Genomic DNA, 72,089 nt, shown 5'->3' on the forward strand with positions numbered 1-72,089 from the left:
GACACATTCTAAGTGACTTGGAATTTTTTTTCCCTTTCTTATGGTGTCTTCCCACGTTTCAATAGAACTGATAAGAAAATCTCAACTTTGGAGCCCAAAATAGGTTGATGTGTTTCCTCCGTTGACATTAATTGTAAATGAGTGAATGAAATAAAATGAATAAACAAAATATTTTTTTTTGTTTGAAATGAACCATACAAATGGAAGGGACCTATGAAACAAATTTACAAACCAAAGCAAAATTTTGCCTCTGCGGGTCTATTATAGCATAGTGTAGAGAGAGTCACACAGATGCTAGATCAAAGCATAAATTTACAGTATGCTTACGTGTCTAAGTAACATCAATTTTCAAAGTACACATGTAACCTTGCTTTGAAAATTATCCTGGCAAAATTATGGCACACAATTATGCATGCTATGGGTGCACGTAATTATGCCAAGAGAATTTACGCACTAGGAATGTACATTCATTTTAAAGGAATGCCAAAAAGAAACTAAATGAAGCCACTTTTGTTTCATTCTGAATGAAACAAACCAAAAATAGCATCCTAAAAATTTTTTTGAATATTTTTAGATATTTTCATATTTGTGGCATTAAATAAAACGTGGGTCTCCAGAGGCTCTACCTGGGCCTCCCAGACCAAAAATCTTTCTGTCCCGAATCTGGTGCTGGGGCCTAGTGCTAAGCAGTGCCCTGTGCCGAGGCTTAGCCCCAGTGCGAAGGGCTATGCCAGGGGTGGGCTAGGTGCCAATAACTAGGCCTGGGATGTGCTCAGCGCTGTGGTCTAGGTTGGAGCCTCCTCCCTGTAAAGATGCCAGGGCCAGGGAGCTCCCACCCTGGCTCCTACTTACCCCCTTGCCAGATCCTGATGTAAACAGGCAGGAGCAAGTCCCAGTCACTCGTGTCCATGACCCGGCATTTTAAAAATTGCACTGATCACCTGGAGGACAGTGTCAAGGTGACGTGACTTTGGTGTGGCTGGCAGCATTTTGATGTATGACCATAGATCAAAAAAGCACCAAGTGCACCGGAAGAAGGCTCTGAAGTGATGTCACTTCAGCACCATTCTCCAGCTAGATGCACCATTTTTAAATGCCTGGGGCCTGGCTCCTGACCGTTTACAGTCAGATCCTCGAAGGGGGTATGTGGGGAGTGGGGTGGGAGCTCCCTGGCCCTCACAGCTTCACAGAGGTCCCTGGTTTCAGCCCCACCCCAAGCCTTGGATCCAGGCCTGGAAAGTTTTTTTGCCCCAGGAAGGACTAGCCAGGGCCACCAGAGGCCTGTTTCTTATTTAATCTTTGTTTTGTGGGGTTTTTTTTTTCTTGTTTAATGCTTTTTCAGTTTGGCAAATGTACCGAACTGAACAAACTTTAAATGATCTGAATAAAAACGAAAAAAAAAAAAAAACAACCCAAAAAGCAAAAAACAAATGAAAAAAACAAACCAAACCCTACACATCTCTATTGCATAAATAAACCCCAACCTCTGCGTAGACTCCAACTCCTGGAATGCCTCTCCCCTTTGCACATAAAAGTATGTGGATATCATGTGCATGAATATAATTTTACATGTGTATTGTCTGTACATGTTTCTAAAGGGGCATTCTGCAAGTTAAGCTGACGTCCCTTTGAAATTGGCCCCCCCTAAGGAAAAAAGTCAGATCTAGTCTTAACATGGTGAGACTTGTTTTGAAAGACATGTGAATCCATGTACACCCGTAGATCTAAGTGTTCAGAAGTGCCAGGCTATTTCATTTTTTATTTTGTTAACCTTTTCCATGCAAGATGATGGCTGTGAATTTCTGCCTTACAAAGGAGGCACTCTGGGGCTGACGCAATAAATATGCGCAGAAAGCGGGCACTGAACAGTCAGCGCCCGCTTTCTTAATGCGCCCCCAGGCGCCCCCATTGGGGAACGCCATGCAATATTTAAATTAGGGGGTGGAGTTAGTAAGGAGGAGCTAGGGTTGCTTGCGCGCCCCTAGCGACTCCTTGCTAATGAGAACCCGATCGGCGTCGGCGATCCGCTGGTTAGGAACACCAATGCCGAGTTTATCGGCGTCGGTTTTCCTAATCACCGCACAGCCACACAGCCAGAGGGTTCAGGAAATGGATGCTTGTCAGTTGAGCGTCCGTGTCCTGCACCCGACTGCCAGTGTTTTTTTTTAAACTATTTTTTTAACTGTATTTAATTTTGTTTTTCCTCCTACTTAATAGCGCAACGATATTAAGTAGGAGGCCGTTCAGAAAAGCAGTTTTTTCTAAATGTGCAACCTAGAGGCACTTTTTTTTTTGCATCTGGAGTGAATGCTAATTGTTGGGAGTTGTGGACCCTTGGGCCGGTCGGGACGAGAGATGGAAGGTGTGGAGGACCTCAGCTACAGGTCCCAACCGGGAGGCGGTTTGATGGACGAGGTGGCTTTGAATGCTGGAACAGGATGGAGTCCTATGCGACCAAGGACTCGGGGATGACCTGGAGGCTGGACAACGTTGGGCCCTGGAGTATGATCTCTTCACCCTGGAGACCGGCGCTCCCCCGATAGGAGCTCGTAGGAGCCCGGCCGCTGGGACTTCTGGAGATTCGCCCTGGAAGCCAGGAGAAGCCCGTAGGGACCCAGCCGCTGGGACTTAGGAGAGTCTTCGGGCCAGTGGAGCGATGAAGATCCGAGACGGAGTCCAGGAAGAAGCAAGTCGGAGTCGAGGATGGAGCCGGGTCAAGCCAGAAGTCAGATGTCGTTCCAAAGCCAAAGGGAATTCCAGAAGCGGAGTCAGGGACGGAGCCGGGTCAAGATGGAGAGTGGTCAGCAGGCAAGCCGGATCGGAGCGAGGCGGAGATCAGGAACGCAGCAACTGGAAGCAGGAAACCCTGGGAACCTCGTTGCAAGGCCAGGAACGCTGTGGCTGCAGGGCTTAAATAGCCCTGCAGCGTCTGACATCACCAGCCGGCTTCCTGCATCTCCCGCGCTGGCCCCTTTAATTGCAGAGGCTTGCCACGCGCATGCGCGCGGCTAGGGGGCGGGGCCAGCCGCGGGAGGACGCCGGCAGCTAGCTCGGCGTGGGAGCGCCGTGCCCGGGGCCTGCACGGCCCGAACGCGGCTCGAGGGGGGCTGGAACCGAGTCGGGGTAAGTGGCGGACCGAGTCGGGGTGAGTGGCGGTCCCGGGGCCGGCCCGGGATCGCAACACTAATAGCCTTAATCACATGCATTTGCATGTGATTAGCACTAGTAGACTCACTCTGCGTTGCACTTGTATTGTAGAGGCGCTAATCCCCTTAGGGGCGGATTTTAAGAGCCCTGCTCGCCTAAATCCGCCCAAATCCGGGCGGATTTAGGCGAGCAGGGCCCTGCGCGCCGGTGAGCACCGGTGAGCGCAGAGCCGGTGAGCGCAGAGCCGGTGAGTCCCTGCGCGCAGACCCCGGGACTCGCGTAAGTCCCGGGGTTCTCCGAGGGGGGCATGTCGGGGGCGGGCCCGGTCGTCGCGGCGTTTAGGGGGCGTGTCGGCAGCGTTTTGTGGGCGGGTCTGGGGGCGTGGTTACGGCCCGGGGCGGTCCGGGGGCGTGGCCGCGCCCTCCGAACCCGCCCCCAGGTCGCGTCCCGGCGTGCTAGTGGCCTGCTGGCGCGCGGGGATTTACGTCTCCCTCCGGGTGGCGTAAATCCCCCGACAAAGGTAAGGGGGGGGGGGTTTAGACAGGGCCGGGGGGGGGGGGGGGTTAGGTAGAGGAAGGGAGGGGAAGGTGAGGGGAGGGCGTTAGAGGATTCCCTCCAAGGCCGCTCTGATTTCGGAGCGGCCTTGGAGGGAACGGGGGTAGGCTGCGCGGCTCGGCACGCGCCGGCTATACGTAATCGATAGCCTTGTGCACGCCGATCCAGGATTTTAGCGGATACGCCCGACTACGTGCGTATCTACTAAAATCCCGCGTACTTTTGCTTGCGCCTGATGCGCCAGCAAAAGTACACGAACACGCTGTGTTTGAAAATCTACCCCTTATTGCATAAGGGAACTAATTAGCGCCTATTCAACCCGCATCCAACTGTGAGTTAAACAGTGCGCTCGGCTGAGCGCCCTGTATTGCATCGGCCCCTCTGTTAGTGTGGAAACCAGCAGTAGTCTGGGCTTTTACAAGAATTCTGGACTTTTTTGTTTTTTAACCAAAGAAAAAGTTCTAGTAATTTAGCTAAATATTTTTTAGATCCTTGTTGGACTTTGAAAACAATACTGTTTGCTTTAAAAAATGAAAAAAGCTATTACTACACATACAGCAGCATAAACTAATACTAAACTAAATCAAGGGCTGTGGCGAAAGCAAAGTACTGTAATTATTAACCAGCTCTCATAATTGGATCTTGTGAAATCACAAACATGTAACCAGTTCCATCTGGTTACATGTGCGTAAATCTTGATTAGTTTGGGGTAGTAGCCGCCGCAATAAGCAAGCTGCACCCATGCTTATTTGTTTTACCCAGACTATGTTATTAGCCCTTATTGGTTGTTTTTCTTCTCCCCTGCCGTTGAAGCAGGGAGCTATGCTGGATATGCGTGACGTATAAGTCTTCTCCCATGCCGTTGAAGCATAGAGCCATGCTGGATGTGCATCGAAAGTGAATACTACCCCAAACCAAATGGGCCTGATACTTCACTTTCGATGCACATCCAGCATGGCTCTATGCTTCAACGGCATGGGAGAAGACTTATACGTCACGCATATCCAGCATAGCTCCCTGCTTCAACGGCAGGGGAGAAGAAAAAACAACCAATAAGGGCTAATAACATAGTCTGGGTAAAACAAATAAGCATGGGTGCAGCTTGCTTATTGCGGCGGCTACTACCCCAAACTAATCAAGCTAGATATTTCACTTGGATGCAGCTCCATCACTGCTCTCTACATTAAAGGTGGGGATGGAAGGGAAATAGAACCAAGAGCTAAGAGAAACAGATAAGTATGAGAGAAAATATGTGTGAAGCTTGCTGGGCAGACTAGATGGGCCATTTGGTCTTCTTCTGCCGTCATTTCTATGTTTCTATGTTTCTATGATAGTCTTTGTGGGGTATAAGGGAAAAGGTGGTTGGTCTTAGTCCAAAAGTAGTGATGACCCATCAACATGGCTGAAACTGGTCATTGAAAATAAGCAACCTGGTCTGGTACTGCTTCTGAGATGTCAGAGACAAAAGAGCAGGAGTGAAAATTATGGTTACAGTCCATCCAAGCCTTAAGAGGACTACTGGCTGATCCAGTGTTTCCTTATTTCCCAAGCTGTGGTTCATGGGATTTTTTTACCTCTTTGGTTGAGAATACTATTTTAACCTTTGAAACATAAGCACAGGTTTCAGTGATCATTCAATACATTTTAATTACATGCAAAATATGTTAATGCAAATCAAATCTGGCTCGGAACTAACCCTAGTGCAAGTTCTGCCAGCGTCTGTGCACTTTGGGTGCCTGCATTCTGTTCCTGTCTGCACTCTGCACGCTGTTCAGGCTATCTGCCTCTATCTAGCCGCACGGGGCTTCGGGAGTCTTGTTTTGACTGAAATCTAACATGACCTTGTATTCTGACCTGCAGCAAACCACTTGCAAAGATCGTAAGTCAAAGTTGAGGCAGAGATCTCCTCAAGGAATGCAGGCAATCACATGATAAGAGCTTTGTTACACTGCTTCCAGCTTTTCCGATGCAGGAAATGTACTCTTAGGAAAACAGCATACATGAAAATATATGCCACAGTAGTTGAATGAGATTCAAAAAGCACAGAATCATTCAGATCTGAGAAGCAGCACTTAGTCAATCTGTGCGTGCATTCGTTTTTAAGGACAATTGGAAAGGCTGATACGGTAGTTGTGAGCTTTCATACCCACACAGCAGAACACAATTTGTTGCGCAAGTAATCTTGGGAATCTATAGTATAAACATTTTGGGCAATCTTTTCTCTAGGGTTGCTCTTTAAACCTTATTCTTTCTTGTACTTGGACATTCTACAGAAGCTCTCACTCTGCTCTTTCTGGAGTTTGTTGGTGCACACACTGGATAAAACTCACATACATTTTTTTATTTTTTATATTTAGACAGTGCAATGTTCTTTGCTATACAGTTCAAAGATTTATGGAAGGCACAGCCATTACATAGGAACATAGGAAATAAATGATGGCAGAAAGAGACCATCCGTTCCATCCAGTCTACCCAATAATTCTATCCACGTTGCTAAGGATACATCTCAGCCGGCACCATGGGCAAGTTTCTCTTTATCCAGGGCAGTCTTTTTTTTTCTCTTCCTCCTTTGTACTCTCCCATCTTGGATAGAGGAGCATGCAAGGTCACCACCACTAAATTCTCTCCAGCATCCACCTTTCCTGTGCCAAACTACAATGCTTTATAATAACCTAAATACCCATCAATATTTAGACCATTGCCTAAATATACAGCCTTTTAGATCTCCTGCATAGTCTGCCAACAGACCTGGCTACATGAGCACCTGCGTTTCTGCTAGGACTTCTAGCTTTATAGAACTTGCGACCTGACAGACAGACACAGCTGCTAGATTCTGTCATCAAAGCCTGATCTAAATATTTACAAGTACAAGTGAACCTCCTTTGCATAGCCTGACGGAGATACCTGGCAATGGGATCACCTGCATTTTCACTAGAACTTGTGGTATTTACAGAACTTGTAGCCTGCCAGACAGACCAAGCTGCTAGTTGATCTACCCTTGCAGCCTGCATAATAAATCTGTCTCCCTGGATGCCTGTGTTACACCTATGACTTCTAATGTACCACATTAACTATTTTGCCCTACTGTCAGGTTGTTAGACAAAGGACTTCAACACAATTCCTTGTAAGATCAATGCATGGTTTATTCACATATAGCAGGATTAACATAAATAGTAAACAGGTTCTCTTCACCTTGTTAAATATAGCACATAAGCTCTCTTCAGGTATGGAGCACAGATACTTCTCAACACTCCAGTCCAATAACACCAAAGTAGATCACTTAAATCGTACTGTCCAGGTACGATCAGTACTGTGTCCAGGTCAGAATTCAAATCAAGGTTTCTTACAAACACTTCACTGATTCAGCAGGGTTACAGGTGTCTCTCATCTGGGATCCACAGCATAGCTAGCTTACAGCCCTCAGGTTTCCAGAACAATGCATTGTTCCCAGTAATCCCCTTTTAAATTCCTGAGGACCAATCTGGATCCTCAACGGTGTGGCCAGTTGGCTGCAGGTCTGGGCTTCGGACAGCATACAGTCACCTCTGAGTTGCTCTGCTGCACTTCATTTCAGTTGGTCTGTGGATCAAGGGCAAAGCTCCAGTTTCTCATACGGGCTCTCTGCTGGTTCAAAGCCAGACAGAGTTTATTTTTGCCCTGACACATATACCTCCAACACTCACTGCTAAATCAGGGAGTTCTGAGCACTTAATAGATTTGTGCCACTAGGTCATGCTTTCTGTTCTCTCCACTTTTAGCTGATAAGGATCCTGAGTGCTTATCCCATGCTCTTCTCTGGACTTCATCAGTTCTAGCTATATCCTTCCAGAGGTGTGGCCTCCTGAACTGGACACAATACTCAGGTAAGGTCTCAATAGCAATCTATAGAATGGCATAATCACCTTCTTTTTCTACTACTTACTTATATTCCTTCTTATGCACCCTAGCATCCCTTCTAGTCTGGCCATGCTACCTTGTTCTATTGTTTCTCTATCTTGAAGTCATCAGATATAATCACCCCATGATCTCTTTCCTGCTTCTGGAAAGCTTGTTAGTGGACTGCCCCCATGGGCCTGTACTGGGACCTGTACTCTTTAGCATATTCATAAATGATGTGGAGAAAGAAACGATGAGTGAGGTGACCAAATTTACAAATGACCAAAATAGTTTTGAGTTGTTAAAATGGCAGCGGATTGTGAAGAACTACAGAAGGACCTTGTGAGACTAGGAGACTGGGCTTCTAAAAAATGCATGTAAGGACAAAGAATCCCAGCTACAAATGCACAATACTGGGTTCCATGTTAGGAGTCACCATCCAAGAAAAGGACCTAGGAGTCCTTCTGCACAATACTTGAAATCTTTAGCTCCATGTGCAACGGTGGTCAAAAAGGCAACTAGAACATTATGGATTGTTTGGAAAGGAATAGAGAACAAAACGGAGACTATCATAATGCCTTTGTATAGATCTATGGTGTGACTGCATTTTGAGTATTGTGGGCAGTTCTGGTCACCCCATCTCAAAAAAGACATAACGAACATAGAAAAGATACAGAGAAAGGCAACAAAAATGATAAAGGGGACAGAAAAGCCTCCTTATGGAGAAAAGCTAAACAGATTAGGGCTCTTTAGCTTGGAAAAGAGGCAACTGAGAAGGCAATATCATTGACATATCTCGTGAGTGAGGTAGAATGGGTAAATAGGGAATGGTTATTTACCCTTTTAAACATTGCTAGGCCTAGGGGATACTCCATGAAGCTAGCAACCGACAGATTTAAAATAAATCATAGTAAGTATTATTTCATTCACTGCACAATCAACCTATGGAATCTGTTGCCGGAGGATGTGGTCAAGGCAACTAATACAGTGGGGTTCAAAAGAGGATTGGACAAGTTCCTGAAAGAAAAGTCCATAAACAGTTATTAGTCAGGTAGACTTGGGAAAGTCAACGCTTATCCCTGGGAGTGAGATACAAGAAATAGATCAATTATTAGGGATCTCCCGGGTACTTGTGACCTTGACTGGCCACTGTCAGAGACAAGACGCTGCTGGGCTTGATGGACCTTTTTCTGACCTAGTATGGCATTTCTTATGTTCTTATCCCTTATTGTGTACCGCACCCTTGGATTTCTGTGTCCAAAATATATAAAACTGTATTTTTTTTTGACTGAAACTAAGTTGCCAAGCAGTCAACTGCTCTTCAAGCTTCTATAAATCACTTTTTATTTATTTTTTATTTATTTAAGGTTTTTATATACCGGCAATCATGAGAACATATCTTGCTGGTTTACATGAAACGGGAGTGCATTAAATACATCAAACTAGAACTCAGGTGACCGAAAGTACAGTTACAATTAACAAGGGTGGCAGAACTTGGTGAAGAGGAAGAAAAAGGAAAGAATAAATGGTTCTGTCTACTCTCTTAGGTCTGTCCTCTGCAGATCTTGGTATTATCCACAATCAGACAATTTTTTCCTCCTATTCGCTCCATTCTATCATTCACAGTATTACTGAACAGGCGTGCCCTAGGACCGAACCCTGAGACCTTTCACTAATCCACCTTCTTTTCCTCATAGTAAATTCCATTTTCCACTGCCTGTCATTGTCCATTATTCTACCAGTTTCTAATCCAGTCTAGCACCTTTGGGCCAACCCCTTAACTGCTCAGTTTATTTATGAATCTCCTATGTGGGAGAGTATCAAAAGTTTGTTAAAATCAAGTAAACCACATCCAATGCAATCATGCCCTTGATCTAATTATTAAGATATGTTACCTATGATCCCTTTGGTATGATGTGAGGCTTACTGAGATAAAGAAGAAAGCTTTTCTGTTTTAGGTGTGACCTTTTGGAATGCTTTGCCAAAGGAATTAGCTTTAGAAAAGTGTAAAGCATTGCTGCTATGCTTAGCTTTCTTATAACTTTTTCTCTTTTTCTAATCTGGTAGAGAAGATAGGTTGTTTTTATTTTATTTTATTTTTATTGCATTTTAACATAATTTGACAAGAGTTTTCTTACTCTGGCAATATTGGGACTTACAGCAATATTTCATATAAAGAAAACATTAATATGTTTCAAAAGAAAAAAGAATACAGTCACCAAATAAACAAAAGAAATTTGGGAGAGAGACTTAGAAATTATGAGCATACAAAAAGTAAATTTCCACAATATATCACATTGAACTACCTCAACTTAACACATTTATTTATTTATTTGTTTAACAGTCTTTTATATACCGGGGCACGTTAAAAACATCACCCCGGTTCACAATGTAACGTAACGTAGCAACAGGCTTTACAATAATTTAGGATAGATAAACATAAAACATTATTTAGCTTTACAATAAATTAAAATATATAAACATTATGACAACTAACTCAACTTGAGACAGGTGGTTTATCAGGTGGTTACATGATAAACTCTTGAGGAAAGTAAAAGGGAATAGGTTCATTAACTATTCACAAGATAATAGGGTATATGGGCGGTGATGGAGAGGTAGAAGGAATGGAAAGGTAGTAACAGGGTATATGGGCGGTAATGGAAAGGTAGAAGGAAGATGGGGCTGGCGAGAGGGGAGGAGGATGAGGGGAGGGTGGAAGGAAGGGAACAGGGATGTAGGAGGGGGCGGGGATGAGGGGGGGTCGTTAAGTTTAGTAGAGGTGTGTCAGTCTGAAGGTGTAAGAGGGTTGGGTATGTATCTTTGGGCGTGGTTGGTTAGTCGGGGTATGCTAATTTGAAGAGCCAGGTTTTCAGATTCTGTTTGAATTTTTTATGGCAAGGTTCCTGGCGTAGGTGGGGTGGCATTTTGTTCCAGTGGGAAGTGCCTGCTATAATGAATGATCTTTCTCTGATCGTGGCATGTTTGATGAATTTAGGGGAGGGTGTCAGGAGTTTGGCTTGGTGCTGTTTTCTAGTTGGTCTGGTTGTGTTGTGGAGGTGGAGATATTCAGGGAACCAGTGCATGTTTTGGTTGTGAATGGCTTTGTGTATGAGGGTGAGGGATTTGTAGATTATCCTGGAGTTTACTGGGAGCCAGTGTAGGGATTGAAGAACTGGGGTGATGTGGTCATGACGGTGAGTATTTGTGAGAATGCGGGCGGCAGCATTCTGTAGGAGCTGTAACGGTTGAAGGGTATTTTTTGGGAGGCCTAGTAGGATAGCGTTGCAGTAGTCCAGTTTGGATAGGATCATGGCCTGCAGTACTGTTCGGAAATCAGAAGTGTGTAAGAGTGGTTTGATTCTCTTCAATGTGTGTAGTTTGAAGAATCCGCTCTTTATAGTGTTAGATATGAATTTTTTGAGGTTAAAGTGGTTGTCTATCCATATGCCTAGGCTGCGGACAAATTGGGTAGGAGGGCAGCCTGGTGGCGAGGGGGAGGGAATGCTGAGTGTGGGAATGTTAGGGGGAGAGAGGATGAGTAGTTCGGTTTTGTTGGTGTTGAGTGCCAGAAAGTTGTCAGTGAGTAATTTGTTTATTTCAGACAAAGCAGATTTCCAAGTCTTCATTGCGTTAGTGATTGAGTCTGTTAAAGGTATGAGTATATGGACGTCGTCTGCATATATGAAGTGCTGGATGCCCAGTTTGGAGAGCAGTATGCAGAGGGGTATGAGGTAGATATTAAAAAGGGTTGAGGAGAGGGATGAGCCTTGTGGTACTCCTTGTGATAGCTTGACTGGTTTGGATTCATTGCGGCCAATTTTTACTCTGTAGCTTCTGTCGTGTAGGTAAGACTGCAACCAAAGAAGGGCGTTGTCCGTGATGCCAATTTCCTTGAGGCGTTTAATGAGTATGTTGTGGTTAACTGTGTCGAATGCCGCTGATATATCTAGAAGTGCGAGTATGTGGGGCTGTCCTTTGTCCAGGACTTTGAGTATGGTTTCCGAGAGGGAAATAAGTAGGGTTTCTGTGCTATGGTGTTTACGGAAACCAAACTGAGAAGATGAGAGAATATTGTGGTCTTCTATGTATTCTGTAAGTTGTCTATTAATTATTTTTTCGAGTATTTTGGAGAGGAACGGGGGGTTTGACACTGGGCGATAGTTGGCTGGATCAGTGGTGTCTAAGTCTGGTTTTTTGAGGATGGGTTTTATAATGGCTTGCTTAAGTTCGGTTGGGACCTGGCCCAGTGAGATAGATTTATTCAGGACATTTGCAATGTGTTTGGCAATTGATGTAGGGTTTGAGATTAGTGTTATGGTGGGCAGATTGTCTGAGGGATGATAGACGGGTCTGAGTTTTTTGATAGTGTTTTCAATTTCTAGTGCAGATGTGCTTTCGAAATTTGAGAGGGTGGAGTTTGAGGTTTGTATGGGTGAGATGGGAATATAGTGGTCATTGGGAGTATTCCTGGGAGTTATGAAGTTGGGGAGATTGGGGTGTGGTGAGAAGCGCGCCATAATGGTCTGTACCTTAGTGTTGAAGTATGATGCTAATTTTTCACATTTTGTTTCATCGTCGTGGTCAAGGTTGTGTCTGTCCGGTGCTGTGATGAGGCTGGTTACGAATTGGAAGAGGGCTTGTGGGTTGAACTGGAACTGATGGATTCTTGCGGCATAGAAGTCTTTCTTTGCTTTTTCGGTGGCTTTTCGGTAGGTGTGTAGAAGGGCGCGAAATTGTGCTAGGATGGTGGGTATTTGATTCCTCCGCCAGGATTTTTCTATTTTACAAAGGTCGATTTTCATGGTTTTAAGTTCATTTGTATACCAAGGTTTCTTATTATTTGTGTTTGCTTTGATTTCTTTGGTGTGGGATGGGCAGAGTCTATCTGCTATGTTTGTGGTGATTTGAAACCATGAGGCTGTGGCTGTGTTTGCGTCAGTGAGGTCTATGTTGGGGAGTTCTTTTGAAAGGGCCTCAAGGATGTCTTCAGTCTTGCCTTGTTTGCGAAATGTTATTGTTCTTTTGGGTTGCGAGGGGGGGGGGGGGTGTCTTTGATTGTGCATCGTGTGTCTATTCGGAAGTGGTCTGACCAAGGGATGGGTGTGCATCTGGGTTGGTCAGTTTGAATAGAGGAGTTGGTAAAGATGAGGTCGATTGTATGCCCAGCCTTGTGCGTGGGTTCTGAGACATTTTCTTTGAAACCAAGTGCTGTCATAGCTGTCAAGATAGCTTCACAAGACGGGGAAAGGGGGTCGCGGTCTACATGAATATTCAGGTCTCCCAGAATTATGGCAGGCTTAGTGTTGTTTATGTGTTTAGAGATGTATTCTATGAGTGGGGAGGGATTTTTTTCGAGAAGGTCAGGGGGGGCATAGATTAAGCAGAGTTGGAGGGAATTAGATTTGAATATGCTGATTTCCAGTTTGGGGGGTGGTGAAATGTTTTGGAGCGTGAGGTTGAAGTTCTTTTTGGTGGCCAGGAATAGTCCACCTCCTTTTTTTTTCCTTCTAGGTATGGAAAATAAGCTGTATGCATCTGAGGAGAGTTGGTTAATTAAGGCGGAGTCGGTATCCTTTAACCAGGATTCCGTGATGGCGCATATGTCAGGGGCTTCGTCCGTAAGGATGTCCTGTAGTAGAATGGTCTTTTTTAGAATGGATTGAGCATTGAGTAGTAGAATGGAAAATGATAGCATGCCCAGGATTTGTGTGAGGGGGGATGCCATAATGGGGATGAGTGATCTGTGTTGTTGTGTTATGTATGTGTGACTGGTTATTTTGTAGGGGGTGTAGAAGTGTTTTATGGTAGGAATAGGTTGTGGACTCATAATTGTAAAGAATGGGGGGTTCTGGTATTGTTTGGTTGGTGTATGTAAGGTAGGGTGTTGTTCACTGCAGGGGGTAGGTTAGTATGAGGTAAAGGGTGGATATGAGGATGGTTAAGGGTCTTAGCGAGAGGGATAGAAGAATGGGTCATATGCTACGTAGGTATATGTTCAGAGAGACTTATTGATAATAGAGGCTTTCCTATGGTAGGGAGGAGAGGCTGTGGGTGGAATACAGGAGGCGGGTTGGTGTGGGTAAGGCTGGTGTGATATCTGGTTTCTGAGATAGGGCAGGTTGCGTAGACTCTAGGGGGATAGGGGGTTGTGTAGAGGCAAATTATTGTAGTTGTACAAGCAATGTCATAAGAGGCAGGCACATTCATGTGGTTATATAGGCAATGTCAGAAGAGGCAGGAAATTATATAGGCAATACAAATAAGGTAGGTGGAATCAAGCAATTATCGTGACAATTGTAACAGGCTGTAGAGCATAGCAGTTAGTGAAGGCAGTCTGGTAACTGCTATGGGAGAATGGGAGAGAAAGAACCTGAGGGGGTAGGTAATAAGTCTTACAGTTGGTGGGGTCCTGTTGGTCTCAAGCCTTGTAGTCGGGTTATGAGATGTGGAGTTGATGTAAACGGAGCCGGGGCGGCGTTGGAGTCCCGTGGCAGCAGGCAAGATGAGACTGAAGCTTGGTTGTTGGTTTGGAGGAGATTGCAGGTATTTGGTAGTTGCGGCTGCGAAGGCGCACGAAGGGGCGCACAAAGGGGCGGGCCCCTTTGTTGTGCTCCTTAGGCGCGCGACGCACGGCGCGCGGCGCCGTCGAGAGAAGAATTTAAAGGGCCTCAGGGCCTCTCCGGATTGGTCGGACCTTGCTGGCGTGTCGGCTGTGGGCGTGCACAGCGGCAGGAAGGACGGCGAAGATGGGACCGGATGCCGCGCGATCGGCGGTGGACCCTTCGCGGGTGAGGCTGTAATTTAAAGGGCCTTACCCCGGCGGGTCTGTGGCGCCGGTTGCGCAGGCCTGCCTCGTGGACGTCGTCGCCGTGATCGCCGAGGAGAAGGAGCTTTGCGCCGGCGAGAGAAGAATTTAAAGGGCCTCAGGGCCTCTCCGGATTGGTTGGACCTTGCTGGCGTGTCGGCTGTGGGCGTGCACAGCGGCAGGAAGGACGGCGAAGACGGGACCGGATGCCGCACGATCGGCGGCGGACCCTTCGCGGGTGAGGCTGTAATTTAAAGGGCCTTACCCCGGCGGGTCTGTGGCGCCGGTTGCACAGGCCTGCCTCGTGGACGTCGTCGCCGTGATCGCCGAGGAGGCGATCACGGCGACGTAATGTCGGATGCTCAAAATTACAAACGTAAGAGCCCCTTAAGTTGATCCGGGTCTGTGAACATATAATTCTCAGTATTGTATTTGACTATGCATCTACATGGATATTTGAGCAGGAACTGCCCCCCCCCCCCCCCCTTTATTAAGCACATCTTGTCTAAAGGCAAGAAATGTTTTCCTACCCAACTCCGTGTTTCTGGCTAAATCTGGGTAAACCCAGACTTTCTGTCCATAAAAGGTTGAGGATCTAGACCGAAAGAAGAACCTTAATACATTTTCTTTATCTGTGGAAAAAGCAAAGTTCACTATAAGAGTCCCTCTTTGTTTAATCTCAAAATCCTGAGAACTTTGGAGAAATTCCGATATATTTATTGATGTTTCCAACGGTAGTAAATCCTCTCTTTCAGTTCATTCGGATTGTATTTGTTCTTTCTTCTGAGGGATATAATATGCTGCAACTACCACTGGCATACATCCTGATGGTATCTTCAATACTTGTGATATATAATTCTTAAACAATTCGACAGAGTTCATCTTCTTGATAATAGGAAAATTTAATATTCTCAGATTTAATGCCCATATGTTATTCTCAATATATTCCATCTTTTTTATAGTTTCTCTCTCGACCTGCATTTGTTGAAATTTAATTTTTTCAACTTGAGTAAGACGATTAGCCAAAATCTCAGTTTTCCCTTCTTGTCTCTTTAAAGATTCTGTATTTAAGTTAAGAACATTATTTGTTTCTGTCACTGCTTGAGTCAACGAAGATATCGAGGAATCTAATCTTACAATAAGGTTCCATAAAGTTTCCAATCTAATTTCAGGTGGTTTAATAATTACAGTCTCACTGACCTGTACTCTAAGGTTTGCCCCTGATTCCTGCCAGTTTTCCTGATCAGAGTCCTTCGAAATCGGCGTGCTAGCCTCCATAGGTGATGGGGGAAGAGTTCCAAAGGCCCCAGAAGCAGGCGACTCTAGTATTGCCTGCTGACCTGGTTTCTTCTCTACGCTCATAGCGCTCTCTCTCTTTGCTCTCTGAAGGTCCACTGATAGCATGGCAGGTTCTCAGGTTTCCCCTGGCTCTTGCCCTGTGACATTCCATCAGCAGCAGGGGGAGACGGTGTATCCGGCGCTCCCGGGCTTAGCGAGATCTCCTCAACTTAGAAGTTGAGACCTCTCTCCAAGTCCCCTCCCTCAGTGGTCCTCTCAATGTGAGTGGTTGGAGGCACAGCAAAACACTCCAAAATGCTCCTTTGCGATGTATCCACACTAGAGGTAATTGAAGAAAACTAACTTTGCTTTTCTTTTCGTGTGTGGCTATTAATCGTCGTTAAATATCTTCAGCAGGAAATTAAACTTGAGAAGCCAGAGCAGAGCGTTCACGTGGTGTTCGATGAGCAGCCATTTTGTCTCTCTCAGATAGGTTGTTTTTTTTATATATTTTTTTAAATTTTATTTTGTGCTGATTTAATATAGAATCCTGGTTAGGTAATATATATATATGGTATGTGGGGGAGTTTTTAATTGTCTGGTATTCTGTATGGTATTTGCCTTTAAATTATAATTTATAATCTGGCTGGACTCTCTTTGGACAAGCAAGAAATAAAATGTGGGTAAACAAATAAATAATTCTCTAGTCATTCAGTCAAGGAAATGGATTTGTCTGATAACAACAACGACATATTAAAAGTGGTGGCCAAATTCCCAGCCCTCAAGACAATAGAGATCCAGGAATTTGGTTCTTTTTGTGGAATAAGGAACAAATTAATGTTTTCCAAAATGGCTACAGTTTATCATTTAATTTACTACAGACTTTTTTTCTTAACCTCATTGGCATAACACAACATGTTTCAAATATTTTGGTTATGTTAGGATTAGTAGGAAGCAAATAGAAACCCACAAAACTGCATGGAAATGTTGATGTGTTTTAGGTGAAAAGTACACAAAGTTGCATTTTGGAGCGTGTGTCTCAGACACTAATACAAGGTTGGGTTACTTTCCTGGCTGGTGTTAGCATTTTTGCTGTCCTGTGCAAATAATTACTGTGCTGCCCCCTCCTCATTTTTTTTTTTAACACAGAATACCCCACCTCAATTAAACAGGCAGAACACAGACTCACTCTCAGCAAATATAGAATAAAGAGACTATAAACAGAAACTGAACCAGAAACTGCAAACCACAACAAGCCAGACTCTGTACACAATGCAGCAATGAAGAAACAGAAACATCACCAGTCCTCATAAATCAATCATTCATCAAACAATAAAATCAAGAAATATAAATCAATCATATTAGTAAAACCATACTTGGAAATGTTCTTTTTATAATGATCTAAGGAATAGAATAACATCCAATAATTAAGAGCTCATTCAAAATTTTAAAAATTTCCCAAACAACAATAAATCATTTCAAAATGGCAGACACAGACATCCAATAAGTAAAACTAATAAGGATGGAAAATTCACCACTCTCCATACCTGAAAGTTTTATTTCTAGTCATTCTGAGTAAAGCATGGATTAGTGTGGCAGCACAAATTTTCTTCACACACACACACACACCCACCCAGGCAGGCTCCCATTCACACACACATATACCCCAGACAGGTTCTTATTCACACCCCACCCCCACAGACAGGTTCCTACCCCTCACACACACACATACACACAGACTCACATATCCAAGTCAGGTTTTCATGCACGCAGAAATACATACACATATGCACACACACACACATACACCCTAGACAGATTCCTATTCACTTACACACAACCCTCCAGTCAGGCTCCCATTCCTATCCCCCTCCCCAATCATGCTCCCATTCACATAGTCCTCGCCCCTTAGTGGTGGCAAGGAGAGGCCATGCTTGCAGAAATCACTCAGCTGGCCGGATGGCACTAGAAAGAAGGGGTGACTTTCCTCTTTGAGTAAAAACCTGCTTTCTCAACCAGAGAAACAGCGTAACAGGGGTAGTGATTGTTGTTATATATTTGTTGAAACCATAACATGCTGCGGTGGAGAAATTGTATTTTACTGAGAACATGATGCCACTTCCCTTATATTTCCTTATTATTAGTATTGCAGACACCTACCTTGCTATTATTGTTTGATGAAAATGTTACTTCAGAAGACTGAAGTATAAAACTCCCCTTGGAAACCACACTTTAACTTGGATGGTACAATTATTTTTGGAAATATGAATGCATGTGGTTTCCCTCCTGGTGGTCTTTCTGATATAGTCTCTGGATAGAGCACAAAATTTATGTCAGCGTGCTAGGTATTGAACCCGACCTTAAAAGAAACATCTCTATTTGCTACACAAACACATTAGATATCGAAATAGCTAACATGACAGCACGGTGTATAATTCAGTGAACCTTTACAGAGGCTCAGCATTTCTGGGAATAATGTTGTAACATCCTGCATAACTTAGCCAGTAAATATGCACCTAAGCTGCACCAATTTTCAAAGCGAACTTGTGTGTATAAATTAAAATTGCCCTTGAAAATTATCCCATAAAATTTATCCCCACACGTTACATCTGCTCCCCTCTTCAGGGACTTCCCAGAATGCAGAGGCATACCATTGTCCCTAGGGCCACTTTACTCGCACCTCTCTATCTTTCTCCACTCTCAATCCATTGCAGGCCCCTGGGTGCAGGGATTCGATATGTCAGGGAGGAGGATTCAAATTCCGGGGCCCTAGGTTCACAGGAGTGTGTTGCGCTTGGAGGTGGACCCTTGTACTGGAGCAGAGGAGAACGGCTCCTTGGTAGGGACCAAGAAGCACCTGCCCCCAGGGGGCGGAGCACAGGAGGAGACAGAGGCTAGGATGAGCTTCACACCAATGGAAGTGTGAGGTCCCCTCGGGTGGAGCCTGTATGGACCCGGGCCATTTGGACTTAGGTGGGCCTCGCAGGGTCTCCCGGAGTGGTAGTAGAGAGGCGTGCCCACGATCAGCAAGGGAGCGCGATCGGACTTCATGCTGATGGCCTGGAGAGGCAAGGAAGGCCCAAACAGCATAGGCGATGACAAGGCAAGGGACAGAGCCAGAATCAGGAGATGTGGTCAATGGCAGCCGAGGAATAGTCAATAAGGCAGAGGTCAGACAAGGTCACAAGGCAGGCAGAGGTCAGGATGCAGGCAGCGGACAGGATGGTCAAGGAACAGGCCGAGGTCAGTACCAGAGAGACAGTCCGAGGGTACTACCTGAAACAGTAGGATACTGGAAGAAGGCTTGAACAAGACTGTGAACAAAGAGGCAAACTAGAACACATTACAGTGCCAACCCGATGCTGTGCTCATAAGAACATAAGAAATTGGGTCATACCAAGGATCCATCAAGCCCAGCATCCTGTTTCCAACAGAGGCCAAACCAGGCCACAAGAACCTGGCAATTACCCAAACACTAAGAAGATCCCATGCTACTGATGCAATTAATAGCAGTGGCTATTCCCTAAGTAAACTTGATTAATAGCCATTAATGGACTTCTCCTCCAAGAACTTATCCAAACCTTTTTTGAACCCAGCTACACTAACTGTATTAATCACATCCTCTGGCATCAAATTTCAGAGCTTTATTGTGCATTGAGTGAAAAAGAATTTTCTCCGATTAGTCTTAAATGTGCTACTTGCTAACTTTATGGAATGCCCCCTAGTCCTTCTCTTATTTGAAAGTGTAAATAACCGAGTCACATCTACTCATTCAAGACCTCTCATGATCGTAAAGAACTCTATCATATCCCCCTTCAGCTGTCTCTTCTCCAAGCTGAACAGCCCTAACCTCTTCAGCCTTTCCTCATAGGGGAGCTGTTCCATCCCCTTTATCATTTTTGTTGCCCTTCTCTGTACCTTCTCCATTGCAACTATATCTTTTTTGAGATGCGGCGACTAGAATTGTACACAGTATTCAAGGTGCGGTCTCACGATAGAGGGGGCGTGTCGGGAGCGGGACCCGATGACGCGGCGTTTCGGGGGCGGGGCGCGACGTTTCGGGGGCAGGACTGGGGGCGTGGCACCGGCCCGGGGGCATGGTCCAGGCCTTCGGATCAGCCCCCGGGTCGGAGTACGGAGTGCCAGCAGTCCGCTGGCGCGCATAGATTTACGTCTGCTTCTCGCAGGCGTAAATCTACGGACAAAGGTAAGGGGGGGTTTAGATAGGGCCGGGGGGGTGGGTTAGGTAGAGGAAGGGAGGGAAAGGTGAGGGGAGGGCGAAAGAGAGTTCCCTCCGAGGCCGCTCTGATTTCGGAGCGGCCTCGGAGGGAACGGAGACAGGCTGCGCGGCTCAGCGCGCGCCGGCTGCCCAAAATCGGCAGCCTTGCGCACGCCGATCCAGGATTTTAGAAGATACGCACGGCTATGCACGTATCTTATAAAATCCAGCGTACTTTTGTTTGCGCCTGGTGCGCAAACAAAAGTACGTGAATGCGCTTTTTAAAAAAATCTACCCCTTAGGGAATAGCCACTAGGGATTTGAATCGTTTTTGAACAATTAAAATTATCGTCAGATAATTTTAAAATCGTCCTAAATCGTTAGAGTTCACGATACAATACAAATGCCCCCGATTTATCGTCAGGGGCATTTGTATTGTATCGTTAAATAGGGCACGGGAATTATTTGGGGGAGGGCGGGAAAACTGGCACACCAAAACAACCCCTAAACCCACCCCGACCCTTTAAAACCAATTCCTTACCCTCCCCCACCCTCCCGAACCACCCCAAAATGTTAAATTACCTGGTGGTCCAGTGGGGGGATCCCGGCGCGATCTCCTGCTCTCGAGCCATCGGCGCCATTTTGGCTGCCACTAATTAAAATGGCGCCGATGGCCCGATAAAAAAAAACCCACCCGACCCTTTAAATCGACCCCCCTTAGCCTCCCCCACCCTCCCGACCCTTTTTTTTTTAGGGAGGCCCGCGCCGCTAAAAAAAAAAAACCCACCCGACCCTTTAAATCGACCCCACCCTCCCGACCCCCCCAAAACCTTTTAAAATTACCTGGTGGTCCAGGGGGGCCTAGGGGAGAGATCCAGGGGGGCCTCGGGGAGAGGAGAGATCCAGAGGGGCCTCGGGGAGAGATTTCCCGTTCCCAGGCATCAGCTGTTCTAAAAAAAAATGGCGCCGATGCCCCTTTGCCCTTACCATGTGACAGGGTATCCGTGCTCCTACCATGTGACAGGGGCCGGCCAATGGCATGGATACCCTGTCACATGGTAAGGGCAAAGGGGCATCGGCGCCATTTTTTTTTAGAACAGCTGATGCCTGGGAACGGGAAATCTCTCCCCGAGGCCCCCCTGGATCTCTCCTCTCCCCGAGGCCCCCCTGGATCTCTCCCCGAGGCCCCCCTGGACCACCAGGTAATTTTAAAAGGTTTTGGGGGGGTCAGGAGGGTGGGGTCAATTTAAAGGGTCGGGTGGGTTTGTTTTTTTTTAGCGGCGCGGGCCTCCCTAAAAAAAAAATTAGCGATGTGAATTAGAATCGGAAACGATTCCAATTCACATATCTTAACGATCAGATTTTTCCCCCCCCAGCCGAATCTGATCGTTAAGACGATCTGGCACACGATTCACATCTCTAATAGCCACTGCTATTACTGGCATCAGTAGCATGGGATCTTCTTAGTGTTTGGGTAATTGCCAGGTTCTTGTGGCTTGGTTTGGCTTTTGTTGGAAACAGGATGCTGGGCTTGATAGAACCTTGGTCTGACCAGTATGGCAATTTATTATGTTCTTATGTGCACAAGTTTACTATATATTAGGCGAACAATATTGAAAAAGGCCGTTTCTGCCTGTAAAACACTGTTGTACTCACTAAAATGCCTTTGAAAATGATCCTCCTTAAATCTAACAGAAAATTGTTTATACTTTGCTGGTTCGTGCCAGACAGAGCTGGTCACCATTAAAGCTGTGAGCAGGACCTTAATATTATTTATTTGTGAGAGTCTCTCGCATCTGAAGAGATGCAGTGCTGTTGTAACAGACCTTGCGCAATTTCTCCATGCAACGATGGTTTTTAAGTAAGCAGTTTAAAATGTTTTTCAGAATCCTAATTTTACTTTCACTTAGTATATCAGTAATTATCCCGAGTCTTATACAATTTATTTTGAACTAATTTTAACATTATGGGCCTAATTTATCAAAGGATTTCTCCCATTCTGTGCCTAAAGGATAAATGTGCAATAATTCACTAAGATTAGCTTAAGCTTAAGGTGGGGCTTCAGTCTGCAGACCCTTAGCATTGGTGAAATCATAACTGTGCTTGTTTATTTTATTTAAAAATGTTCTTCCTCATATCTGTAGGAGAATGGCATGGAGGGTTGTGTGTGAGATTACACTGTAACTGTCGTGCATCGTCATCTGTCAATGTAAGGTATATCTTTTGTTGTTATTCCATTTGAGGTTTAATAAAATTGGTTTAAAATAGCAATGATATGATGAATTATAGCCTCTCATACCTCCACTGGCGATGTGTTCTTAGTGTATAGATTAACATATTGTCCATTTCCGTGCCTTTGCAAGTAATTTATTCATTACTCCGTTATTTGCATAAAAATCATTCAACAGATTGATTTCCATTTGTTTTAGTCTTGCCTGTGCCTTTATATTTCTCAGCAACACTTCTGATATTTACAGTGACCACAGATTTGGACTCCTACCCGTGTTACTATATCAGGAACAAAAGGAAAAAGGAAAAACAAGCATGGCACATGTTATTTGGAAGGGTGTGGGGGACTGGAAAGGAAGCCATGGGTGGTGTAAAAAAAAAAAATGGAAAAACAAGACCTCTGCAGGGGGTTTCCCAGGTGGCAGAGATATCACATAACACCTCCCTGAACCCTCCCGACCAGGAGCATTTTTTACTGCAGGGCATATTAAGCTAAAAGTGCGGCAAGTCCGAAAAGGAACAGAGAATCATTTCACTTGTAATTGGAGCAGGGATTGCTGTCAGTATATCAAAAGGTCTTTTGTCTTATTTTCTGCTCTGATGGGGTTTTATCTTTGCAAGGGGGTGGGGGCGGGGGTTAATATCACTGATGCTGCATTGAGATTCACTGGGATGCCTTAAAAGCAAGGCAAAAGTCAAAGATTAACCATTTCATGAAGGATGCCAAAACACGGTGTCATTTAAAGCGGATTTGCAAAACAGATTGCAAATCAACACCTTAGTACACAGGATGAAATAAATTGATGAAACCAAAGGAAAAAACAGTGCATAATCATGAAATGTAGACATTCCATTTATGCCCAAGATATTAACAATAAAGGAAATTCCTTGGCAAAACATAGCTTGAACGTGTAATGTGATGAGCAGAACAGTAATAATTTCAGCAGGTGAAAGGAAAGAAACCACATCTTTCATCAGTGGGACACAGAACTTCTTCCATCCCTGCTCTGGGAATTGGGCCAAATCAGATGGAAACCCTCTTATGCTCTAATTGCAGATTATTTCAGTCTGTCTCCTTATTGACCCCATGCTGAGAACTTGTCCAGTAGGGGTGTGCATTTGTTTTGAACTTAAATGTAAAACGCAACTTATTTTTGTTTTTTAACTTAAAAAAGTGATGAGGCGAAAACGATCGGATTTCCAACTTATTCAACATAGCTATGTTGAATACGTTGGAAATCGCGATTGTTGATCCTAAATAAAAATTTAAACCCCTCACCCTCCTTAATCCCCCCCCCAAGACTTACCAAAACTCCCTGGTAGTCCAGCAGGGAGTCAGGACGCCATTTCTGAACTCCTTTGCGAGGAGCATGTGACATCGGCGTCACGTCGGAGTGACGCGGCGTCACGTGATTCCCCGCGCGTTCGCTCCGGGACCCTCGTTGCACCCAAAAGGAACTTTTGGCCAGCTTGGGAGGGCCTCCTGACTCCCCCAAGCTGGCCAAAAGTTCCTTTTGGGTGCAACGAGCGTCCCGGAGCGAACGCGCGGGGAATCACGTGACGCCGACGTCACGTGCTCCTCGCAAAGGAGTTCAGAAATGGCGTCCTGACTCCCCGCTGGACCTCCAGGGAGTTTTGGTAAGTCTTGGGGGGGGGGGGATTAAGGAGGGTGAGGGGTTTAAATTTTTATTTGCACGTATGGACATAGACTCAACTTATGGAATTCTCCATATTGACCGAAATTGACCCCCCCCCTTTCGACTTATGGACTTATGAACATAAACTTTTGCTCTGCACATCCCTATTGTCCAGTACTAGGAACAACACCTATACTATGGGTCCTATGTAATAATGCTTAACATGCATGCTAAAAATAGCAAACTATGCAATGGGACTTAATGCTAAGACGGTCCCTTAAAACTCTAACCTGTGCACGCTACAATGTGCGTGTACCTGAATGTAAATGAATAAGCCTCTTATGCAAATAAAGCCTTAAAATGGTATTTACAATGAACTCATTAATGCCAAAAAGCTGAACACGTGCCTCAGACTCAGACCTAGAACAGGCATTCCACTGTTAGCTGGCCAGCACCAGGAACACTCCAGGAGAGAGGGGGGGGGGGGGGGCAGCATGGCCATTTGGCTAGGGCCTACAATGTTCAAGGGGCCTACTTTTGTTGGGCAAAATTTTTAAAAAAGCTAAATATATCTATTTCTAACATGTATAAATAAAAATGTCAATTGTAATTGAAGAATTTGCTAACAAAAAAGCTCGTAAAGCCTTCTTAAATAAATAAAAATTACTTGGGAAATTTAGAAAACGATTTCTCTTATTAAGTATCACATCAGAACCTTACATAGGGGCCTACTTTTCTTAGCTGGCATGGGCCTAAGTAATTCCAGCTCTCTCCGGCCCTGGCCAGGAAATCCCCCAAGCTAACCTTGCACAATGCACCACTCCGCCTGACACTAAAGTAAGAGGCTTCTATGCCCTGACATGCTCCTCCCCCAATCCAGACCAACGAAGAAGGGGGCTCACACGTCCTGATCCTGCCAGATAAGAAGGGACCCCCCCTCTCTGTGCTCTGACATCTACCTAGATGATAGAGATGTGGTTCGTTTATCATGAATTAGGCAATTTCAACGAAATTGCCTAATTCGTGGTGGGTCGGGGGCCCCGAACCCCGAAACTGATTTTCCCCGAACTACGAGGAAAATTAGTTTTTCGGATTTGTACGGGGGAGGGGCACATTTTATTTTTTTAAATAAAAAAACACCCCAAGCATTAAAATTCACTGCAATACAACCCCCCCCCTCCACCATCCCGATCCCTCCCCAAGACTTACTAACATCCCTAGTGGTCCAGCGGGGACCCGCAAGGGATTTCTCCCTCCGTGCCGTCTGACTTTCGGGTCTGCCTCGATCAAAATGGCGCCGATAGCCTTTGACCTTCTATGTCACAGGGGCTACCGGTGCCATTGGTCAGCCCTTGTCACATGGTAGGAGCACAAGATGGTGCCGATGGCCATGTGACAGGGGCTGACCAATGGCACCGGTAGCCCCTGTGACATAGTAGGTCAAAGGCTATCGGCGCCATTTTGATCGAGGCAGGCCAGACAGCACAGAGGGAGAAATCCCTCGCGGGACCCCGCTGGACCACCAGGGTTGTTAGTAAGTCTTGGGGAGGGATCGGAATGGTGGTGGTGGTGGGGGGGGGGGGGTTGTATTTAATGTATTAAAGTGAATTTTAATGCTTGGGGTGGGTTTTTTTGAGCTTCGTTTTCCCATGTAGTTTTTTGGGCCGGTTTCGTTTTTCCCCGTTTAGTTTTTGTTCATTTTTCCAAAAAGCTAACCGAGGAAAAACAAACTTTACCCCAAAGAGTCTGACTCAAAAAATGACCCAGTAGAAAAAAACGAAGCTCATCTCTACTAGATGATTGAACCAGTGAGAAAGGTCCTCTTTGCCCTGGCTTCCCCCAGTGCCCCCTCTCTCCTCCCAGATGGTTCCCCATATCCTACCCAATGGGATAATAGCCAGATGAACATCAGAGCAGGAGACAGCTGGGCTTCCTCCCACACACTACTGGTTATGTTAAAAAAAAAAAAAAAAGAATTGTGCTAAATGACCTCTCATGCTGTCTTGGCACAACTTTTTCACAGATTTCAGATGTGCTGGGGGATGGAGGGCCCCCTTCTTCATGGATTCAGGGAGGTGGGGGGAATCCACCTCATGAGTCCAGTAGGGTGATGGGGATGATGTTGAGGTATGGTAATTTATCTATATAAGTCAACCCCACCCAGAACGCCCCCCCCCCCCCCCCCCCCCCCCTCGATTTATCCAGCTAAGTTCTTACCCTGGTAAAAATACCAGGCCTGCTCACCTCACGCTCCCTTCTACCAGCTCCGGCCCACTTCGACTGACAGTCTCTTCAATTGACCCAGTGGGGTCCTCAATGTCAAGGTCAATGTCTACTCGTACTAACTTCGACAACCCTCCCAGGGTTACATATTCCATACATGGAATACCAAGACGCATTCTCGAAACAGAAAGCAGATATCCTGCCTCCACTCCGGAAGTTTAACTGCCCAATAGATCTCTTACCTGGCTCTACTAAGGGCAGGACCTATCCACTCTCACTCCCAGAGATTCAGGCGATGTCAGCATACATTAAAGAGAACCTAGCAAAAGGTTTATAAGACCATCTACTTCCCTGGCAGGTGCCGGGTTCTTTTTTGTAAAAAAGAAGGATGGGAGTCTGAGACCCTGTATCGACTATAGGGGTCTGAACGCCATTACCCGGAAGGACCAGTACTCTCTCCCGCTCATCAGTGAGCTCTTTGATTGGCTGCAAGGGGCTCAAATCTTCACTAAGTTGGACCTGCGTGGAGCCTACAACTTCATCCGAATTCAGCCAGAGGACATCTGGAAGATAGTGTTTAACACACGAGATGGACACTATGAGTATGTCGTTATGCCCTTCGGGCTATGCAATGCTCCCACCATCTTCCAGTGAATGATGAACAAGATCTTCCAGGACCTTCTATACTCGTTCGTCGTAGTATACCTGGACGACATTTTAATTTTCTCCAAGGATCTGGATTCCCATCGTTCCCATTTCCAAACCATTCTCCAGTGACTCAGAGAACATCACCTCTATACAAAGATAGAGAAATGCCCGTTTGAACAATCTAGCCTTCCATTTCTGAGCTATATTATCTTGAGCCAAGGGTTTACCATGGACCCCGATAAACTTCAAGGAATCCGCGACTGGCCCCAGTCGGTAGGATTGTGAGCATTACAAAGATTCCTGGGGTTCACAAATTACTATCGTCACTTTATAGCAGACTACTCAACGCTGGCTGCTTCACTCAACGCCATGACAAAGAAAGGAACTGACCTTCGGGTCTGGAACCCTAAAGCACAGTCTGCCTTCCAAGCTCTGAAAGAAGCCTTCCGCATTGAGCCTTGTCTCCGCCATCCGGACCCTAGTCGTCCCTTCGTGGTGGAGGTTGACGCATCCACCATCGGAGCTAGATGTTATTGTGAGTAAGGTTTTGGGTGGACCCTGAGGTTGTTGACCACGCCCACGGGGGAAGTCCCGTGAAGGGCCACAGATCAGGCTCAGCTTAGGACACACAGCACAGATAGATCTTTTATTAACAGTATTGAGGAGCCACCAGAGGTGGCAGTAGTGAGCAGAGATGAAGCCCGGCTGCGCTTGTAGTTCCTCAGGGCTCTGGAACATTGAACCCACAATGGCTGTGCTGTAGTGAGAGAAACTGAGATAGTGATTACAATGAAGTACATGCAGAGTTCTGGAATAGAGCCTCATTGGTTGAGTACTCACACAGAGGTTTCCCTCGATAGGAATCACAGGAGCTGAAGTAAAGGCAGGCCTTCGAAGAGTGAGTACCTGGTTCCAGGGAACAGCTCTGAGAGAAGTAGATGGTAACTCATTGATGGTGTAGACAGCGGTATCTTCCAGGCAGAAGAGGAGTTCAGGCAGCGAGTCCGGGAACATGGGCACTCAAGGAGCGAGTACCAGTTCCAGACAGCGACCTGTAAGAGAAGAGAGAGGCCCCTGAGGAGCGGGTACCCCAAATAGAGTAAGTCCAAATAATGGAGAGGCAGAGTAGCTAGGTACGGAGAGCGAATCCCAACCATAAGGAGTTCACCAGTACAAATACCTGTTGCTAACTCGATTAGCTAGCAGTAGCGTAGGCCTTTTGTATCTGGGATGCATGACGTCATCACAGGGGGTCGCCCCTGAGGTTCGCGCCAAAGAAAGTATTTGAAGCAGGGCTGCACGGTGCGCACACCCTAAGGCAGCTGGACAGCATGGCGGGAGGCAGAGCCCAAGCCGGACCGGGGATGCCGGAGAGGACGGCAGGCAGATGCCACGGTAGCCAAACGTCCGTCAACCGTGGAAGGAGTCGCCAGAGAGGTAAGGAGGGTGGAATGGAGACATTGAGCAGCGACACTCGTAACACTGGGGCAGTCCTTAGTCAGTACTGTACCAAAGGAACTCTGGTACCATGTTCCTTTGGTACACTGAGAGGAATTATATGATCAGGGACCACAAACGTCTGGCCTTGAAACTCGCCTTTCAAGAGTGGCGTCCCTGGCTTGAAGGGGCGCAACACCAGTTCACTATCTTTACGGACCATAAGAACCTAGAGCACTTGAAAGAAGCTCAGCTACTCAATCCAAGACAAGCCCGCTGGGCCCCCTTCTTTGCACATTTTAACTTCGAGCTCTGCTACCGCCCGGCGGCTAAGAGCCTCCATGCAGATGCACTCTTATAGTCTCTAGAGCCAGAGGCCACTTCAGAGAACCTAGCACATTATTGACCCTGCCTGTGTCTCTCTTGCGGTTTCTACCATCGTACCAGCCGGTAGGACTGTCATACCCCGGTGGCTCAGAGAACATGTTCTCCATTGGGCTCACGACTCCAAGCTCTCTGGCCATCCCGGCCAAACTCGTACTCTTGAAATGCTTCAATGACACTACTGGTGGCCCAGCATAGTCAAAGATTCCCGAGATTATGTGGACTAGTGACCCGTATGCGCTCAACAAAAGCCCCCTACTACATGGCCCTGAGGGATCCTTCAGCCACTTCCTGCACCCACTGAAACTTGAACTAGCATATCTACGGACTTCATTGTAGAATTACCCCCTTCCAAGAGGTATACTATGATCTGGGTCATAATAGACCATTTCTCAAAAATGGCCCACTTTGTCCCCTTACCGGGGCTACCTTCAGCCCTGAAACTGGCTCGTTTCTTCTTGATGCACGTCTTCCGCCTCCATGGACTTCCACAAGAGATCGTTTCAGATTGTGGCCCTCAATTTGCCGCAAGATATTGGAGGTCCCTCTGTAAAAGGTTCAACATTTCCCTGAATTTAACCTCTGCGTACCATCCACAGGCTAATGGCCAGGCTGAGAGGACCAATCAATCCCTCAAAACATTCCTGCGATCATATGTTAACAACCAGCAGGACAATTGGGCCGACCTCCTCCCATAGGCTAAGCTATCTCACAATACCCACGTCGCCTCCGCCACAGAGGTTTCACCATTCTCGGTGGTCTTTGGCCGTCAACCCTGACTACCTTTGCCGATTCCACTCAGCATACCTTCACCCACAGCCCAGACCACAGCTCAGACCATTCGGCGCCTCTGGGGCCAGGTTAAGGAGCGGCTCTGCCAAGCAGCTGACTGAGCAAAACGCGTGACGGATGCCCATCGCCGTACTGCCCCTGTATTCTTGCCTGAGCAATGTGTCTGGCTCAGCACCAGACATATTCGCCTCCACTTGCCTTCCCAATGGCTTGCCCCTAAATACGTGGGACCATTCCCTGTTATACAACGGTTGGGAGCGGTCACATAGCAACTGAAGTTACCAACGAGTCTCGGTATCCATAATACCTTCCTTGTCTCGCTACTCAAGCCCTTAGTCTTGTCATGGCCTTCCCGAAGACCTCCTCTGCTGATGCAACACTCAGCAGAGTCCGAGAATACTCTACAGGTGAGAGAGGTCCTCAACACCCAAAGCTGTAGGGGGTCATTGGGAGTACCTTCTCTCCTGGGAAGGCTTCGGGCCACAAGAGAATTCCTGGGAGCCCTCGCATCACATATTAGATAAAAATCTCCTCTGTGAGTTCCATCAATGCCATCCAGACAAGCCCAAGCCGGTAAGGGGGAGGCCTAGAAGGGGGGTATTGTTGTGTGTCCCGGCTGCGTTGGTGCCATGACTAGGCCTGCTCACCTCGCGCTCCCTTCCGTTAGCTCCGGCCCCTCATCTCTGGCTGCCGCGGCCAGCTCCCACCGTCCCCGGCGCTCCCAGGCATCCCCAAGCCCTTCAGGGCCTTCTGACTCTCAGCGCTCCTCACGCAGAGGTTCAGTGTCCTCCTCGACGACGGCCCTGCTCCTAGGGGCACGCGGACCACGCTCCCTTTTGAAGGGCCCAGCGCAGGAACCCGGTCCGCAGTGCCTGGTGATGACATCTCGTAGTTCCTGCATAAAAGGCGAGGTCCTGTCCCCAGAACTTCACCTTGGCATTCGGGTCGACACTTCGGTGTAGCCAGTTGGCTGTTCCTTGTTCCTCTGCCTGATCCAGTCTCATTCAAGTGTTCCTGTGTTCCTGTTCGTTCCAGTGCTCCTGTGTTCCGTGTTCTCATGGTCCTCTTCGTGTTCCAGTGTCTCTCCTGTTTCCTGCCTTCATTCCTCATCTTGTCGTACCTCCTCGGACTGATTCACGGTACTGACCTCTGCCTGCCTGACTACGTTGACCGCTGCCTGGAACCAACCACTGCCTGCTTACTGACCATGTTGACCGCTACCTGGACTGACCACTGCCTGCTCATTGACCACATTGACCGCTGCCTGGAACCGACCACTGCCTGCTTACTGACCACATACGGACTGATCTCGGAACTGACCCTTGCTTTGGCTGACCATTCTCGGAGTGATACCCTGGCTTTGGCCCCTGCATTACACTCGGATACTCTATTTGCTCCTGTGACAACCAGACCAGCCTGCTCGGACGCTATCAGTGGTCTACCTCCAACTAGACCCATAGGTGCTGCCTATCTTGCCCGGAAGACCTTCATCTCCCGTCTCCTTCTGGAGGTCTCCAGTGATCCAGATCCAGGTCTAGTGCATCCATTCCTCATCAGCCATGCACCTTTGCTAGTGGTGGGCACACCTCTCTGCTACCTCTCCGGGAGACCCTCTGAGGCCCACCTAAGTCCAGGCCGTCTGGGTACCCAAGGGCTCAACCTGCGGAAACCCCGGATTGCTATTGGCGAAGCTCCAGCTAGCCTCTGTCTCCTAGTGTGATCTGCCTCCTGGTGGCAGGCGCTCTCTGGGTCCGACCAGAGGGCCGTACCAATCCTGCACCAGGCCAAGGTTCCACCTCCAGCGCAACACAAACCGCTGTAAATGTGGACCTCTAAATTTATTAACAGGACACACACACACACACACACACACTCACATAATGGTGATCTCATAAGCTTTCTTCCCTTTTGACAGCTGAAAAAATGTAAAGCCACAGTAACCAGAAGCATGGAATCCTCACAGAAAGTCAAACTAAAATAACTGGACTATGAAACTTCCCAATATAATGATTTAACCTTCCATGGCTGAAAATAATGGTTTTACTAATCGTAAAGAATATCATGGCCTAGATATGGCAATGAAGGGATTTAGCGAGTGCAGGAAACGACTAGATGAATTTTAACTCCATTGTTAAAAAACATGCTTATCACTGAGTCCTTCTTTCAAGGACTCGGTGATAAGCATGTTTTTTTAAGAATGGCAAGACCTTGTATCAAAAAGAAATATATATATATATTGTTCTTACTTTACAAAAATAGATACAGAATGTCAGCAGTTTTATGCTAGCATTGCCCCAGGGAACTAAATTGGAATTTTTTAAGGTAAAGGCAACAGACCATTAAAGCATATCTGTTTACGATTATAGAAAATGGAATAGAAGATCCTTGGAAAATGCTAGACTGATGGTTTCATCAAAGTTATCACTCCAGGTTTGAAAGGTTTATTAGGATGCCTTTTCATCATGCAGGTTTCAGTAACAGCATCATTTCCATTCTTAAACTCTTCATTTAGGGACAAAGACTATAGGGAACTTTTGTAACATCTGTTTCGAGCTTTTATTTTCCATTTCAAATTTGCCCATTTTCCCAAGGCTTGAAAAGAGCTATGTTTTTACGTGCGTTCGTTCTGAGCACTCCAACAAAGGTGAAAATGCAAGCATTATCTTTCAGCTCATTAAATGCAAGCAGTTGTATGGTGCTCTGCTTAGAATATTGATTGCACGATACATAAAGGAATAATTTAAAAAAAGAAGGCCATTTCAAATCTTGAAACGCCAGGTCCAGGCCCCGATCCCTCTTCCTTCTCGCTGATCATTAGTTAGAAGGAACCAGCAGGCTCTGCTCCGCCCCTGATGCATAGTAAAGACCCTTTCCCTCTCCCTTGAGCTAACAAACAGACCCTCTGGGGATCAGTCCTCACCCCTACTCAAGCCAATATGGCAAAGAGGAACCATTTGGGGCCCCATTTGAACAATGCCCACCTTGATTTTCTGTCAAGCCAGGTCATTGACTTGGAAACTTTTTTTTAACTTACTTCCTTTTTCCCATTGCCGCTGGAATGAAAAGTGGAGGCTACATCTGCCCCTGACCAGATGCTATTTTTATTTAGAAATTTACCTCTTCATGCCCCCTTCCCATGCTTCTGGGGTTCGGACTTATCATTCCAGAAGGAGACCCTCCCCCCCCCCCCCCCCCCCCCCATCTTTCCAAGCAAGAAGGAAGATTGATATTTTGTGAAATTTCACTAGGTGGCACTGTTCAACATGCAACGGCAGAGCTAGCCTAAATGCTTTCCAGTCCCTCCTGCCATTGGAGACTGGGGGCTCCAACAGGAATGATACATCTACATTCTGGAGGTGTGGGAAAGGGGTGACAGTGTTTGGCTGGAACCTTGGAGGAATTTTTTGTTAGTTCAGGGAAGGTGGAACTGTGGGTGGACCACTGGCATAGCCACGGGTGGGCCTGGGTGAGCAGTTGCCCACCCCACCTTTCACTCAGGCCCGCCCAATTTTTCCCTTCAATTTGCAAGTTTAACCATGCGGACGATAGCAAGCATCTAGCAGCCACCCAGGGCCAATGACAAAGAGCCAGCAGCTTCAGTGAGTATTTGCACTGAAGCTGCACTGCAGACGTTTTACTAACACTGCATTGATATCCAAACTCCCTCTGCAATAGAGAAGGGACTTCTCTGACTCCCCTTCCCCCTTGACAAGCTGCCCTCCCAAAGCCACCGCTGAGAAAAGTAAATGGGAAACTTTAACCTCCACAACATCCGGTGGGAAGCAAACAGGCATCTGGAATTTAATCCTTATAATGTCACAACAGATGGGAAGAGAAACCTTCAGTGTACAGTAGAATCGAAGCAAGGAAAGATTTATATTAAATGTGTAGCAGTAGCACACCAGGGCATTAAAATTTGCTCACTGAAACAATACAGAGAGTCAGACTGGCCGACGGAGGTAAGGCAATGTCTGAGCTCTCCTGTTGTACTTTGCAAAGGGACGGGCACTGCGCGGCCAGCAGAGGATCGGAAGGGGGCAGCTGACAGGGTGGGGGTCAGGTGAGAATGAGACTGTTGGGGATCTGGGGAGTGAATGTGAGGCTGCTGGGGAGGAGCTGATGTGGGTGAGGGAAGGTGTGAGTGAGACTGCTACTCAAAGGGGTGGAGTCTGGGGTGTGAGAATGAGACTGCTGGAGATAATAAGAGTGGGAACCCAGGCAGGGAGAGCTAAACTGCCGGCAGCAGGAATCTGGGGGTGAGAATGAAACTGCAGGGGTTGGGAGTGAGGGGGAAGTGGATGAGCATGGGACAGGGGAAATTGGGTATGTGAGAGACTGTTGGCAATTGGGGAAGGAGAAATAAGAGTGATACTGTTGCGGATGGGTGTGGGGGGGGGGGAGGGTAATAGGGGAAGAGACTTTCATCTCTCATGTCCCTCTCTTTCCCCAGCAGTCTCATGACTCAACCCTCACTCTCACCCTGTCTCCTTTTCTTTCTCATCCTGGGGAGAAGCATTGAGAAAGATAGAGAGGCTGCTGGAGATTCCTGTTCAGGAAACTTGACTGGCATGACAATTTATACATGCCTTACCAAAGTAATTTACTAAGGGATGAATTTTCAAAGACTTAGGTGTACAAACAGAGGTCCCTTTTTTGAATAGGGACCTACATTTACATTACTGTATATCTGAGTTTTAAAAAACCTGGCAGGATATTGCGATATGTGTTGAGATGTTTGTTTTAATGTAGACTAGTGTCTGGTCATGTTTAAGTATGGAATACTCCTTCTGGAAACATCTTTAAATATAACTCAAATGTTTCCATAGCTATATATCTGGTTTTAGCATTTGGAAAGTGCATGAAGACACAGACTTTAAAATATTAAAAGTATGACAACTATAGCAAACAGAAATATGATGTCAAGTGCACTCTAAGAACTTAAGAAATTGCCATGCTGGGTCAGACCAAGGGTCCATCAAGCCCAGCATCCTGTTTCCAACAGAGGCCAAACCAGGCCACAAGAACCTGGCAATTACCCAAACACTAAGTAGATCCCATACTACTGATGCAATTAATAGCAGTGGCTATTACCTAAGTAAACTTGATTAATAGCAGTTAATGGACTTCTCCTCCAAGAACTTATCCAAACCTTTTTTGAACCCAGATACACTAACTGCACTAACCACATCCTCTGGCAACACATTTCAGAACTTAATTGTGCATTGAGTGAAAAAGAATTTTCTACGATTAGTCTTAAATGTGCTACTTGCTAACTTCATGGAGTGCCCCCTAGTCTTTCTATTATCCGAAAGAGTAGATAACCGATTCACATCTACCCATTCTAGACCTCTCATGATTTTAAACACCTCTATCATATCCCCCCTCAGCCGTCTCTTCCCCAAGCTGAAAAGTCCTAACCTCTTTAGTCTTTCCTCATAGGGGAACTGTTCCATTCCACGTATCATTTTGGTAGCCCTTCTCTGTACCTTCTCCAACGCAATTATATCTTTTTTGAGATGCGGCGACCAGAATTGTACACAGTATTCAAGGTGCGGTCTCACCATGAAGTGATACAGAGGCATTATGACATTTTCCATTTTATTCACCATTCCCTTTCTAATAATTCCCAACCTTCTGTTTGCTTTTTTGACTGCCACAGCACACTGAACTGACGATTTCAATGTGTTATCCACTATGACGCCTAGATCTCTTTCTTGGGTTGTAGCACCTAATATGGAACCTACCATTGTGTCACTATTGCATGGGTTATTTTTCCCTATATGCATCACCTTGCACTTATCCACATTAAATTTCATCTGCCATTTTGATTGCCAATTTTCCAGTCTCACAAGGTCTTCCTGCAATTTATCACAATCTGCTTGTGATTTAACTACTCTGAACAATTTTGTATCATCTGCAAATTTGATTATCTCACTCGTTGTATTTCTTTCCAGATCATTTATAAATATATTGAAAAGTAAGGGGCCCAATACAGATCCCTGCGGCACTCCACCGCCCTCTCCCTTCCACTGAGAAAATTGTCCATTTAATCCTACTCTCTGTTTCCTGTCTTTTAGCCAGTTTGCAATCCACGAAAGGACATCACCACCTATCCCATGACTTTTACTTTTCCTAGAAGCCTCTCATGAGGAACTTTGTCAAACGCCTTCTGAAAATCCAAGAATACTGCATCTACTGGTTCACCTTTATCCACATGTTTATTAACTCCTTCAAAAAAGTGAAGCAGATTTGTAAGGCAAGACTTGCCTTGGGTAAAGCCATGCTGACTTTGTTCCATTAAACCATGTCTTTCTATATGTTCTGTGATTTTGATGTTTAGAACACTTTCCACTATTTTTCCTGGCACTGAAGTCAGGCTAACCGGTCTGTAGTTTCCCGGATCGCCCCTGGAGCCCTTTTTAAATATTGGGGTTACATTAGCTATCCTCCAGTCTTCAGGTACAATGGATGATTTTAATGATAAGTTACAAATTTTTACTAATAGGTCTGAAATTTCATTTTTTAGTTCCTTCAGAACTCTGGGGTGTATACCATCTGGTCCAGGTGATTTACTACTCTTCAATTTATCAATCAGGTCTACCACATCTTCTAGGTTCACCGTGATTTGATTCAGTCCATCTGTATCATTGCCTATGAAAACTTTCTCCAGTACGGGTACCTCCCCAACATCTTCTTCAGTAAACACCGAGGCAAAGAAATCATTTAATCTTTCTGTGATGGCCTTATCTTCTCTAAGTGCCCTTTTAACCCCTCGATAATCTAACAGTCCAACTGACTCCCTCACAGGCTTTCTGCTTCGGATATATTTAAAAAGGTTTTTACTGTGAGTTTTTACCTCTACGGCCAACTTCTTTTCAAATTATTACATTTAACTTGTCAACGTTTATGTATTATCCTATTTTCTTCTGTTGGATCTTACATTTAACTTGTCAACGTTTATGTATTATCCTATTTTCTTCTGTTGGATCCTTCTTCCAATTTTTGAATGAAGATCTTTTTGCTAAAATAGCTTCTTTCACCTCCCCTTTTAACCATGCCGGTAATCATTTTGCCTTCTTTCCACCTTTCTTAATGTGTGGAATACATCTGGACTGTGCTTCTAGAATGGTATTTTTTAACAATGACCACGCCTCTTGCATATTTTTTACTTTTGTAGCTGCTCCTTTCAGTTTTTTTCTAACAATTTTTCTCATTTTATCAAAGTTTCCCTTTTGAAAGTTTAGCACGAGAGCCATGGATTTGCATACTGTTCCTCTTCCAGTCATTAATTCAAATTTGACCATATTATGATCACTATTGCCAAGTGGCCCCACCATCGTTACCTCTCTCACCAAGTCCTCTGCTCCACTAAGAATTAGATCTAAAATTGTTCCCTCTCTCGTCAGTTCCTGAACCAATTGCTCCATAAAGCTATCATTTATTACATCCAGGAACATTATTTCTCTAGCGTGTCCCAATGATACATTTACCCAGTCAATATTGGGGTAATTGAAGTCTCCTATTATTACCGCACTACCAATTTGGTTAGCTTCCCTAATTTCTCTTAGCATTTCACTGTCCGCCTCACCATCTTGACCAGGTGGACGGAAGTGTACTCCTGTCACTATAGTCTTCCCCGACACACAAGGGATTTCTACCCATAAAGATTCAATTTAGCATTTTGTCCCATGCAGGATGTTTATCCTGTTGGACTCTATGCCATCCTGGATATAAAGCGGCACACCACCTCCCGGGTGCTCCTCTCTGTCATTGCGATATAATTTGTACCCCGGTATAGCACTGTCCCATTGGTTATCCTCCTTCCACCATATCTCTGAGATGCCAATTAAGTCTATGTCATCATTCACTGCTATACATTCTAATTCTCCCATCTTACTTCTTAGACTTCTGGCATTAGCATACAAACATTTCAAAGTTTGTTTTTTGTTTGTATTTTCATTCTGCTTTTTAATTGATAGGGATAAGTTAGAATTTTTTAGCTCGGGTGAGTTTTTAGTTACAGGCACTTGGATTACTTTTCTTATTATTGGAACCTCACTGTTGGGATGCCCTAATTCTAATGCATCATTAGTATCCTTTGAAGATACCTCTCTCCGAACCATGCGCTGCTGAGCGATTGTCGGCTTTCCCCTTTGTTCTAGTTTAAAAGCTGCTCTCTCTCTTTTTTAAAGGTTAGCGCCAGCAGTTTGGTTACACCCTGGTTAAGGTAGAGCCCAACCCTTTGGAAGAGACTCCCCCTTCCCCAAAAGGTTCCCCAGTTCCTAACAAAACTGAATCCCTCTTTCTTGCACCATCGTCTCATCCACGCATTGAGACTCCGGAACTCTGGCTGCCTCTGGTGACCTGCGCGTGGAACAGGGAGCATTTCAGAGAATGCTACCCTGGAGGTTCTGGATTTAAGCTTTCTACCTAAGAGCCTAAATTTGGCTTCCAGAACCTCCCTCCCACATTTTCCTATGTCATTGGTGCCCACATGTACCACGACAGCCGGCTCCTCCCCAGCACTGTCTAAAATCCTATCTAGGTGACGCATGAGGTCTGCCACCTTCGCACCAGGTAGGCATGTTACCAGGTGATCCTCATGCCCACCAGCCACCCAGCTATCTACATTCCTAATAATCGAATCACCAACTATGACGGCCAACCTAACCCTTCCCTCCTGGGCAGTAGGCCTTGGGGAGAAATCCTCGGTGCGAAAGGACAATGCATCACCTGGAGAGCAGGTCCTTGCTACAGGAACCTTTCCTGCTGCACCCGGTTGATGCCCTCCAATCATGAGACCTTCTTCCTCCAAGGCAGCACCAGGGCTGCCAGTCTGAAGTTGGGACTTGGCTACTATGTCCCTGAAGATCTCATCTATATACCTCTCTGTCTGTCTCAGCTCCTCCTGGTCTGCCACTCTAGCCTCCAGAGATCGGACTCGTTCTCTGAGAGCCAGGAGCTCTTTGCATCTCATGCACATGTACAACTTCTCACCGGCGGGTAAAAAATCATACATGTGACACTCGATGCAAAAGACTGGGAAGCCCCCCTCTTGCTGCTGGGCTACTGCCTTCATCTCAATTTTGTTCAGTTCCTAGTTAAGTTTTAGGTTGCTATGGGAGTAGGAATGTGTCTAATTAACATCCTTTAAATGTATTAGTGAATTCACTATATGTCTGGTAGTGGCCTACAAGGGACTGATCAAACTCTCAATAAAGTTTTTGTTGGGTTTTTTTGGGGTTTTTCTTTTTTTGTGAAAGTGGTACCTGCCTATAAATTAAAGGATGAGCTAGGGGTGGGAGGGTTGGGAAATCCAAACAGTCTAATTTCAGTTAGTCAGCCAGAGTGAATCACTGCTCTCTTGATTATCAAATGTTGGTACCTAATCAAACCAAATCACACTACCTCAACACCTTTCCAAGGTGAGTAACTGAACTGAACTTTTCAACCTTTTTACTTAGGTATCTACTACTCCTAGCATATTTCTAGCTTCTGGCTACTTTTTTCTTTTTTTTTAATACAAACACTCAGTTCTGCTTACTAGTTGCCTTACAGATTTTTAAAAATAAACACACTAACTACTGCTTACTAGCTGCCTTACTGACTGACCATTTAAAAATACAGTCTAACTTGTTTATTCGCTGCCTTACTTACTATTAAAAGCACAAACCCACAAACACACTAAATAATATTCCCAAATAGTTAACTTTGCCCCAATACTTTTGAAAAAGACAATGTCCCAAGCAAAAACTTACTGATTCCTTTCAGCCACCAGCAAGGTGATCCTCTCCTCTCAGTGCTCCCACTGGAATGTACTTCACTGAGAAAACTGATAATTTAGTCCTACTCTCTGTTTCCTATCTTTTAACTAGTTTGCAATGGGATATTGCTTCTTATCCCATGACTTTTTAATTTTCTCAGGTATCCCACTGGTTCGCTGTTATCCACATGTTTATTAACCCCTGGGAAAACCTTCTACTACGGATTGGGGGCAGGAATCAGGATAGGGTTTCTGCAGCGGAAGGCCCTTCTGTTATATTTCAAGGGAAGGAAGGGAGGAAGAGCTGGAAATGTTGTCCTCTGGCTGGGAGATGCAGGACTACTAGTGCCATGCTGCAAGCTCTGAAGGCTGGGCTGCTAAAGGCAATTTTAGCATGGATACTAATATTTTTTTCCAGGCCCTCTTAGTGACTCAACCACAATTGTGGTCTATGTTGCTCATGGATAGGAAAAGAGGGGTGGGGGGGGGGGGTCAGATGTTTTTTTAAAAGGGTAAAAGAAGGTAATACCATCAATCTTGCCTACTCTAAATATGTCTAAAGAAAAGAATGCAAGTGATACTTTTTGTACTGTGAATATTATAGTCGTACAATAGTAATGAGTGTTTACTTTCCAGGTTCCTGCGTGGTTCACACTTACGGATCTATTCATGTGCTGGATTGTTTTTCTGAATTAGTTCATAATTCTTTCAGTTTTTCAGTCCTCTGCTCCCTTTTATTTAATTTTATTAAGAATCTATAGTGTATTGTTCTGCAAAGCACTTTAGAGTGTTCCAAAACAGTCCCAAGGAAGACAATATATAATTGCAAGCTATCTCCTCTGCTGTGGATTGTGTTTCTTTTAAACATCATTATTATTTTTTTTTCATGTTTTCTAAACTGGCTATTCTTCTGTAACAGAATGTTATTAAAGCCTTCCTGTATATAATGAATGTCTGCAGGAAACCAGTTTTATTGTGGGTTATTTGATACTGCCTATTGTAAGCTGACAAGTTTCTGAAATTACATAAGTGGCTGTCATTTTGATGTCTGATGCTAAATTTGTTTCTTAGTAAATAGAGTCATACCTTTTGTTCAAAATGCAATTGCTTTGGTTTCTAAATGAACTGAAAGGCTCATGCAAGAATCGCTACCAAACTTTATGCCTGCAGCACCAATGGCATAGCATGTATAGATACGTAGGCTTCTTGTATGAATTTCAGAAAGGTCAAATTAATTGATACGTATTTCGTAAGTTATCAAATTAAAATGCATAACATTTGGCGAATTGGGGTGGGGAGGGGGGGCAGATTTGTCAAAATGATATACTAATGGTGTAAGTCTATCAATTTGAACCCCACCTGGAAACAGAGAGCAGCTTTTCATTGTTAAGAAAAACAGTTTAAACGAAATATTGAGATACAATGATTAGTTATTTCAGTTGTTCTAGAAAGTGGAATAGTATGACAAGGATTGGAGCATGTTAGGAATGCCTTACTTTTTATGCATTTCCTCTAAGCAAACACTTCCTGCCACTGCTGCAGACAGGATTCTGAGCTAGATGGACTTTCAATGCCATCCAGTTCTTATGATTTACTCTCTAAAATTGCTCAGATTCCCCTCAGAACTCACTATGGGGCCGATGCAAAAAAAAAGTGCTGAAAGTGGGGGCTGAGTGTTCAGCACTGGCTTTCCTACACGCGCCCTCAGGCACCTCTCCTGGGGGGCACTATGCAATATTTAAACTAGGGGTCGCATTGTCAAATGGGCGTCCATGAGCGGTCGGCTGTCCGCCGGTTTAGAAAATGGACGCTGAATTTATCAGCATCCATTTTTCTAATCGTCACACAGCCAGAGGTTCGGAAAATGGATGCCGGCTAACTGGGCAGCCGTTTCCCGAACCTGATCGCTGGCACTTTAAAAAAAAATGTTTTTAAATCTTTCCTTCCTCCGACTTAATATCGCCACGATATTAAGTTGGAAGATGTACAGGAAAGCAGTATTTTCTGCTTTTCTGTAAAACTTTTTGGGGTGCTCAGAAATTAATGTTTGCTCCGGGCAGGCGTTAATTTCTGAGTGCAAAAATGTGTGCATTGGACACACATATGATCAGCAGTACCCACTGGCCCAGTTGTATTTCGTCACACAAATGAGGCTTGGGGTAAAGGGGGGAGGATAACGGTACTTGATCAAATGGGATTATAAGAGGTTCCTCCTATTTTATATAGTGGTATTCTGTGGGGTTCTAACACCCCCAAAGAGCTAAATGTACTTGTTATTTAGTAGAAATGTATATAGTTGCATAGATCAATATCCATGAGTAGATAAATGTGATATCTGATAACTTGAAGTGATGTAAGTAGAAATGTATATAATCATAAAGCCTAATAAACTTGTATAGATTTGTAAAGACTGTCAGCCATGTTTACAGTCCCATCTGTTTTCTTGGAATGAAGGGAGAGAAATCCCATCCTCTATCACCTTCTCTCCCAGATGGAGGCCCCAGGCACCAAGAGCACAAGGACCGACAGAGTCTGTTGGAGGGGTATCCCACCAGGTTGGTCCCAGAGCCAGAAAAACCCCTCAAGGTAATTGGGCATTGTAGAATGCCACTATATGCCAGCCCAGCATCAAAGCATTTCCACAGCACTGACCTTTGGCTCAGCAGGGATGAAGCACTGATTTAAATTGCACTAAAACATGACAATAGAAACAACAGTTAGCAAAATGCTTTCTTTCAAGTGTGTCTGAATGAGAAAAGGAAGGCAGAGCTAGTGGAAAATTATGTTCCCCGTGAGTGTTGCTAAAGCATACTTGTACACATTATATGAGGTAGAAAATTAGTACTTTGAATTGTTATGGTTAGATTTGCAGTAAAGTGTAAACGTTAGCAGTTTTTGACAACTTTGTCTATGGTTTGTCATGTAGTTCACCCACTGAGAAAGAAATTTAGTTGCTGTGAAATGATGAAGTGGGTGAGTGACTGAGAGTGTAATTTTAGGCCCTATCAGCAATAATGCTTTTTGTTTTAGCAACGGGAGTTACCCTAGAGATGAATAATAGGCTTAGGCCATGTGCAAAATCCACATTTCTGATCAAATAGTGCATCATTTTTCCAAATATTAAAGATAGGGATGTACTGTCATTTTAATATGGTATGTAACTGGAAGGACACGGGCTGTAACGAAAGCATGCATTAGATAATGGGAGTTACAAAAACCGTGGCAGACGACCTGGCAAAAAGAAAATGAGATTTACTGGTCAACTACTCTGGTCAATGAAATTTGCTGGTCAAAAGCTCTGATGACACAAATTAGCTAATTCAGAGCCTGACTTACAAAGCTTTTTCCCCGTAGACACAGAATGGGAAAACGTAAATCAGGCCACTAGTACTGAAGGAGATGGTAGAAAACAGAAAGAGATAGAGGAAAGCAGAGAGCAGTCTATAGCAGTGTTGTTAAAAAATGGTCAAGATCGGAAAACAGAGAGGAAACCAAGAGGAAAGCAGAATGTACCCCCTATCCAAGTATACCTCTAAGACTAGAGGGCACACTCGATACTAGGGATGTGAATCGTGTCCTCGATCGTCTTAACGATCGATTTCGGCTGGGAGGGGGAGGGAATCGTATTGTTGCCGTTTGGGGGGGTAAAATATCGTGAAAAATCGTTAAAAATCGTTAAAAATCGAAAAATCGAAAAACCGGCACATTAAAACCCCCTAAAACCCACCCCCGACCCTTTAAATTAAATCCCCCACCCAAATAACTTAAATAACCTGCGGGTCCAGCGGCGGTCCGGAACGGCAGCGGTCCGGAACGGGCTCCTGCTCCTGAATCTTGTCGTCTTCAGCCGGCGCCATTTTCCAAAATGGCGCCGAAAAATGGCGGCGGCCATAGACGAAAAAGATTGGACGGCAGGAGGTCCTTCCGGACCCCCGCTGGACTTTTGGCAAGTCTCGTGGGGGTCAGGAGGCCCCCCACAAGCTGGCCAAAAGTTCCTGGAGGTCCAGCGGGGGTCAGGGAGCGATTTCCCGCCGCGAATCGTTTTCGTACGGAAAATGGCGCCGGCAGGAGATCGACTGCAGGAGGTCGTTCAGCGAGGCGCCGGAACCCTCGCTGAACGACCTCCTGCAGTCGATCTCCTGCCGGCGCCATTTTCCGTACGAAAACGATTCGCGGCGGGAAATCGCTCCCTGACCCCCGCTGGACCTCCAGGAACTTTTGGCCAGCTTGTGGAGGGCCTCCTGACCCCCACGAGACTTGCCAAAAGTCCAGCGGGGGTCCGGAAGGACCTCCTGCTGTCCAATCTTTTTCGTCTATGGCCGCCGCCATTTTTCGGCGCCATTTTGGAAAATGGCGCCGGCTGAAGACGACAAGATTCAGGAGCAGGAGCCCGTTCCGGACCGCTGCCGTTCCAGACCGCCGCTGGACCCGCAGGTTATTTAAGTTATTGGGGGGGGTTCGGGAGGGTGGGGGATTTAATTTAAAGGGTCGGGGGTGGGTTTTAGGGGGTTTTAGTGTGCCGGCTCACGATTCTAACGATTTATAACGATAAATCGTTAGAATCTGTATTGTATTGTGTTCCATAACGGTTTAAGACGATATTAAAATTATCGGACGATAATTTTAATCATCCTAAAACGATTCACATCCCTACTCGATACCAGAGCTGAGTTCATGAATCACTTCCTAATGGGGAGGTGAATCGTTTTTCTAACGATTTGAAATATCGTACGATATTTCTAAATTCGTTAATATATTGGGTAAAAAAAGAAACGATCACTTTTCCCCCCGAATTTTCATAAAAACTTTTTTTCGGGTTAGCACGTGCTAACAGGAGTTAACGCGCACTAACAAAAAATCGTTTATTTTTGCTGTTTTTTGTTAATTGTTTTGCTATTTTTGTTAGCGTGCACTAACCCTAAAAATGATTGTTCACTAAAAAAACAAAACAAAACGGGGATCCACGGGAAAACGAGATTTTTCTGCAGCCAGGCAAATTCGAAAGCAGGAACGATCAGGCACCCGATTCACATCTCTACTTCCTAATGCTGGCATGAGTTTTTTGGAGGGGGCAAGGACCCAAGGCGGTGAAATAGACACAGTTCAAGGAGACACTGAACAATAGGTTAAATGTTCAAAAATAAAGTCTTTTACTGAAGAAAATAGTTTTCATTAGCAGTCTTTGTAGCCAATGAAACAGATACAGTTCTATCAACTGGAAAGTGACAGTCACAGTCTTCAAACAGACTGAAGGTGGCTCGGTCCTGTGTTGCGCCTGTCCTAGGGTTCATCTTTTTCCCTTTACTGGAACTTTATTTAGGATCCCTTAGGCCTGATGCTAGGTCACCTGAACCCCACACGGGCCTCTTGAGGTCGCTGTCCTTCCAGATGCTTAATTTCTTACTGGCAGAATGGTTGCCCCTCTGAACGCTGCTCAGCTACTTAGAAACTCCTCTAAGCCACGACTGGTGGCTTCACCCCTTAGAGCCTGCACTCCTTAGGCACAGACCATCACCATCCTGCAGCCAAAAACCTGGAACAGATTTTCCAACGAAGGCAGAGAAAGGAAAAAAACAAAAAAAAGCCCCTCTGCCTCCAAACCTGAGAGAAAGCCAGACAAGAGTTGTGCCTCTCCCAGATTCCCCCTCTCAACTCCCCTTGGTGACTTTTGAATCACTTTTTATAATTTATTTAGAAAGGCCCTGTAGGGAAGGGTCAGGGCTATCTTTCAACCTAAGTTATACTCCCACTGCTACACTCTCGGCTACAAAATCCCACATTATAAGAAAGGGTAAAAGTCTGGAGGGCTTTCCATTGAGCACGGAAAGAGCTGACTCATCATAGTTGCCAACCTTTATATTGAAGATGGCACAATAATGACAAGGGATGGTAGAGTAAGAAACATATCCTTCTGAGAACCAGTTTTACACAGGCCTTTGTGCTGCTCTTCAGAATTTTTTTTCCCATTCAGAGGTAGATGTTTTTCACTTGTGTCACTGGTTTTATACAGACAGAAAGAGCTGCCAGCTTCTATAATTCAGAACTGAAAATATGAAGCCTATGCAATAAAGCTTAGGGTGTATGAATTAGGGCCTTTTATGTGCAAAGATCTGTGCTGGATTTGTGTGCATAAAAATGCAGAACAGGCATAGAAGTGGCCTTTATGTCGGACAAGTGGATTTTCAAAAGGTTGGCAAGATGAATGCACTGCTAGTGCCACAGGCAAATGCACACCAGAATAGGGTATTTCGTGGTAACTTAGTAAATTATGGCAGAAAAAGACACAGATGGCCTGTCCAGTCTGCCCAGCAAGAATGTTTAGAGTTGTCACTGCCGCTCTGTGCATGTTACGCCAGTGCTTTATTACCGTCCTAGGGATCCTTTGTGTTTATCCCTTCCCTTCTTGCATTCCAGTATTGTTTTATTCATCCCCATCTCAACTGGGGGAGTATTCCAGGTATCCACCACCACCCTTACCATGAATCGAGACTGTTCCGGGGTGAGGTCTGGAAGTGCGCATACATTCAAGTATTTTATGAGTCCATCTTTCAATAGTCTGCCTAAGTCACCAATTGCGTGTGCAAGGGGGTCCGGAGATTTATGCTACCACAGGAGCCACAATGCGTATTACTGCAACCAAAATATGTGAGTCTTGTGTGGTTTTTTTTCTGCATCAGTATGTCTGCCTTCTTTGTCTGGCTTTCTTTGCAAGCTGTAGACCTTTTCTGTGTGTCGATTTGGCAGTTTTTTGCCTGCTGTTTGGGTGGAGGGTCTGGCTGGATAAGAGTGCTGCTATGGGAGCTGTTAATGTGTGCATGATGTCCAATCTGCATCACCACCAGAGGAAGAGGCAAGAGGAGATACTTCATGAGAGTAATTATAGGCCCAGGACCCAGCTTTTGGACTTGTCAGAGGGATATGCAGGTTTAGGTTCAATAAGGAAAAGGATTGTATATCTCTGCCAGCAGTTAGAGGAGGATCTGTGACCTTCCACATAGAGAGGTCACGCCTTGCCAGTGCACCTAAAAGTCACTAGATCCTTGGCTTTTTTTTTTTTTTTTTGCCACTAGCAGCTTCCAGACCACTCAGGGGGGGGGGGGGGGCACAGATGGAGCAAACCAGTCAGTCACCTCACATTATATTACATAGCTTGTGAGTGATCTTCTTAGGAGAACCAATCCAAATATTTCTTTTCCTGGAGATATACAGCACCAACAGCAAACAATAACAACATTTTTTGACGTTGCTCATTTTTTAAATCAGTTTTGGGGGCTATTGATTGCATACTCATTGTAATCAGATCATCTGCTTGGAGTCAGTCCTACTACTGCAGTCGCGAGGTTTTGCATGTCTTCAATTTGCGGGTGGTATGCAATGCCACAAGTCTCATAACTGATGTCTTTGTATGGTTTCAGAATTCATGCCAGGATGCCTTTGTTGTAACAGTCAAGCATACATGACTGCTTTGAGAGTGGCAAAATCACAGAGGATGGCTTCTAGGTAAGCAACCAACCAACTACTCACTATCTAAGCTTTGCTCTGTTCTGTCATTATGTTTCTAACAATCTGTCTTGCAGCTCTGCAGAAGGCGGACCACTCAACCTCACCATTGAGCATCAACAATGCACTCCACTTTTATCACTCTAACACTCACCTGCCTTCTCCTCTACAGGTAATAGAAGCTATCCCCACAAAACCTGTCTTAAGATCACCTATCACTCCCCCAGAGTCCTGCAGACAAGTGCTATAAGCAGGCACCAAGGCAAACCAGGGTAATCATAGACAGAATTATCAGCCTTATAGGGGGAAAATCTGTTAAACAACCACACTAAGGCTTGTAACATTGTTCTAGCTTGCTGCATTCTACATAATTTAGCTAAGAGCCCCCAGCAGCCTCCTTTTGAGGTGGGATGTGCCAGAGCTTTCTGACAGTGAGGAAAAGGAGCAAAAAGAAAAGGAACTGGATTTGTATCATAACTCCCCTCTCCCTCCTCTCTTCCAGGATATAATATTTAGGTCCTTCAGTCCTTATTCTGTCACAGTCAGGCATACATGAGCACATTCTAACCATTCTTGCAGAGCTGGTATTGATGATGCTCAAAAATCAAACCTTTTCTGATGGAAGGAAAGCTGTAGAACTAGGGGACAGAACATGAAGCTCCAAGAAAATAGATCCAAGAACAAGATCAGGAAATATTTCTTCATGGAAAGAGGGGTGGGTGTATGGATTACCCTCCCAGAAGAGTTGGTGAAGACGAGATCGGGTATGGAATTCAAAAAGGGCGTGGGATAAATACAGATGATCTTTAGTGACTAAAGGATGGAAATGAAGAAAATGAGTAATCTGTGTTAATTGGGGTAACTTGCAGAGAGCGGCAATTACTACTATTAACAGAAGACATGGGGGTAACCTTCACAGAATGGCCGTTACTTCCCTAGCGAGTTGCTGGGCAAACTGGATGGATCACTTGGGTCTTTTTCTGCCATCATTTACTATGTTACTAAGTTAAATACAATTAAATTGTTGTGCAAAAAATGTGTCGACTGCTCAAACAAAAATATTTTTTCTTTATATGTTTGTTTGTAAGGACCGCCACTCTGTCAATCTATTCACCATACACAGGCTGAATATGATTGGTCCGATTTTCAGATTTAAAAAAAAACAAAAACATTTTCTCAATGTATTCGAAAATAATCACCAGGATCATAACATTCTACCCTCTTACCTTATGCCGTCATAGTCCAAAAGAAGATATAGTGAGCCAATGAAAATATATCTATATTCAATAAAATACTTAGCTTATATTTAAATGGTTTGCTATCAAGTTCCCAGACACAGAGCCGTGTTTCGTTAAAGACTGATTCAGGAGGATCTTCCTTCATCTTAAAAACTCACTCGTTGACAGTCTATCAGCCTTGCATATTTAAAAGTCTGTAAAAAAAAAAACATGGAGGAAAAAAACGTGTTTAAAAGGGAACAGGAAATGACATCAGCTGATATCATCACATCATCCAAATCCAGAACAACCCGGTCTCAGGGCCAGCTGGTGCTATTTTTAAATTGACATCAGTAGGGCAGGAGTAAGTGAGCATTGTTCCTTTCTCTTTCTTCCTCAAGGACCCTCACAGAAGGCATAAGTTTAGGCTAGGGATGTTCCCAGCCCTGGGAGAATTAAAGGGGCCAGAGTGGGGTCAGAAGGGCCCAAGGAGGCCTCGGCTGGGCTTGGTTCAGCCCAGCCAGATAGTCCTGGGCCCCCAAAGGGCTTGGAAGGGTCCAGGGAGGCCTTGATAAACAGCAGCAAAGCCTGTGCAGTGGACCAGCATCCAGGGGGCCACATTTTTTAATAAACACATTTTTGGGGTATTATTGGGCAAGGTCATTTTCAGTTTGAATGTGTCATTAGTTTAAAACAAACTCACATCCCTACTACTGAGAAGATCCTTCCTTGTTGCTCTCTCCCAGAAGTAAGACTTGGCAATCTAATCTCCAAGTCTATCTGGCTAATTAGATTTAATGGAACCGTCTTCCAGAAACTTGCCCAAACCTTTTTTTAAATCCACCTACACTATTAGACTTGACTACATCCTCCAGTAACAACTTCCACGGCTGAATTGTGTGTTGACTGAAAAAAAAACTCCACTTTCGTATACTACTTTTTATTTTTTTTTAATTTATCAGTTAGTTTCATGGAATGTCCTCTAGTCCTAGTACTATCCGAAAGGGTAAATAATTGCTCCCTACTAAACTGGTGCACACCATTCATGATCTGGCCCTCTATCGTATCCCCTCTCAGTCATTTCTTCTCTAAGCTGAAGAGCCCAAACTAGTCAAACCTTTCTTTCTATGGGAGCTGTTCCATCCCCTTTATTGTTTGTTTGGTTTTTGTTTTTTTTTTTTTCTCTTCTCTGTACCTTTTCTAGTTCCACTAAATCTTTTCTAAGAAAGGTTGACCAGAGCTACACACAATACTCAAGGCATTTTTGCAACATAGATTTATGTGAAGGCATTATGATATTCTCTACTCCTTTCTGAATAATTCCTGATATTCTATTTGCTTTTTTTGACTGCTGCTTCACACTGATCCGAGGATTTCAATGTATTCTCCTCAGTGACTTCAAGCTACATTCCTTGCAAGGTAGCACCTAGTGTGGGATCCAGAGTTGGGTACATGCAGGGGTTAATTTTCATAAGATTTCCACACATAAAACTGGCATATATGCACGTAAATACCATGTCCACTCATATATGCTATTCTGGAAACATTGCAAGTATGCGGGTATTTGCAGAGATGCACATAAATATTAAAAGGGGCAGTTTAGGGGACAATTCCTGGTTCCAAAGTAAGCAAACAAGTTGTTATAAGTGTATATGTGCACAAATTACCGAACTTGTCCGTACACTTTTGCCCCTGCTAGTTAAGTCATAGAAGTGAAAGTGCACTTGTCTTGTGTCTGCAGTTTTTGAGTGGGAGGACTCGGTTAAGAGGCAGGGAGTCAGGGTGAAGTGCTAGAGGGTCTGGGTGAACTGGTGGATATGTCAAGGAACCAGTGATTGCAAGTACACACACAGGCATGTTCAGAAGCGGAACACATGCATTCTTTAGAGAACAGATGCCTTGGCGTAAAACGCCGGATTATTGCGCCCTCACTTTAAAATTATTACATGAATAATAAAATGCACATACTTTTATAAAATGGGTTAAGAAAGTATGACTTTTTCTGCATTACAAATATGCACATATACTGAAACATATGCACACACTTTTGGGGAAGATATTTGTGGTATTTTATTAACTGTGCAACTCCTGCCACACAGTTTATAAAATGCTAACATCAATCTCTGCAGTCCTGCTTACACACATACTTGTTGACTTATGCAGACTATTGACAATTGGGCTCACAGAATAATTTTTCCTTATGTGCATTACTTTGCACTTGTGCATTTCACATTTCATCTGCCTTTTAGATGTCCAGTTTCTTAGTTTTGTAAGTCCACCTGCAATTCCTCACAGTCCTACTTGCATTTTAACTACTTTAAATAATTTTGCATCATCTGCAAATCTGATAACATCACTCAGGTAGTCCTTTTCTGGAACATTAATGAATTTATTAAACACCACCTGTCCCAGTGCACTCTGTTTTCTACCTCTCTCTGGCCACATAATCCTACACTATTTTTCTATCCTTGAACCAGTTAACAGTCTACAATAGGACATTACCTCCTATCTAATGACTTTTTAATTTACTAAAGAGTCTTTCTTTGAGGGACTTTATCAAACAGCTGCTCAAAATCCAGGTACACAATATCACCTGGTTCACCCTTATCCATATGCTTATTTATACCTTTAAAGACATGGAGTAGTTTAGTAAAACATGATTTCCCTTGGCTAATGCCATGCTGGTTCTTCCCCACTAAGCCACATCTCTCCAGAGACAAGAGAGGGAGGGCAGGAGGGTGGATGCTGGGGAAAATAGGAGAAGGAGGCAGGAGGCTGGAGACAGGGGGAAGAGGCAGAAGGGGCAGATGTTGGAAATGCAGGGTTGTAGGTGGCAAGGGGTAAAAATGGAAATGGAGACATTATGGGCCGAATTTTCCAAAGTCATTTTACATACATAAAACACAGTTTTCTGCACACAAATGATTGTTAAAAAATAGCTCAAGGCTCAATACATAAATGTGTGCTCTTAACCCAGTTTTGCATGTACTTATAGATGCACTGGGAAGAGGTGTTCCGGGGGGGGGGGGTGGAGTAGGGGGGAAGTGAGAACTCACATGCACACTTTTTGATTTTTACAATATGTGCACTAAGTTAAGCCACACAAGTTATGGCCTGGGAAGAGCAGGTGTAACTTTGCGCAAGGCAATTCACCGCGCACCAGGCCAGTCAGCCCAGCATTTTCAGAGCGAACTCATGAGCAGAAGTTCGCTTCGGAAAAGGTTGGCTACAGCCTGCGTTCGCGAGTTACATACACATTTTAGCCCCACCTGCAAGTTTTAAAATTACCCTCTTGAAGGATGAAGCGGAGACGGAGGAATGGGGAAGGAGATGGAAAGGGTAGGGAGACAAAGAAAAGAAAAAGACGGGGGTGGGACAGAAGAAAATGAAGCGGAGGGGGTAGTGGAGAGCTGGAAGATATTAGAAAAGCTCAGGAGGAGCGCGAGGAGATCGTAGCGAAGAGAAGAGGTGGAAGCGGAGAAGAGAAAGATTGAGAGAATGAATGGGAAGGACGGAGCCTGGGCTGCCACTGGTGGGCTAGCAGCAGCAGTGAGTGGTGGCCCTTCAGTACAAAGAGCCTTCCCCCACAGCTCACCTGCCCACACCCCAGAAAATATTAGAGGTGACCTTGCGCACAGCAGTAAGCGGGGAGAGGAGGAGGAGGGGGAGGAAATATTAAATCGGTCAGATTTATGTGGTTAAAAGTCAATTTTAAGCACATAAATCTTTTTAATATTGACCCCATAACAAATAATGCTTATCTCAAGGAAAAATTCAGTCAGCCCATCGTAGCCACTGCTCAGAAAGAGACAGAGCTCAACTTAATTATAAAACAAAGATGTTGAGATTGTGGTGTCGCATACATTCCCACCTCTGTGCATCTAGAGTCAAGGCAGAATAGAGAGGCAAGGTTAAACTCACACCCGGCAAATTTCACTGAAATCCACATCTTTTTTACAAAAGAAGTGTTGGCCGACTAACTCAGTAAATCCACAAAAATTTTGGCAGGTTCATTATATTAGCTTGGTAGCTTTTTTTCCTTAAGAAGTTTGCATGTCTCTAACAAAGAGTACAAAAGCTGGATTTCAATCATGTGTAATTACCATTAGTGTATAGGTAACAAAAACATGATTAAAATCCTAAATGTTCATTAAATGAAAGAAAAATAAATAGCCCTTGGAAAACCAGAGCAATGTTTAACAAATGTAAATAAACAGGTTGTCATCTTTTGATCACTAGCATTTTTTCATTTAAGAAGCAGAGATGGCAACTTTCAAATGGGCGCACGTGGCCAGATCCGTGGCAATTTTTTTAAAATCCTGTGCACAAATATGCACAAGTTATAAAATAGCCCTGGCAGACATATGATTGTGTGCTCCTAATTTTAAGCATTTGCGTGCGCACAGCAGCGTAAGTCGACTTTGGTATTTTATAACAGTCAGCGGCTTGTAAAATCAGGTGGACATGTGCATGTACAAGATGTGGCCCATCTACTGATTTTGCCACACACTCAGCTTTTAAAATTCACCTTTAAATGAGTGGCGCTCAGAAACTTTATGGAGGCTAGAAGTAAGTTAAACTTTAAGACCAAAAGACCCTTTGGTATAATTAAATTCAATATTTGTTCTGTTGGATTATACCAGTCCTCTGTTTCACTTGTGAGAATAATGTCTGTCAAGCTGTCCCGTGAACTGACTAGTGCAGAAGTTAAAAAAAAAAACCTAATCATCATGTCCCTTAAAATAATACAATAGCAATGCAGAATATTCTCACATTTATTTGCAGAATGGGTCATAATTATGCCAGTGACAAGCAGCGGTGAATCTTGCTCTGTGCAAAATTGAAATGTGCAGTCAGTTGTAGACCAAGTAGGAGATAGCAAATAAATCTAATTCTCCCACTCTATTTTTCTTTATATGCCTTGAAAATAATAGCTTTTTGTTATTATTCCAAAGCACTCAACTGGTGGTTTCGCCAATGCCAAATCCGAAGAGTAAGAAAAAAATGGAAGCTATTACAGCCATCTGCCCAGCATTTGCAATAAGCTCAGTTAATGTATTAACAGGAGTCTGCTTTTAACTTTATCGGCTTCCTTACAATCTGCATGATCCTCATTATCCATTTTCCAGGCTGCAAGGTCACTTTCCTGATGTCACCAGTATCTAGAATTGGTCAGTACGTGCTTATATTGTGATGTCAGCTTCAACTAAAGGCGTGAAGCTAAAAATTCTTGGCCACACTTCAGTCACCACTCTGCTTCATTTAACTGTGCTAAAAAAAAACACGTATGCTTTCTTACTCCATAGGAAGCAATTGGAAAAGAGACTAAAGAAAAATTACTTCTTTCCTGGTAAAATAAACTTTATCATATATTATCTTTATTTATTTATTTATAAGATGTATAAGGTTTAGGAATCACCTTTCAAAACTTACAATAAATCTTTCTAAAGCGATATACAACAAAAGTGCACAATAAATTAAAACAATGCAATAAAATAAAACCATCAATATAGAAAGAAGCTAAGGAGAATGCTATTAAGGTGTTAAGGAAGACTCATGTATGGTCAAAAACCTTCACACATTTTGCCTTGCTTTTACTCACTTAAGACACTCACCACACATCAGGGAGGACCACTTCCTTCATAGACAACAATTTTCTGCACTTCATAACAGTCTTCTTATATTGATATCCTGTCCTTCCAATGCATATGATCTGTTGACCAACCAGCTTTGCAAAGTGATATGCATTCTGCAAAATCTCAATCACTAGTTCATTTCTACCATTCTGGTGCTCTGCTACTGGGCTACATAAATTCATGTGATTACAGTTTTTGTCTCTTGATAACTTTATTGACCATCGCAGATGCTACAGTAAATTGTAAGGCCTTCTCCCAGAGCTGCCATTTTGGGGGAAATACTATAACACTGCATGGGTCCCTAAAGGCTATTCCTAAACACTACAAAGTAACATCTTTCTACAACTTATGGGTGCATAACATTTCAGCTAATGGTAATAATTTGCAGCTAGGATAGATTCATTGTCTTTGAAAGGGATAATGAATATAAAGAGGTAAATAATATCCCTACTTATCAGGTAGGATTAAAGCCTTTGTAGACGTGCTGGTCTAAGAAGCTACGTTTAGCCATCTAGCTTTCACTTAGTGGATACATTTAGTCAGGCAAAATCTGGACAGGACTGGGGATGGGCGGAAGAAAGTTAGCTGGCTCCCTCTGGATATGAAAACATATTTCTAGTGCCCCAATCCCTCTCCCTGCCTCAGAAATAGAATTGTTGCAATCCTGAACACCCCCTGTCCCTTCATAGTTTAATTAACTTAACTGTTGAAATCCCACCCCTCCTCCCCAATCCCCTTCATGCTCGAAATAATGACTGCTGGCATCTGGACCTTAACTCCAAATCCCCTCCATGTATTTCCAAAATCCCCCAAGTGCCCCATCATTTCCCCCACTTGGCACGTGGGGTTTATATTTGTAAATGCAGGGAGGGCATTGGAAGGGGAGACTGCAGACAACACTCATTTTTTTGTTAAACTACGTAAGAGATCAGGGAGGGGAGTGAGGGTTCTGGATGCCAATGTTTTAATGCAAGGAGGAGGAATCCAGGTGCTTTTTTATTTCCTCGGCCTGTGCTGATTTTCTGAGCTAACTGGCTATGTCCCTAATTAGGCTTTTTTCCCGTTCTGTGTCTATGGGAAAAATACTTAGTAAATGAGGCGCTAAGCTTGTAAATCTAGCCAGTCAAATTTTGACCAGCCAGGCAATTATTCAGCTGAAGATTTTAAAGATAATCAGCTAAAAAAATTAGCTGGTTATCATACCTGTTCAACAGTCTTTGAATATCTATCTCATAGCTAACAGATTGTTGATTGATTATTATATAGTCATGTCATATATTACACCATTATACTTTCGAGCCTGCGTGGATGCACTTTGGCACATGTGTTGTCAGCGCACACCCAGGGACGCAATGATTTTATGACTCGAGTGCACATATGCGTGCATGTTAGAAAATACACTGGGCGCATGCACGTGGGCGCCTAATTTTAAGTGAGCGTGCCTAGCCACATAAATCCCAGTTCTGCCACGTAAGTCAGGGAGTTTTAAAAGGGGCCAGCCCTCCACACCATTGCCACTGTCGCCAGTTCACCCACCAGTCAACAGCTAGGGCCTCCAAACTTCCCCGGTTTTTTTTTTAGGTTGCCCCAGACCCCTTAAACCTGTCAGAAATGACTATTTCTTTTTCTTCTTTAACTTGCACCTCCTCCATAGCAGAAGTAAATTTACAGGGCAGGGGATCCGGGTGCGCATCCAGGCTCATCAGTATTTACGCACCCATCTCTTGGCCACCAGCCCAAAAAGCTCATGCCCCGCCCCTTTCTGAAAACTTGGAGATAAGTGCACATCTGGGCAGCTTTTAAAATCCGGTGGGCGCGCGAGTGGGACTTGCGCGCTTACCTCCCGATCTTGGCGCGCCAGGCTTTTAAAATTCACCCTTAAGGAAGGATAACTTTAAACAAGTTGAGCGGGAAGCCATAATAAAGGTGACTTTTAGAAGCCCAGCGCGCACCAAAATTGGGAGATACGTGCACAAGTCGGGGTCGCGCACCCACCAGATTTTAAAAGCCGCCCAGGTGCGGGCGTAAGCTCCCTTTGCGCGCACATCTCAAACGTTTTCAAAAAGGGGCAAGCCCTGAGCAGGTCATGGGTATTTCGGGGCATGGCCAAGAGGCGTGGGCGTGAATTCTTATGTGCCTGGGCGCGCGCCCAGATCCCCTGCCGCGTACGTTTACTCATGTTATGGGGGAGGTGCAATTTATAAAGCGAAAAGAGGGAGCCATTTCTGACGAGTGCACGCAAGTTATCAAAGTGACGCATCTCTGGTTTGAAAGTTCCTGTCCCTGTGTTAAAGTCAGAACACCATGACAGGTCATAATAGAAAACGAAAGAGAGATAGACTTATCTAACGTTAATCTGTAGTTTCTCCTGAAAACCGGTTTTAGAGTAGTATACTTGAAAGTTAAAACATTGAATTAGGGCTACTGAATGTTATCTAAGTATTTAGAATAATTACTTTGCATTGGTAATGTAATTGCATCACAAAGCATTTTATATGTGTGAACTAAAAATTGTTTGCAATGGTTCAAGAAGAAATACTCAATTGCCAGACTAGTTCTTATTAATAAAATGCGTTTATGCTACTGAATTTCCTTTTTATTTTTATTTATTTTAAACAGTGAATCTGCCTTGGACGCAACTCCTATCAAACTGTTTCAGTTGAACAATTTCAAAGTGGGAAGCCCTAGGGCCTGAAGCCTTTGGCTAACCTACGTGACCATGCTGAGAAATAGTTTGCTCGGCCTGGGTGTTTACACACTGGAAACTTTACAAATGTTTAAAAATAGGAGAAGTTTATTACAATTCCGTTTGTGGAATTATCTGTTTGAATAAAAGAAGATACGTTACAGCTAAATTTTCTATTTTCCTCCAAGCATAAATATTTTAAAAGTGTTTCATATTGCTGCTGGAGGAAGTGGTGAAAGCTGCAGGACTGCCCCTGTGTTCCACCTGGAATTACTCCAGTCTCAGGAAGGATTAAATATATTTATTTGGGACTTTGGACTGCTAGAGCTGAATAAAAGATGTATATGTGTTTAAGGGAATAAGTGTTTGTGGACATTGTCTGCTGCATGGAAGACGTTTGAGAGGCCAACTTTCTGTGGTACACAATTTGGGGTAGATTTTATAAACTTACGCGCATGCGTACTTTTGTTCTCGCACCAGGCGCAAACAAAAGTACGCCGTATTTTCTAAGATACGCGCGTAGCCATGCGTATCTTATAAAATCCGGGGTCGGCGCGCGCAAGGGGGTGCACATTTGTGCACCTTGCGCGCGCCGAGCCCTACGCGCACTGCCCGTTCCCTCCAAGGCCGCTCTGAAATCGGAGCGGCCTTGACGGGAACTTTCTTTCCACCCCCCGCACCTTCCCCTCCCTTCCCCCACCTAACCCCCCCCCCCCCCCCCCCCGGCCCTATCTAAACCCCCCCTACTGTTGTTGGCAGAGTTACGCCTGCCCGAAGCAGGCGTAACTCAGCGCGTGCCAGCGGGCTGCTGGCGCGCCATCACCCAACCTGGGGGCTGGTCCGGAGGCCTCGACCACGCCCCTGGGCTGGCGTTCCTCCCCCGGGCCGGCGTCACACCCCCGACACGTCTCCCGCCCCGCCCCAAAATTCACACCGCCCACCCAACACACCCCCGACACACCCCCTTTGCGAAGCCCCGGGACTTACGCGCGTCCAGGGCTTGCGCGCGCTGACGAGCCTAAGCAAAATAGGCTCGGCGATCGCAAGGGGCTTTTTTAAGGGTTACGCGCATAACTTACGCATGTAACCCTTTTAAAATCCGGCCCTTTGTGCGCGTAAGTGAACATGCAGACGTTTATGCATGTATTTTATAAATTGTGTGCCGAGCACTGCATGGTTTACAAAATGCCACATATTTCAGCCCCAAAGGTGCATGCATATGTTATAATAAACGCATATATTTCCAGTGCCTGAAAACGCTTACTTCCTCTACCTATTGTATAAACGTTCATGTAAGTATTTAGGCAAATAAAAATATAGAATGTCTGCCTAATAACCCTGATTCAAACACAGAGGCGGGTATTTTATAAAGTATGCACATATACTGTTCTAACAATACTTCCTTGCATGCTACTTGGACTCTCCAGTTTGCTGATCCCTCCACCCTTTTAAGCAGTACCTCTCCAAAAAATCTCCAGTTTACCTACATCCCCCTAGCGCTTCAACCTGAAGCCCTACCAGTTCACTCAGACCTCCCACCCAAAAACTGAAGATAAAAGGCAAGTCTGATTTCAATTGTGTAAATCCATTAGCAGGTGTTCGGGCGATTTCAGTAATGTATGAGCGTACATCTCTTACAAAATAGCAATTTCAGAGTGTCCTTCTAAATCTTGCCCCGGAATGCCCTCTTATTTTTCCTGGTAAATTGTACATGCCGTACTCCAAGTGTGAGTGCACTCTCGAGGCTCGTAAAATAGCAAGTATGCATGCATCTACCTACTGCTTAAGCACACACATGCTGAGGTCGATATTCAAAACAAACCTTACTTATCCGCTGAAGTGGCACCACTGAATATCCGGCTTAGCTAGGTTAGTCAGGGGCAGGCAATGGGTGGATCGGGGAGGAGTCGAATTTATGGGATAAGTTAACCAGCTAACTTGATATTCAGAGTTAGCTGGCTGAATTATCTGGCCAGCTCTGATCGGGCAATAAGGCTGTCCTAAAGATAAACAGTATAACTTATCCAGCTAACAGGGCAGGTGCTAGGTTTTTTTATTGCCCTATGTGAACAATTACTATGCTGCCGCCCCCCCCCCGTCTCCCCGTTCATTCATTCTCTGTCCGGGGACCACAAAAAACAAGCCCAGCTCCCTTCAGTGATACAAACCTTAAAAACTGACACCTCCACCCCTCCCACCCTCCCACCCCACACACCAAAGGCTGGAGCAAGAGTATTAGGTACCCCAGGAGAACCTTATAGCCTTGCACAATGCCCCCCATGTCCTATTCCACACGCACAGTTAAGAGTTATGCATTTATATTTTACATGAAAAATCAAAGTACAGTATTCTGAGGAAAAAATATCACTTACATTATATTTGCATGCACTGCTGTGATGCCAACCAGATATTCCTACAAAAAAGACACCTAGAACCCTTATGGTATTAGGCCTATTGTGATGTGTGTTGGGTGTGGGCTTGACCCTCTGGAAACCTGAATACACTTCCTATTAGGAAAATGCCTCACCTCATTCACACATGCAGAACATAAACAGATCCTCACCAAATACAGAATAGAGCAACCATAAAGTAGAAATACAAACATACAGACAAAAACTGAACTGGAAACTACAAGAAGCCAGACTATGTAGTACAAAAATGAAAAAGAGAACCATTACCAAACATCAACAATAAAACCAAGAAATAAAATAAATACATATTCATAATACTAAAAACATACTAATAATAATATTAAAAAAAAAAAGCTGATGAATAAAAGATCAAATAATTAAAAACTCATATACAATTTTTTTAATGTCCCAAACACCAATAAAATATTTCAAAACAGCAGACACAACAAATGTCACCCTGGGATTGTCGTGGAGAAGTGGAAGTAGGATGCACAAACTTTCTACTCTCTTTCTTATATATATATATATATATATATATATATATAAACACATACACAACTCATACACACATATGTTCTCTCTCAGAAAAACTTGCCGGCTTCTCCAACTCTTCTTTTGTTGGGATCTACCAGCAGCCCCAGGCTCTCCTCTTCAATTCAGCTGCTGGCAGGTTGGAATCCACCTGCACCTATTTTTTCTCTCTCTCTCTCTCTCTCACATACACACACACACACACACACACACACACATACCAGACAAGCTCCAATTTACACGCACACACCCCAGGCAGATACCCATTCACATCAACTCAAATCCCGGGCAGGCTCCCATTCTCACACACACACATCCTATTCATCCCAGGAAGGCTCCCATGTATGCATGTGTACACATGCACACACACCAGGCAGACTCCCATTCACACACACACACACACTCATCCCAGGCAAGCTCCCATTCATACACACACACACACACACACACACACACACATACATATATGTAACCCAGGCAGGCTCCCATTCACACACATATACCCATCCCAGGCAGCTTCCTAATATACACACACCCCCACACAAACCCCCACACACTCATCCCAGACAGTCTCCCATACACACACACACACACACACACACAAACACACACACACACACATACACATACACACACACTCATCACAGGCAATCTCCCATTCACACACCCACTCATTCCAGGCAGCCTCCCATTCACACATACAGACCAGGCAGTCAGAGTCCATGGGTCATTCCTCCTCTGCTGCTGCTGCTACCAGCTGTTCCTTTGTGGAGAAAAGCTGTTCTACAGCTCCTCTTCCTGTTTTAGCACCGCGGGACTTCAACACTCACAGTGCTAGCTCTTCCTGTATTCTCAACACTGTGGGGCCAGCACCGGAGAAGGAGCTGAAGGACAGATTTCCTCTGCTATGGCCTCCGGCTTCTGCTGCCAGTGGGATCGGGTCCACCGACGGTAACAAGGGCCTCCTTCTTCTGCCGCCGGTGAGATTGGGTCCACCAGCGGCAACACGGGCCTCCTCTGCTTTTGCTGCCGGTGGAATCAGTTCTACCAGCGGCAGCATGAGCCTCTCCCTGCCACCGATACCGTCCCACTGGGTGTGCCGCCCTGTGCAATTGCACAGTTTGCACACTCGATGGTGCCGGGCCTGCCAGCTAACTTTAAAATAGCCAAGTATATTTGGCAATGTGGCTGCACTGCTGAATATACAGCGCGGTTAGCCCGCTGAATGTGGATCTCAGTATTTTTACATGTGAAACTCTTTTGAAAATACACTCCAAAATGAACATCTGAGGTAACTCCTGTTTCTGCATGCTCTAAGTATGTTCTTTTTCAAATTGTGATGAATGTTTTATTTTGTTACATATCTCCTGAATGTCTGCATTTATGATAGCAGCTAATTGGGTTCTCTTCCAATATTTCTTCCTCACCCTCACCCTCTCTCTCCCACTTCTAAAAGAGGCCAAAATGATTTAGGATGACTCGTTTTAATAATAAGTTGATTGAGAAAATTAATACTGTTTTATTGACTGCATGGAAGGGAAGCATTTCTTTGGCATGCAAGAGTCAAATATTTTTCACTGCTGCCATGTCCCTGCATATTAGTTCCCTCTATTGTTTCTATTTATTTGTTTTTCTGGATTGATTTTTCTGTAGACCACAATTAGGAGAAGGAGGTAGTTATTATCTGTCATTGCAAAAGGTAAATAAGAGGATTCTTAGGTAAAATAATCCATAAATAAAATTTAACTGAGCTCCTGTAAGAAACTATACACAAACCAGTTCCAGTGAAAAAAATCCTATACTATGAGAAACTATTGCCTATGTTAATTAAATTAATTTTGCCTGATTTTAGTATTATTGTTGCATAAGTAGAATATGTGACACAGAATTGATTTTACACCTTCACTGTGTGATACTGATTCAAGCCGCATAAAAAAAATGTGGCCAGTATTTCCATAGAGTTCCACCATGTAGGGAGTGAGAATTTACCATTTCTTGCATCAAGCAATGTATTGAAAAATATTGCCTCTGGTCATGACAATTAATTGCACGAAGTACTACATTCCATACAGCAGCACCTTTCATGGCCTCACTTCTCAAAAGGATTCTGCCACAGACACAGAATGGAATAAGCTCATTTGAAATCGGAAAGTAATCAAACTGTCCACTTCTCTTGGGAGTATTCCACTAAGACAATTCACAGAGGCATCCATTCAAAATACAAAGCCTTCTTGTTTGTGCTATCTTGCACAATTTTAAGAATGCTCTCCAAGCCAAGTACTCCAATGTCTAATTTAAAATCAATGAATTAGTATTTATATTTTCTCAGCATGTCAGAAATCATTGCCAGCATGCCTGTGATTTTTAGCTCACTTTAAAACCTGCCAATGCGGGTTTTTAATACATAGTGATGGTCACATTAGCCAATGTGCAAAATGGCTCTAGCACATCTTGTATTAGCATTAACACACATGTGTTAACCCTACCATGGGTCTGTACTAATGTAACAGCAATGCCCATGTTGATGAGCTGATGACATGCATTACACTCCAATGCAGGATTGTTTGATGATGCTCATTAACTCCAGTGAAGATTAATGGAGTCTCAGAAAAAAATTTCATGTCCAGATGTGTAGCTAACTTTTAAAATTAATTTTTTTGTGTTAACACAGATGCATTAACAGAAAGCAGCTAACTGCACTTCAACAGGTTGCAGACTATAAAAGTCCTCACAGATACATCAGATGGTCTATGAACTTAAGAACCTAACTTGATTAGTAGCAGTTAATGGACTTCTCCTCCAGGAACTTATCCAAACTTTTTAGAAACCCAGCTACACTAACAGCCCTAATCACAGCCTACGGCAACAAATTTCAGACCTTAATTGTCCGTTGAGTGAAAAAGAATTTTCTGTGATTTGTTTTAAATGTGCTAATTACTAACTTCATGGCGTGCCCTCTAGTCCTTCTATTATCCAAAAGAATAAATAACCGATTCACATTTACCCATTCTAGAACTCTCATGGTTCTAAAGACCTCTATCATATCCCCCCTCAGCTGTCTCTTCTCCAAGCTGAACAGCCCTAACCTCTTATAGCCTTTCCTCATAGGGGAGCCATTCTACGCCCTTTATCATTTTGATCATCCTTCTCTGTACCTTCACCAGGGCGATTATATCTTTTTTGAGATGTGGCAACCTGATTGTACACAGTATTCAAGGTGTGGTCTCACCAGGGAACGATATAGAGGCATTATGACATTTTCCATTTTATTCACCATTCTCTTTCTCATAATTCTTAACATTCTGTTTGCTTTTTTGACTGCTGCAGCACACTAAACTGATGATTTCAATGTATTATCCACTAATGATGCCTAGATCTCTTTCCTGGGTGGTAGCTCCTAATATGGAACCTAACATTGTGTAACTATAGCATGGGTTATTTTCCCTATATGGAACACCTTGCACTTGTCCACATTAAATTTCATCTGCCATTTGGATGCCCAATTTTCCATTCTCACAAGGTCCCCCTGCAATTTATCATAATCCGCATGTGATTTAACTACTCTGAATAATTTTGTATCATCTGCAAATTTGGTCACTTCACTCATCATATCCCTTTCCAGATCATTTATAAATATATTGAAAAGCACCGGTCCAAGTACAGATCCCTGAGGCACTCCACGGTTTACCTTTTTTCCACTGAGAAAATTGACCATTTAATTCTACTCTGTTTACTGTCTTTTAACCAATTTGTAATCCACAAAAGAACACTGCCTTCTAGCCCATGACTTTTTAGTATTCTTAGAAGCCTCTCATGAGGGATTTTGTCAAACGCCTTCTGAAAATGCAAAAATACTACATCTACCGGTTCACCTTTATCCACATGTTTATTAACCCCTTCAAAAAAATGAAGCAGATTTGTGAGGCAAGACTTGCCTTGGGTAAGCCATGCTGACTTTGTTCCTTAAACCATGTCTTTCTATATGTTCTGTGATTTTGATCTTTAAAATAATTTCCACTATTTTTCCTGGCACTGAAGTCAGGCTCACCAGTCTATAGTTTTCCGGATTAGGGCTGGAGTCCTTTTTAAATATTACATTACATTGGCAACCCCTCCAGTCTTTAAGATAGTTTACACATTTTTACTAATAAATCTGAAATTTCATTTTTTAGTTCCTTCAGAACCCCGGGATGCATACCATCCAATCCAGGTGACTTGCTACTCTGGCCTACTAAATCTTTTTTTTATATACCGGCATTTGATCTCAATTGAGATATCACGCTGGTTTACATTCAGGTACTGTAGGTATTTTTCTATCCCAGAGGGCTTACAATCTAAGTTTTTGTACCTGAGGCAATGTAGGGTAAAGTGACTTGCCCAAGGTCACAAGGAGCGATAGCAGGACTTGAACCTTGGTCTCCTGGTTCATAGTCCACTGCTCTAACCACTAGGCCAGGGGTCAGGAACCTTTTTGGCTGAGAGAGCCATAAACGCCACATATTTTAAAATGTAATTCCATGAGAGCCATACAATATGTTTAAAACTAAATATAAGTAAATGTGTGCATTTTATGTAAGATCACACTTTTAAAGTACAATAAGTCTCTGAAAATATTACACCAGGCCTTAAGACACCAATACATCTCCTATTAGGAAAACGGACCAAGTCAGGCTGCTATAGAGTCCTACACAGAAACTACACGCCAGCAGAAAACCTCACCTGAATCACGTGCTGTCCCTCACCTAACATAGAATAAAGAGACCAAAATGCATAACAAGAAGCATGCAGAAAAAAATGAATTGGAAACTGCAACAAGCCAGAGTCTCTGTATGCAGTGTAACAAAGGAAAAAAGAAACATCACCCATCCTTATAAAACAAATCAAGAAATATAAAATCATCAGCAGTAAAACTGTACTAACAAAAAGAACATATTTCGAAACAGCTAATGAGTGGAATATCCAATAATTAAAAACACATATAAAACATTTCCAGATACCAACAAAATATTTCAAAATAGCAGACACAAAGACCCAGTAATGAAAAATAATAAGGATACAAAAATTTTTTTGCTCTGCATACCTGGGAACGTTTGATATCCAGGTGTCCTGAGATTGTTCTGAATTAGCAGGAGGTGGGGTGGTTTGCTTGGAACTTTTTCCTCTCTCAGTCACATAACAGCGCGCTCTCTCACACTGGCTCTCAATGTCACACCTATACACACATGCTCTCAGTACTCACATATACACATGTTTTTTCTCACTCACTTATATAGGCTCTTAATTACACATTTACACACATGCTGTCTATCTTTTCACGCTTACACACACACACAGGCTTTCAATCACATAAATACATGCTGTCTTTTTCTCTCACACACAGACTCTCATTCACATGCTTACAAACATGTCCTCTCTTTCTCTCATTTACACACAGGCTCTCAATCACATACTCACATGCTCCCTCACCTAAATCAGCTCTCAATCACACACAGACACACATGGTCTCTCTCTCTCATTTAAACACAGGCTCTCAATCACATACTCACATGCTCCATCACCTAAATCAGCTCTCAATCACACACAGATACACATGATCTCTCTCTTACTTATACACACAGGCTCTTAATCATACATACACATGATTTCTCTCACACACAAAGGATCTCAATCATACACACATACTCTTTCACACAAACAGGTTTTCAATCACAAACTTACACATACAGGTTCCCAATGGTTAACTTACATTCATGCTCTCTCTCTCTCTCTCTCTCTCTCACAGGCAGGCTCTCAATCACAGACATATTCTCACATGTACAGGCTCTCAATCATTCACATACATTCACATACATGCAAACTCTCACTCTCTCACACACACACACACACACACACACAGGCACGCCCCCACCCCCCGTGGCCCGGAAGAGGAAGTGGAGAGTATCGGGTGCCTGCGCGGCAAGAAGAGGCCACGCTAGTGCGCTCAGCATCGGCCCGAAGAAAAGAAGACTGCAGCGGGGCTCGGAGGAAAATGAAGAGGTTCAACCGCGGCCGATGGGACTCCGCCTCCACGAGGGCTGAAAATGAAGAGGTTAGCGTTGGGAGGAGGCTGCTGCTGCTGCCGCGAGTTCCCGGGGGTGGGGGAGAGAGAGAGTGAATGAGCGAGCAAACACAGCTTGCTCGCTCATTCACTCTCTCTCTCCCCCACCCCCACCCCGGGAACTCGCGGCAGCAGCAGCAGCCTCCTCCCAACGCTAACCTCTTCATTTTCAGCCCTCGCGGAGGCGGAGTCCCATTGGCCGCGGTTGAAGCTCTTCATTTTCCTCCGAGCCGCGCTGCAGTCTTCTTTTCTTCGGGCCGATGCCGAGCGCACTAGCGTGGCCTCTTCTTGCCGCGAAGGCACCCGATACTCTCCACTTCCTCTTCCGGGCCGCGAGGGGGGGGGGGCGAAGAGAGCACGCCGGTGCCGCTGACTCCAGCTGTCCTGCCGCGTTCTGCCCGGGCTGACAGCATTTTAAGCCCGGGCGGAGGAGGACCGGGGAGCAGCTGGGTCAGCGGGAAAGTGTGGCGACTGTCTGCGAGCCAGGTGCAGCCCTCAAAAGAGCCATATCTGGCTCGCGAGCCATGGGTTCCCGACCCCTGCACTAGGCTATTCCCTCTTCCCTCTAGGTTCACTGTGATTTGGTTCAGTTCATCTGACTCATCACCCTTGAAAACCATCTCTAGAACTGGTATCTCCCCAACAACCTCATTAGTAAACACAATAGCAAAGAATTAATTTAATCTTTCTGCAATGGCCTTATCTTCCCTAAGAGTCCCTTTAGCTCCTTGGACATATAGCGGTTCAACAGACTCCCTCACAGGTTTCATGCTTTAGATATATTTTTAAAAGTTTTTAATATGAGTTTTTGTCTTTATGGTCAACTTCATTTGAAATTCTCTCATAACCTATCTTATCAATGTTTTACACTTATCTTTACAATGCTTATGCTTTTTTCTATTTTCTTCAGATGGATCCTTCTTCCAATTTTTGAAGGATTTTTTTTTTTTTTTTTAGCTAAAATAGCCTCTTTCACCTCACCTTTTAACCATGTCGGTAATCGTTTGGCCTTCCTTCCACCTTTCTTAATGCATGGAATATATCTGGACTGCGTTTCTAAGATGGTATTTTTAAACAATGTCCATGCCTGTTGTACACTTTTAACCTTTGCAGCTGCACCTTTCAGTTATTTTCTATTTTCCTCATTTTATCAGTTTCCCTTTTGAAAATTTAGTGTTTGAGCTGTAGATTTATAGATTGTTCCCCTTCCAGTTATTAGATCAAATTACAGCAATGTGATCAGGCCTAAACCAGTTCCCTAACCCTAACCCTATCCTTCCTATCTTTTTCCCTCTCCTTCCCAACCCCTAAACCTACCCTAGCTATCCCCAAATTTTTTTATTTTCTACATACTGCTCCTCTGGAGCAGAAGTAAACTCTGCACACCAAACAGCTGCTGGTGCGCACTTTCCCGGGACAGCGTCTAATGACGCTGTCCCAGCCCGCCCCTCCCTGCCCCTCCCCACCCATACCCCGCCTCTCGGGTCACCCCTTTCTTCAGGCCCAGCACTTTCGCCTGTGTTGGGGGTTACACGCGTGGCTGGGCCCTTTCAGAAATACGCGTGGTGCATGCAGGGCCCAGCCACGCATGTAACCCCCAAACTTTTTCGCATGCAGGGCTTTTAAAATTCGGGCTTAAATCCAAAATAGCTTCATCTGTTCTTGAACCAATTGCTCCATGAAGCAGGTCTTTATTCCATCCAAGAATGTTTCATCTCTAGCATGATCTGATGTTACATTTACCCAGTCAATATTGGGTGTAATTGAAATCTCCCATTATTACTGCCCTGCCAAATTGGTTAGCTTCCCTGATTTCTCTTAGCATTTCATCATCTGACTCATCATTTTGGTCAGGTGGATGGTAGTATACTCCTATCACTATACCCTTGCCAAAACTCATGAGATTTCTACCCATATAGATTCTCCTGTGCATTTAGTATCTTGTATGATCTTTATCCTTTTGGACTCTATTCCTTCCCAGACATAAAGTGCTACACCCCCAGCAAGTTGATCCTCCCTATCATTGCGATATAATTTGTACCCTGATATAGCACTGTCCCATTGGTTATCCTCCTTCCACAAAGTCTCTGTGATGCCAATTAAGTCTATGTCATCATTCACTGCTATACATTCTAACTCTCCCATCTTACTTCTTAGACTTTGGCATTGGCATACAGACATTTCAACGTGTGTTTTTTGTTTGTATTAACAACCTGCTTTTCAGTTGATAGGGATAAATTTGGAATTATTTAGCTCAGGTGATTCTCTACTTATAGGCTCATGGACTACATTTGCTTTTATTGGAACACTTGTTTGGATGCCCTATCTCTCCTGTTTCATTAGTATCCTTCAAAGATACATTCCTCCAAACCGTGCACCGCTGAGTGACTGTCGGCTTTCCCCCTTGTTCTAGTTTAAAAGCTGCTCTAGCTCCTTTTTACAATAGTTTGTTTGAAGCTCCAGTGGCTGCTCAGATGTAGGATGCGTGTAGTCACAGAGTCAGGGGTAGGTGAGAGGAGAAGTGACCCATTCAGCTATGGGTAAGGAGTTGGAGAGATACCTGCAGTCTTGTGGATACACGAGGGCATTTAGGAAGCGGCATCAGCAAATTTTCTGTTGGTACCACACTGATGGTCAGGGCCACTTTAACTATTTATGGGGCCCTGGGCAACCTTTCTGAATAGGCCTCCTTATGTTTTTCCTAGATAGATCCCAGCCCCATGTAAGGATCAGAGAAACATTATGGGGTAGATTTTCAGAGGTACGCGCGGGTGTACATGTGCGCGCCTTGCGCGCGCCGAGCAGTGCTGCTTTCCCCTGTTCCCTCCCAGGCCGCTCTGAACTTCCCTACTCCTCTACCCCACCTTCCCTTCCCTTCCCCTACCTCCCCTGCCCTTTCCCCCCTACCTTTTTCTTTTTTTTCCTTCTGTTTTAAAACTTACTTCAGCCCTGGGGCTGAAGTAAGTTGCGTGTGCCGGCAGTCGGCTGGTGCGCGATTCCCGGCACAGTGGCAAATGGCCGCTGTTTTGGAGGCTTCTGACTCCACCCCCACCTCCGGGCTGCCCCGCCCTGCCCCCGCACCTTTAGTAAAGCCCCGGGACTTAGACGCGTCCCGGGGCTTTATGCTCGTCGCCAGATCTTTTGAAAATAGGCCCAGCGCGTGTAAGCCGAGTTACCCGCGAACTTTGAAAATCCGGCCCTATACTGTTACACAATTTCTTTTAAAGCAAAGCAATGCTTTACATGTATGATGGATTACTTACAAAAGATTATTAATACATAAATTGTCACATTTTGTGATGTTTTCTGCTGTCAAAACTGAGCACTTCCAGTCGATGCAAGATGTAAAATACAGGTTACACTAATTCCCTCCATCCTATGTCCCACTCTCCCCACCCAGCAATGGGTACAAAGCAGAACTAGAATGTTTCCCCTTCACCATATAAAATATGTAGCCAAAGTATGCTTTCACCTCAGTAACAGCAACACAACACCCCTCCACTGCCAGACACATATGAAGTAACAAAACCATGCACAAGAGACACTTAGAAGCCATATAGAAAACCTACCATAGCAACCCTAACTATGAAAATACAGCACTGCAAATATTACACTTGGTTCTGCACTCTTTTGGAAAAGCAGATCAATTCAGCCTACACAGAAACTACATGCAGAAGAATCTCTCCCCTTTCTCACACACGCAGAAGACCCTTGCCTAATATAGAATAGGGGACCACAAACTAGAAATAGAAGCATGCAGACCCCGAGAAGTCAGACTCATGCAGTGCGACATCAGAGAAAGAAAAACAGAAATTCATGTCCTCGTATACTGACCAAAACACAAAGGGGCGGATTTTCAGAGCCCTGCTCGCCTAAATCCGCCCAAAACCGGGCGGATTTAGGCGAGCAGGGCCCTGCGCGCCGGTGAGCCTATTTTACATAGGCCTACCGGCGCGCACAGAGCCCCGGGACTCGCGTAAGTCCCGGGGTTCTCCGAGGGGGGCGTGTTGGGGGCGGGCCCGGTCGTCGTGGCGTTTCGGGGGCGTGTCGGCAGCGTTTGGGGGCAGGTACGGGGGCGTGGCTACGGCCCGGGGCGGTCTGGGGGCGTGGCCGCGCCCTCCGTACCCGCCCCCAGGTCGCGGCCCGGCGCGCAGGAGGCCCGCTGGCGCGCGGGGATTTACTTCTCCCTCCGGGAGGCGTAAATCCCCGGAGAAAGGTAAGGGGGAGGTGTAGACAGGGCCGGGTGGGTGGGTTAGATAGAGGAAGGGAGGGGAAGATGAGGGGAGGGCGTTAGAGAATTCCCTCCAAGGCCGCTCCGATTTCGGAGCGGCCTTGGAGGGAACGGGGGTAGGCAGCGCGGCTCGGCGCGCGCCGGCTATACAGAATTCATAGCCTTGCGCGCGCCGATCCAGGATTTTAGTGGATACGCGCGGCTCCGCGCGTATCTACTAAAATCCAGCGTACTTTTGCTTGCGCCTGATGCGCCAGCAAAAGTACGCCTATTCGCGTTTTTTGAAAATCTACCCCAAAATGAATTTATTTTTTTTTTTTTAATATTTATTTTCTGCATATAACTGATTTTCTGTGCTAAGCATATTACAATATATAATTCAAAAACTCAGAAATACTTTTCATACAAATATAAGACCAGCACATTCCCAAAGTTGACATATGCGAATCACTAAAATCCTGACTCACTCTCACAGGCAATACACAGACAGACTCTCACCAAATACAGAATAAAGAGACCATACAATAGAAATAGAAATGTTCAGACAAAAACTGAACTGGAAATCTCAAGAAGCCAGACTCTGCATGCAGTGAAAACATAAAATACCATCAAGAAATATAAAACATCAACCATATCAATAAAAAGAATGTCAAATCAGCTGAATAGAGCAATATCCAATAAATAAAAACACATTTAAAAATATTTTAAAAATTACCAACCACCAATAAAATATTTCAAAACAGCAAACACATTGCATCCAATAATTAAAACTGATAAGGATTTTTTAAAAATCCCCCATGCTCCATACCTGGGAACTTTAGATTCCCAGTCACCCTGCAATTGCCGTAAATTGGAGGATAGCACATAAACTTTAACCTCTCTTACATACACATGCAAGCAAGCAGGCATTCTCTCTCTATCTCTCGCTCTGATATACACAGTACACATGAATGTATGCAGGCACTCTCACACTCGCACGCAGGTACTTTGTTTCACACACACACGCAAGCAAGCAGACACTACCTCATACACACACACGTACACTATACATAGACAACCAGTCACTCTCTCTCATACAGACAGGAAGGCACTCTCTCACACATACAACACACAGGCAGGCACTCACACACCCACACAGGCCGGCGCTCTCTCACACACACACACCACACATGAAGGAAGGAACTCTTTCACATGCACACACATTCAGGCAAACACTCTCACACATACACCACATGGGCAGGAAGGCACTCTCACATAAGAACATAAGAACAAGCCATACCGGGTCAGACCAAGGGTCCATCAAGCCCAGAATCTTGTTTCCAACAGTGGCCAATCCAGGCCATAAGAACCTGGCAAGAACCCGAAAACTAAGTCTATTCCATGTTACCATTGCTAATGGCAGTGGCTATTCTCTAAGTGAACTTAATTAACAGCAGGTAATGGACTTCTCCAAGAACTTATCCAATCCTTTTTTAAACACAGCTACACTAACTGCACTAACCACATCCACTGGCAACAAATTCCAGAGTTTAATTGTGCAGGCAGGCTCCTTCTTTCACACATACAGGCACTATCACAGAGATAAACAGCAGGCATTCTCATTCTCACAGTCTCATACACACAGGCAGTCTCTCAATATCACACACATAGTGGTAGATTTTAAAAGTCCAGCTTGCAACATTCAGGGGCTAAGCTAATAAGTTGGACACAGGTGTGCCAACTTTAATTTACAAAGCACCCAGATACATGTGCAAATGCCTCTGCACAAACATCTCGAAAAAGGGACGTGGTCTGGGCGGGGCATAGCATTTCGAGGCATGAACCTGAGAGATGCACCGAGATGATGCTTTGCAAGTCAGCGCACGCTGAGGTTCCCTGCCGCGTAACTTTACTTCTGCTGTGGATGCCATGTAAGTTAAAATTTAAAGAAAACTAGGCAGATCTGCATAGTTTTAAGGGTCAGGGCTAACTGGGTGGGAATGAAGGCTATCAAAATGGGGGGTGGGGGTTGGAGGACCTATCTCTTAACTGGGTGAACTGGGGTCAAACTGGTAAAACTGGGAATGGCATCTGTGAATGCCTCTTTTAAAATCTTCCAATGTACACGGTAGAAGTGGGATTTGTGTGCACAAGAGCACACCCACTTAAAATTTGGCACACATGTGCGTGGCCAGGCTATTTTACGACATGCACGCATATGTGTACATATGTTATAAAATGGCCGCACCCCTGGGCCGATGTATGTGTGCAAATGTCACACATGCGCTGGTTTGAAAGTTACCATCATATGCAATCTCTTACTCACATACACTTTGCACTTCTCCCTCTACTTCGGCCGCTGCTGCAGGGGAAACACCAGCAGGCCAGCAGAGCCTCTTCTTCTACCGTGGGTCTTCCTATTGTTGGCAGGGGAGTGGAAATCCCATTGGCCCGTCATTCTTCCTCTGCACCGTCGCTGCAGGGCCTTGCTATTGCTGGCGGGGAGTGGGAACTGTGCCAGCACGCCATTGCTCTGCTTTGTCACTGCCCAGGGCCTTGCTATTATTGGCGGAGAGTGGGAACCCCCACCAGCATGACATTGCTCTGTGCCTTCGCAGCGGGGCCTTGCTATTGCTGGCGGGGAGTGGGAACTGTGTCAGCACGCCATTGCTCTGCTTTGTCACTGCCAGGGCCTTGCTATTATTGGCGGAGAGTGGGAACCCCCGCCAGCATGACATTGCTCTGTGCCTTCGCAGCGGGGCCTTGCTATTGCTGGCGGGGAGTGGGAACTGTGTCAGCACGCCATTG

General features: G+C 44.7%; 1 long non-coding RNA gene across 3 annotated transcripts; it reads left to right on the forward strand.

Moving 5' to 3' along the window:
- Positions 1 to 7,416: 7,416 nt before the first annotated feature.
- Positions 7,417 to 56,333, forward strand: LOC115089297. Of its 3 annotated transcripts, none has more exons than XR_003856049.1 (5): positions 7,417 to 7,565; positions 41,448 to 41,579; positions 45,408 to 45,638; positions 46,409 to 46,493; positions 55,966 to 56,333. It is a non-coding gene; the product is annotated as an uncharacterized LOC115089297 (long non-coding RNA). The 3 variants fall into 3 exon arrangements; XR_003856051.1 differs by having other exon boundaries at positions 41,485 to 41,579; XR_003856050.1 differs by lacking the exon at positions 55,966 to 56,333 and adding an exon at positions 46,571 to 46,751.
- Positions 56,334 to 72,089: the final 15,756 nt, after the last annotated feature.

The sequence above is a fragment of the Rhinatrema bivittatum genome, chromosome 4 (assembly GCF_901001135.1).
Source record: "Rhinatrema bivittatum chromosome 4, aRhiBiv1.1, whole genome shotgun sequence".
NCBI lineage: Eukaryota > Metazoa > Chordata > Amphibia > Gymnophiona > Rhinatrematidae > Rhinatrema > Rhinatrema bivittatum.